Source organism: Hyaena hyaena, unplaced genomic scaffold, assembly GCF_003009895.1.
Source record: "Hyaena hyaena isolate Hyena2069 unplaced genomic scaffold, ASM300989v1 scaffold_438, whole genome shotgun sequence".
NCBI lineage: Eukaryota > Metazoa > Chordata > Mammalia > Carnivora > Hyaenidae > Hyaena > Hyaena hyaena.
The window spans coordinates 1,567,918-1,632,996 of record NW_024081071.1 but is presented as its reverse complement, the minus strand read 5'-3'; the positions used below and the strand labels follow the sequence as shown (position 1 = coordinate 1,632,996).

Below are 65,079 nucleotides of genomic sequence, written 5' to 3'. Positions count from 1 at the left end.
TTCTCCCAATCTCTCAGGTTTTGTAAGGTTTCCAATGTCTTCAGATCTTTTCTGTGTGATGTATGGGCGCGAGTGCAAGTACGGAGCTCCTTACTTCTCCGCCATCTTGCCCTCTCTCTATTTTCTTCTTTTTTTAAAGAAATGAAACATTTGTCCATACAACTGGACACCCGCATGTGGTCCACTCAGGCTTTAACCCTCAAGATGGCCACTCTGTTCATAATTTTATAACATTTGATCATATCTAAAATAACACATACTACTGTTTTTTTCTAATGTTGATTTATTCATTTTGAGAGAGAGAGAGAATGCATGCACAAGTTGGGGAAAGGCAGAGAGAGGGAGAGGGAGAGAGAGAATCCTAAGCAGGCTCCACGCTGTCATTGCAGAGCCTGATACGGGGCTTAATCTCACAAATCACAAGATCCTGACCTGAGCCGAAATCAAGAATCGGGGGCTTAACCGATGAACCACCTAGATGCCTTAACATAGTACTGTTTTGTGTGTTATTGTACATTTACTATACCGAACTAGTGCAATTATTGTGTGTATTCTTCTGAAACTTTTGATATCGACATTGCTTTGAATGTTACCCATATCAGGACCCCCCCCCCCCCCAATCTGGCTTCAACTCTCATGTCTTTTCCCTCCATTCTTTCCATCTCCTGATACTGAGGAGCCAGAGTCCAGTGAACAGAAGAGAAGCCATCTCTGGCATTGTGCCTCCCTGGGTGATACCATGAGGAACACTGATCCGAAGGACCTATCTCTTATATCATGGAGTGCCAACCATGTGACCTAAAATCTCCTGGTTTTCCTCATCTGAAGATCTGTGAATGAGGAACCCAAGCAAGACTTTTGGTCTTGTTCCTGATTGTCAGCTGGGCATGAGACTGAGAGTACGCTTAGTTCCCCATAACCTAAGTACAAACAGCTCCAGCCAAAGGCCCACTGAGAGGGACACTGCAAAGGAATTGGTCTCACCCTCCTCACCAGCCCCCGTGCCCCATCCTTCACCAAAGAACAACACTCCACATCCAGAGAGAGGTCAGGGGATGGGATTTCAACTCCTACCGTGTCTGCTTGGCTGGTGAATTTGTATTAACTGCCCTGTGCCTCTCAACTGGAGAAATGTAGAAGGGAGAAGAGGTGGTTTGGTGAGCATGGTCAGGTAGAGCAGGGCACGGATGCTCGCTCTGGCTCCCAAGTGTGCACACATCACCAGAGGCTCTGGTTTCTAAGAGGTAAGAATGATGGATCCGCGTGCGTCTGCAGCCCTGACAGTAGACCGTGGCAGAAGGTGAGTTGGGAGCTTTAGGTGCAGAGAACACAAGCATCACAGGTATGTGGTACAAGGCCCACGCTGCTCATCAGGAGGAAAGAGTAGCCAGATAAGAGCTCCCGGTAGGAAGGTCATGGAAGTGTCATCCCCCAACTACCTGAGGACCTTGGGCAATAAGCTAGGTCAGCAGTTGAGATGCCCCAGGGAGGGGGCTATCACCATGTGCAGTCAAGGATGTAGACATCTTTCTTTTCTGTCTCTCACTGCTCCAACTAGGGTAAGAGAGACAGAGCAAAGGAAAGGTGCATGACGGCACATGAGGCCCAACTTCACTCCAGTCACTAGAGGCTCTTCTCCCCTCTCTGCTGAGTGGGCAAAAGGAAAAGAAAGGCCTTGAATCAAATGACTGATGTTTTGGGGCGCCTGAATGGCTCAGTCAGTTAGGTATCCAACTCTTGGTTTTGGCTCCGGTCGTGACCTCATGGTTCATGAGATCGAGCCCAGCATGAGCTCTGCATGGCGGTGCAGAGCCTGCTTGAGCTTCTCTCTCCCCCTCTCTCTCCCCCTCCCCTGCTTGCTCTCTCTCCAAATAAATAAACATTAAAAAAAAAAAAAAAAAAGAAATGACTGACGGGCCACCTGAGTGGCTCAGTTGGTTAAGCGCCTGACTTGATCTCACCACTCGTGAGTTCAAGCCCCAGTTCGGGCTCTGTGCTGACACCTCAGAGCCTGGAGCCTGCTTCAGATTGTGTCTCCCTCTCTGTCGGCCCCTCCCCAGCTTGCTCTCTGTCTCTCTCTCAAAAATAAATAAACATTAAAAACATTTTTTTAATAACTGACATTTTAATATGACCTAGAGCTACATCCTATAAACCCCAAATAATTCTCCAAAATACCCAAAGTGACTACAAATCTATAAAACTAGCTAAATCATCATTAAAGGGCCTGATAGGAAAGGACTCAGCTCTGGGAGAAAATATGTTTGTACCACACTCATTGAGCTCAGTTACCTGGCTACGCCTGTCTCCCATCTACTGCAACAGCCTTCCAAAGTGCTTGGGGTGATAAAGTGACATGTCATTTTACACTTTTCCTTCCTTGATGAGACATCTCTGAAAAAGTCTTACAGCAAAATACACATTCAATCACTAAGAAGCCCAAAGCTGCATGTTATGCCTTTGAGGTATCGTTTGTGTGTGTTTCTGAGGCAAGGAGGAGGAATTTAGGATCAGTGTGGTGCTAATCTACCCTCCACCACGGTGTATTATTCACCAGTATCGATTTTTATTGCTTTGTGTCATATCAATTCTAATGAGAAGCCCTTTGAAATGGAAGGGAAAAGTGCCAGGGCGCCCTCTGCAGGACACCAGGAGCAATCACAGGCACCTCTCAGGTGGCCTCAGACCTCACAGGGTTCATGGGTCTGGCATATCCCTCCGGCTCATCTGCAGAGGGTTTTAAAGAACTTGGAGGAAGCCAGGCAAGACACGTGTTTTGGATTCTCTGTCTCAGGCCCCAGCCTTGAGAAGTGGGACAGGCACAACTCACGTGGAGTTTCATTGGGCAAAGTCGTGAAGGAATGGACCCGGTACAGTGGAATAGAAATAGGCTTCCCGTTGCCTATTTGTCCTTCAAACTCTGGTCTCAAATGACGATGCAAATAAAATCAGGCCAGATTATCCTTATTTTTCTTAGAAGCCATTATGTAGATTCACAAAATCAAACTTGGACAGGAAGGAGTCCGCGAGCCAATGTCACTGATGCCTGGGCCCCGTGTTGGTTTCCATTATTCATTCATTTGGCAGACCCCTGCCAGGGCTCCGGACGAGGCAATCTCTGTACCTGTTTGGCAGTGCTTGGCACACAAACTGGCTGTTGTCAGACTTGAGAGATATGGCAGTGACTTTCCCCTTGAGTAAGAGAGACGAAGCCTGTCTAACATTCATAATGATTTGTGGCGATTTTCAAAGCTAGCAAGTATTGCTGGAACAAAAATGTTGGAAAACGGAGAAGGGAATCTGTTTTCAAGCACAAAGGTTAGGGGTGAATTTCCAGCCTTTGTCTACCCACCCTCAAGAAGATATTTGGTTTTGTTGATTTATTCCAACAGACATGGAGTGCCCACTGAGAAGACCTTCTCAAGGCCTCAAACATCTCTTCCCAAGAAGGTCTCAAGAAATTTCTCACGAATATCTGCGCCCTGGAGCACCTGGCTGGCTCCGTTGGAAGAGCATGTGGCTCTTGATCTCAGGGTCATGAGCTCAAGCCCCACGTTGGGTGTAGAGATTACTAAAAAATTAATAAACCTAAAAAAAGAAAAAAAAAAGATTATCTGTGCCCTGTCAACTGAAGTATAGGAAATGAAATCAAGAGGATGACATCGGAGCAGAGCCAGGAACATCCTAAAATCCCAAAACTTCTCTTAGCTTTAGGGGAGCTCAACTTCCCCATGGAGGGTGGCAGCTCTCCACTGCAGCCTCCCTGACTCAGTCAGGCTCTGTCCTCTTCCTCTCTGGGAAGAGCAGTGTTCCCTACTGGGGCCCTTAATACAAAAGACCCCCAAACACAACACCAGCCTCGTCTGCCCTGGGTGGGTGTTGTCGTTGCTGTTGTTGAAGTAACTTATGCCACCAGAGTGGTTAGTGGGAGGCTAGATGTTTCTCTCTTTCCATGTGGAGCCCTGAGCGCTTCCTCACCCCTGGCCCGTCAAGTTTTTAAGATGCCGCAACTGGAAGAACCCAAATCTGCAGGAGTGCCCCCAGCCACCCTGATGAAGTCCTGCTGGAGAAGGGGCCTGATCAGAGTCACCAGGAACATGGCATGCACGTCTGACAGGTGCACTAGAGGGAGACAGGCCTGGGAATTACACAGCCACACCCCAAAACAGAGACATTTGTTACTGGGTCCTGCCAGATCAAAAGCATCCCATCCTACCTTGTCGATCATTTCTTTTGAAATGTACAAAAATGTGTAAAACAAGAAGTTTCCCATCGTCATTACTAAAATAGGAACTCAACTATGAGCCTGAAATTCTCCACTGAGACACCTTAGACTATTTCACTTTCTGGCATCTTCAGTCAACACGGTGTGAGTCACCACGAGTACGAGCTCTCTGGAGGGGAATTTGAAAGGATGTACCAAATGTCTTAATCTGGAAATTCTATTTCTGGTAGTTTATCCAAGGCAACACATCAGATGAATGCAGCATGTTTGCCAAAGTTACAAACTGAAAACAACCTAAACATCCATAAATCAAGGATTAAATAAAGTATAATACATTTATCCAATGGAATGCCATGCTACCATTAAAAGTGATGTGTGGTGACTTTACTATATTGCATGTTTGAAACTTGCTAAGAGAGTAGATCCTAAAAGTTCTCATCGCAAGATGTTGGCTTATTGTGGTGATCATTTTACAGTATTTACAAGTGTCAGATCATTATGTTGTACACCTAAAACTAAGATAATGTTGTATGTCCATTATACCTGAATAAAAAAAGGAGTTTTGTGTTTATTGGCTTGTAGCTGTGTCCATGTTCTATTGCTATATTGGTATATATTGGAGAACAATTAGGTATGTATTTCAAGGTCATCTTAGTAAATATCCATATGTACACTATTATGCTAATAATATTGGTTTTAAATAATTTCTTGTTTTATGAGTTTTTCTAGTGAGCAGAAGTCAAGAAGAGCAAAAGTGTCTATATTTTCCAAACAAAATGCCTCCTTCCCTGGCTTTATCAGATCCTACGGAACACAGTCTTTGGTGTTTTCACAGGCGAATTGGCTTAAGTGTCAGATAATTGGGTTTTTTTTTAAATCTTATTTTTAACTATGTTAGTTTTCAAAATTATTTTGGTGAAAATTTTAAACATATGCAAAAATCAAGGAAATAGTATGCTGGACCCCCTATGAACCTTTTTCATAGCCATTAATTCTTCTATGGTCTCCACCTGTCCCTGTACTGGATTATTTTGAGACAAATCTCAGACATCACAATGTTTAATCCATAAGCGTTTCAGCATATCACTTCTAAAACACAAGGACCCTTTTAGAAACATACCAATATTACCATTATCATACAAAACAATTAACAGTAACGCTCCAATATCATAAAACACGCAATCAGTGATATATTTCCCTAAGGCCATTTCTTACAACTGTGTTACCCCTGGGCAGGTTACCTAATCTCTTATATCTTTAGTGTCTTTATTAAAAAAAAAAGAGAGACAGAGAGAGAGAAAATATAGGATAAGTGAAAGTATTAGAGATAATGTATTTAAAGAGTTTAGCATGGAATTTGGCACAGATGATTTATGACGTTATACACTTTCTCACTCACTAGGCATTTATATGAATTCGCCCTTATACTGTAAATTTCCTGTTCATTTCCTTTGGTCCTTTCTAGGGCGCATTATGGCTTTCCACCCTTAACTTCATACTTTTGCCCACATTTTTTCGGTTTATTCTATATTTTAAAAAAATTTTTCTAATGTATATTTATTTTTGAGAGAGAGAGACAGAGAGAAAGTGTGTGTGGGGGGGGGGTGGGGTAGGAGCAGAGAGAGAGAGAGAGAGAGAGAGAGAATCCAAAGCAGGCTGCAGCCTCTAAGCTGTCAGCAGAGAACGCAACACAGCACTTGAACTCACGAGCCATGAGGTCATGACCTGAGCCAGGTTTGGATGCTTTACCGACTGAGCCACCTAAGCGCCCCTATGCTTTTTTATTTTACTTATGATTATGTAGTAAAACATGTCAGTCTTTCTTTTCCTTTGTTTTGACTCAATATAATATACATGTGTATTTTCTAGTATTTTGTGTTTTCCTGGGTTTTTTATTTAGCACATATAAACTTTGACAAATACTCTTTAAATGAGCCCTATAATCTATTCTTTCTTTTAAAATGCAAAACAATGTAATCATTCTAGAATCCATGAGCTTATATATTTTATAGAATCGGATTTTTCTTGAAGTGGAACAACTCTATAAATTAGCTCTATAAATCATAAAAGATAATTGGGGGCTACTCATATTCATGGTGATACCAACAACCAGTTTTCATCTAGGGCTTAAAGTGCTTTTCACATATATAACACTTAAAAACATCCTATCAAGGAAGTATTATCCTTACCCGGGGTTCTGGAAATGAGACCAGTGGCTGATGGAACAAAGAGATCAGTTAGCTTAGGGGCGCCTGGGTGGCTTAGTCGGTTAAGCGTCCGACTTTCGCTTGGGTCATGATCTCGCGGTTCATGGGTTCGAGCCCCGCGCCGGGCTCTGTGCTGACTGCCAGCCTGGAGCTTATTTCAGAGTCTGTATCTCCCTCTCTCTCTGACCCTCCCCTGCTCACGCTGTCTCTCTCTCTCTCTCTCTCCTAGAAATAAATAAAAATATTTTTAAAAAAGAGATTAGATAGCTTGAAACCATATTCTGCCTCTCTTTCTTCCTCTGCAAAGCGGACTTCCTTAGTACGCCTGCCCCTCAGAGCCGAAAATGAAGTAATGCATAGAAAGCACGTAGGAGAATATCTGGAGCGTTGCAAGTGCTCCATAAATGTTAACTATCATTATCATCATGAGCACGAATGCAGTAGTAAAAATCATAAGCGAAAATAATAATTATTATAGCAAAAATGACAGTATAGTAAAAACAATATTATTATTATTATTACAATGTAATAAGAGCCAACATCTATCGAGGTCTTACTAGGTGCCAATAGGCATTCTATTTATTTTCTTGTCCTCCTACAGCATATTTTTATATCCTACAGCATACTTTAATTGTCCTCTTTTTCCACCAAAAGCAACTGAGGCACAGAGTTTGTGACTTGCCTGAGAAAATCACCAGTTGTTCAAATGTACTCAGTTAGTAAGTGGTGGGGTTGTGACCGCAAGTCAGAGACACCTTCTGAAGCCATTATGCTTAGATCTCTGTCTTGTGGACACAGAAGAAGGAGGACCTCCTGGCCCCTATCACCACTCTTGGACATGATACTGCCGTCTCTGAAGCCCAAGGGCTAGGGTCACAGTGATAGACTTAGAAAATGGCACTACTTCAACCTTTGGGTCCCCTAACGTGCACCTGTGAACACCCACCTCCTGAGCGACTGGCAAGATGGAGAGCATTCCCTCAGCCGCCAGCAGAGGGCGCAGTGGCGCCGTGGGGAGGCACTGGCGTCCTCTCTTATTTTTTGCCAGATTAAGGCGTGAACTTCATTTTCTCCTGTGTCTCACGAGAGGAAATGCTTTTCTCTTTCTCAAGGTTTTCACCCACGGGGCCGCTTTCTTTTCTTCTTGTCATCCTTTTACTCGGGCAGGAAATCATGTTCATTTAAAACTGCTGTTGGAGAGGCTTCTGCTGCCCTGTGGTCATTTGCACTAACAAACAAAACTAATTGACCCAGAAGTTAGATAATCACAGAAGAGCCCTAATAAGTTCTTGATAAACCCCTGTTGATTAAACAAAGCAGAATGGCATGACTGGCTGGGTCACCAGCAGGCTGGGAAGCTGGCTCTGTGTTTCTCAAATTGCTTTGGAAACCCAGAAATTGGTCGTTAAACAAGTTGGTGGGCCCTGACCTCGCATTTTGAAAAACTGAATGAGACCGAGAACAAAACAGAATCGAACACTTAACCAAAAGACGGGGATTGTGTTTTCATTCTTTCCTTGGGGGGGGGTGGGGGGTGGGGGACGGAGTTGCGATGTAAAATGTAATTAATCCTGTAGTTTGCCGTTTATAGAATATGAACGCCTTTGGTAGCAGAGGCCAGCGCTTCCCTTGTAACGAAGCTGTGGGTCTCTAAGTTCTGCTACCCTGGTCTGTCTTGCACGCGGCTCCACCCGGGATGGGGAGAGAATAAATCATGGGTCTCTGGGCTGACCGCATTTGACAGATCCAGCGTCTTGGGAGGAACTTAACGCAGGACCGTGGGGGAGAAGAAGGGGGGAAATAGTGGGGGAGAGGGAGGGAGGCAAACCATGAGAGACTCTTGAATGCTGAGAACAGACTGAGGACTGGTGGGTGTGTGGAGGGAGGGGGGAGATGGGCATGGAGGAGGGCACATGTGGGGATGAGCACCGGGTGTTGTTGGAAACCAACTTGACAATAAACTATCTGTAAAAAAAAAAAAAAAGAAAACTCATCCAGCCCCTGTCCAAGCCTCACTCCTTCTGTCTTTCTTTTTCAGAAAGATGCTAAGCAGAGCGGTAGTGGTGGTGAGTATGGGAGGGCGGATAACACGAGGAGCAGGAGGGAAATAGGGGCAAGGAGTGTGTGACCACAAACCCATCGCTATGTAAACCTTTGGTCTCCAGGGCTTCTCTGGGTAAGTTAAGGGACAACGTGAATAAATCAAATGAAACAGTGGGTGTCAGTGACTCAGATTAAGAAATAATGCAGTCATTGAGCTAGAGGGAAAAAAAGCAACTGCGCATTATTCTCACATTTTTCTGTAACTATAATCACCGTTTGGGTTTTGCCCAGTTTTTCAGTTGACATACTCACCAGGGTCGTGTCACCAAGTTATAAATACTTGAATGACGACACACTGGTTACCTGAATGTAGTAGAAAAGGGATTTTAACTTATAGACTGATCAAACTGTCATATGAGCTCTGAAAAGATAAAGGTGAGATTTATGTTTCAGGATTGAGAATGACATTTACTTGGTGGACTTCTGATCTCGGCAAGACTTGCAGCTTCGTGTTTTGTCGTGGCCAGAGAGGGGAAGGGGTGTGCGCCACACAGGCACTGCAGGCACCGGCCTCAGTGTCGGATCCCGCCTCCCGCTGCCCGCAGTGATGCCCCGCTTGCTGTCGCCACATCCAGCTCTCTCTGGCAGAGCTGCTAGAATCCCAACACCAGCCCCACCGCACAGCAAGAGATTGCAAAATGCAGCACACTGCGCAAAACGTTTGCTGCGATGTCTCTCTGCCCGGCTGAGTGCCCTCCTGTCTCCCTTGAGCACATTCAGAGCCTGAATCAGAAAAGATGTGCTTTGTCCTCTACCAAAGTGGTGGCGGGTGAGGGCAGAGCATTCTCATGAAGATAAGAAAAACTCTATCCTGTAGTCAGGTCATCTGGTGGCATACCCTTGTGGATTTCATTCTCTCTCTCTCTCTCTTTAATGTGTACTTATTTATTTTGAGAGAGAGAGAGTGGGGGAGGGGCAGAGAGAGAGGGAGAAAGACAATCCCACGCAGGCTCTGCACCATCAGCCTGAGACTAGTGTGGCTCGAACCCACGACATCGTGAGATTGTGACCTGAGCCGAAATCAAGAGTCAAACGCTAACCGACTGAGCCCCCCAGTCACCCCTAATCCTCTTTTGTTATCCCTTCTCCTCCTGTAAAATGTTTTCGGTGCTTGCAGGTGTTAGTTGCGCTTGTAGGAATTGGTCAACTGTGGGTAAGCCAAAGCATCCATGGTGGGAAGTGACAGCTGTTGTTAATATAAGAGCCTCTGAGGAAAAGGTGATTCTGGAGGGCAGCGCCAGAGCCACAGGACCAATTTCCCTTCTCAAGGGAAGAAACTCTCTCTCTCTCAGAGGACTAGGGTTTGATTTTGATTAAAGCTAATGGCAGCATCCCTTCGAAGCTTCCTGGGCATGGAGACGGGGACAGAGGTGCACAGAGGCCCCATCCATGAAGGGCCCCAGAAGAATTCCATCTGAGATCTGAGAAGCGTGCCCTCTAGCTGTTCACACCCCATGAGCCGCGGCTGTGAGGGCCACCATCGCCCCCAGTCACTTATTCTAGATGTTGCGGATTCGTCATCTATAGAATAGTCTTTATTTGAAGAAGGAAACCAGGGAGGAATTTTCCACTTCAATTTTCCAGACACAGCCCTGGATAAATCAACCAAACAAAGCATCTGTTGGAAGAAAGTTTATTAAAATATGAGTCAGGATCAAGAGCCAAAGAAAGGTCAACCTACTGGGCCACAGCAGGCAGACCTCTGAGTCACCGCAGAGTTTGGCAGGGGTGAAGACACTGGGGGACTGTGCCCCCAGCCCCAGCTGGGTCAGACGACCCCTTGTGACTCTATGGCTTGTGCCAGGTGCTTCCACATATGTGTCTTTATCTCAGTTGACCTTCTGGGAAAAGACCAGACCTTCCTGGGCCCTGTATTTAATGTGACTCAGTCTTCATCCAGAACTTTCTCACGGGCAGACTCACGGTATTTGAGGGGTGAAACCAAAGGAAGTGGGTTCTGTGGTTGATTCAGTCATTATAGGAAGGCAGGCCAAAAGGTAACTGAGGGGTTCAACACCTGTGTTTCACCTTTTCTCTGACCTATTCACCTCTCACCCCTGCCCCCAGGTCAGTCCTGTCCCCTCAGGGTATCCCATCAGGGCTGGGATTTACGTCACCACGCCCCGCTGGGAAAACATGAGAGAATTAGTGGTGGCCTTCAGCCTCCATATAATCGGCCTTTCTATCCACTATTGGTTGACACCTAAACCTTCTTAGTTGTGCAAACTTAGACATAAATCCAGCAGCTGACAACTGAGTCGTTTTCACTCTTACCTTCCAGCCTACATGCCAGTGACAGAGCCAGGCTAACTCAGTCCCTTACATTTTTACCCCATAGTCTCCCTTTATTCCACTAAAAACTGGTGGAAATTCAAAATGGAACCGCCCAAACTGGTAAGTAGTAATAATACCATTGAGAATGAGACGCAAGTCTTTAGTATGAGGCTGACACTTGTTGGTCGTTAGCAGCTTAATTAGGTGTCTAAGTGCTGAGATGTAATGCTAAAGAACACCTATGAAATGTGGAAATGCACATTTTGGGGACTACATTGCAGAGAAAATTGAGGAACCTCAGTGGAATTCCAGCACCGCTTCCCTGAAATCTCTGTTAGGGACCAGCCCCTTCTCTGGCACACGGAATTCGTGGTTTCTCCATGCTCGGCCAAGGGCTATCTGCACAAAGGCTACTTCAAACCCTTCTCTCCCACCACCACGACTCCCAACCAAAGAAAGCCCCTGAACCCTTGCTATGGAAATTCTGGAAGGCTCTGAGGGAAGTAGAGTCTTTGGGACAAACTGGCAAGTTTCATTTCAGGGGTGTTGGGATGAAACAATGGCAAGAAGTGAGTGACCTCTGGTACCATAACAGGGTGCTTGGAATCACAGCCGCTGAGTGTCTGAGGGAGAATGGAACATGATCTCAGAGGTGATAGGACTCACTTGAGGCTGGGGGGAGGGGGGTGACAGCATTGTCCTCTGGTGGCCTAGGGTAAGCCTCAGTTGGGTCTCCCCCAGTCAGGTACTGCCTTCAAACACTCTTCTGGCCTGGATACTGCGTGGTGAGTGGCCATGGCGGAAGGTTATTCCTAGCACCTACCTCCCAGGATTAGGCTTCAAAACTCCCTGAGCGTCTCACGGTCAAGACCAAGCAGCAAGCGAGGACAATATCCAAAGCCCCCCCTCGGAGCTCAGAGAGGTTGGACAGCTTCTCAAAGGCCCCACACGTTGTGAAAGAGTCAAATTTTAAATGCAAGCTTTTCCCCACTAGGCACGGCCCCAGATCTCCAGATTCCCAAGCAGTCCTGGGGCTCCAGGCAAGAGGTGAAATTCAGCTAACTCCGATGCTTTGTGTGATGGAGGTGTTTCAGCTAAAGCTGTCCTAGGAAGGGACAGAGGCTCCTTCATTGACCTCTCTCACCTGAAACTTCCAGCCATTCAGAGGGATCCATTCCAAAAAGCCCCTGGGTGGCTCAGTCGGTTAAGTGTCCTACTCTTGGGGCACCTGGGTGGCTTAGTCGGTTAAGCATCTGACTTCGGCTCAGGTCGTGACCTCACGGTTCATGGGTTCGAGCCCCGCGTTGGGCTCTGTGCTGACAGCTCAGAGCCTGAAGCCTGTTTCAGATTCTGTGTCTCCCTCTCTCTCTGCCCCTCCCCTGCTCATTCTCTCTCTCTGTCTCAAAAATAAATAAACTATAAAAAAATTTTTTTTAAAAAGTGTCCTACTCTTGATTTTGGCTCAGGTCATGATCTCATGGTTCGTGAGTTCTAGTCCCCGTGTTGGGTTCTGTGCTGACAGTGCGAAGCCTGCTTGGGATTTTCTCTCTCCCTCTCTCTCGACCCCTCCCCTGCTCATGCCCTTTCTCTCTCTCAAAATAAATAAAAATTTTTAAAAGGTAAAACATTGAAGGAATTCTTAATCAGGAATGGTAAATTTCAAATGAACCTAAATGCTACTGTTTTGTTTACTGCTGGGCAAAAACAAGATCAAACCAAACAAAAATATGTGTGCTCCTGACAAGGCCCAGAGTAAATCAAGGGAAATCCCTCAGAAGCCTGAATTGTGTGTGTGCTTCTAGAAGTCCATCCCCAGGTTTCTAGAAGTTAGCTCCAAAGGGTGGCTGGCATCACAGTACTGAGAGGGTCAGGCTTTACCTTAGGGTAAGAACCATGGCCCAGTGAGAAGACCCACACGTCTGCCCCAGCTCTGGACACAGTATCGAGCCTTTCTAGTTTATTCCCTTCACTTTGCCGGGTCTCCCCTGGACTAGAATCTATTTCCTAATCTTTTTCACATCATGGCTCACACCAAGTTAAGGCCTAAGGCTCTGGACACGTCGTGAGGAAATATCATCATCAGATGAATGCAGCATGTTTGCCAAAGTTACAAACTGAAAACAACCTAAACATCCATAAATCAAGGATTAAATAAAGTATAATACATTTATCCAATGGAATGCCATGCTACCATTAAAAGTGATGTGTGGTGACTTTACTATATTGCATGTTTGAAACTTGCTAAGAGAGTAGATCCTAAAAGTTCTCATCGCAAGATGTTGGCTTATTGTGGTGATCATTTTACAGTATTTACAAGTGTCAGATCATTATGTTGTACACCTAAAACTAAGATAATGTTGTATGTGCTGACAGCTCAGAGCCTGGAGCCTGCTTAGGATTCTGTGTCTCCCTCTCTCTCTGCCCCTCCCCGTCTCATACGCTGTCTCTCTCTCTCTCAAAAAATAAACAGGCAGATCTTGGGGCATCTGGGTGGCTCTGTTGTTTGAGCATCTGACTCTTGATTTGGGCTCAGCTCATGGTCCCAGGGTTATAGGATTGAGCCCCAAGTCAGGCTCCACACAGAGCATGAAGTCTGCTGAAGATTCTCTCAAAAATAAAAAATAAAATTTTAAATAAGGACAGAACTTACCAGGATAAGATAAGTCTTATCCATCCCTTCAGACATGCGGCTATATTGTACAAATCCCAATTCAGACCACACGGTCCATCACCAGGAGACCATATTCAAGCCTGGGAGCACCTGCACAGTGTCCAAATTTGTGAAACACCAGAACCCTTGAGAAGTGGAACACCTTACGTAGGACACAAAATATATTTGATAACAATAAAACTGCAACACCCTTATGTAATTCATCGATGTGATTGCATTAATAATACACCTTTACATACTTTTAAAAGGAACATAGGGTACATATTGGAGGGGAAGGAAGTTTTTGATGTAAAAAGCAATGCCAGTTAATACCTAGTAGTGCAATTGCTGGGTCATAGGGTAGTTTTATTTTTAATTTCTTGAGGAATCTCCATTCTGTTTTCCAGAGCGGCTGCACCAGTTTGCATTCCCACTGGGGGATGGGCTAAATGGGTAAGGGACATTAAGGAATCTACTCCTGAAATCACTGTTGCACTATATGCTAACTAACTCGGATGTAAATTTAAAAAATAAATTAAAAATAAATTTTAGAAAAGCAATGCCAATTAAAAACCTCACCCACAGTGCTGGCCTTCTAGAAGTTGGAGATTGTTCAGAAAATACCTTTGCTTCTGATGGGTTGTCTTTCTTTTCTCTAAGACCCTCAACTCATGTTGTGTGGATACAGTCATTTATTTATAAAAGGTCAGCCACCGAAGAATCCTGGAGAATCTTTTCCTAAAACTCCTAGGCCTGCCGGGACAACCTCACTAAGGACATGTCCAAGGCTCTCACCCTGTCTCCTGACTCTTGGGGCTTCTCTCTTCACCCCCTGAAAGAAAGGGCTTGGAAGGAAGGAGAAGGCTTTGGGGGATGAACTCCACCCGAGACAAAGTGAAGGTCAAAGTGCCACTGTGACCTCTGCAGCCAACAAGCCTTCTCTGGCATTATAGCAATCTCCAAGTACCAAGCAGAGAAAAGAAAACTGAGGCGGTGAGGGGAACAGAATTAGGGACACATTGGTGGCCATCACTTTGCTTCTGGGTACATCAAGAGAAATAGCTTCTTTTCCTTAAACTGGCAAACTCTCCATGAGAAGTTATGACTCCCATGTCATAGAGAAGCCAAGAAGCAAAGAGTTTACAAACATCAGATTAGAAGGACCCTAATAAGCTTATTACTTCTGGTGGTTGTCCTCGTCCCCATAGTAAAATAGACACCTGTTACTCTTCAAGCAGACAAGAAAGAAGTGAAGGAGGGACTAACTAAGAATAATGAAACAGAAAGCAAATATTACACATGACTCTTAAGGACATGTGGCTAAGTGAAATAAGCCAGTCACAAAAGGACAAATCCTGTATGATTCCACTTACATGAGGGACCTAGAGTCAAGAAAATCACAGACACAGAAAGCAGAACATTGCAGGAGCTGTGACAGCAGGAAGGGAGAGTTAGTGTTTAATGGGGACAGAGTTCTGGTTGGGGAAAATGACAAAGTTCTGGAACCAAAGGATTCTATTTTTTTTAATGTTTATTTATTTTTGAGAGACAGAGTGGGATCAGGGGAGGGGCAGCGAAAGAGGGAGACACAGAATCTGAAGCAGGCTCTAGGCTCTGAGCTGTCAGCACAGAGCCTGACAAGGGGCTCGAACTCACAAGCTGTGAGATCATGACCTGAGCCGAAGTCGGTCGCCTAACCCACTGAGCCACCCAGGTGCTCCGAGAGGGTTCTAATGGTTGTACAAGGTGAATATATTTACTGCCACTGAACTGTACAGTTAAAAATGGTTGAGATGGTAAATTTCACATTATATATATTTTAGCACAGTGAAAAAAACTTCAAAGAGCAAATGTTAAATAAAATAAAGAGGGGCTTGATGTTGAGTGAGAAATGGCGTGTGATGACAAAGAAATGTGTAACCCTAGGTCACCTTGGAACCTAAATTCTAAGACTGGAGTGGGCTCCTTATCATGTAAGATCCCACAAGACACTTAACACTGTCTGCAGCCTGTGAAGAAGGCCACACAGCCACCTATTCCTGCGCCCACTCCCGACTCCATCCACTCTGCTCATTCCTTCGTGCTAGGGTCTTTGTTCTCAACTCACCGCTCATGCTCCCACCCCCTCTTCCCCTCCCCTGCCCTGCCCATTGGCTGATTCCCTCCCAGTCTCCATGACTCTTCATTAGGGCCATGCCCTAGTTTGTCTGAGCTGCTGTAATGAGGCACCATTGACTGAGTGGCTTACAAACAACAGAAATCGATTTCTCACAGTTGTGGGGGCAAGAAGTCTGAGATCAAGTGCCTTCATGGTCAGATGAGGGCTTTCTTTCAGATCACAGACTTCTTGCTGTGTCCTCACATAGCCAAAGGGGCAAGGGACCTCTTGGGGTATCTTTTACGAGAGTACTAATCCTATTCACGAGGTCTCCACCATTATGACCTGATCACCTCCCAAAGGCTTCACCTCCCAATACCATGACATTGAGGATTAGGGTTGCAAGATGTACATTTGGGAGACACAAACATGCTGACAACAGCGGGTCACTTGTTAGGGTGAGATGTCATCAACCACAGAACGAGACTTGGACGTTCTCTAAGCCGCAGGTTCGTTGACTAGACTAGAATTGCATCATCTTGGTGGGCTAACGGGGTCTCTCACATGCGGCTCAGAATTCTGGCCTTCACAGGCCAGCTGGAAAAACAAGTGAACTGTTACTTGTTTTGATTTGATCAGTAACATCTTTCAAGACTGGGGCCCAGCAGGAGGGGAACTAATGTGCAATCCCAGTGGTGCCATACCTGGTCCCCACTAGTCTATGTGACCTTTAAGTGGCTTCCAGGATCAATGTGCTAGGACCGTGGTCATGAAAAAAGTGCCATTATCCTGGCCCACCCTCCCCACAGATTTGCCTCCTGCCATCCCCTGACTTCCACCTCTGACCCCGTGGATTCCACACCATGGGCCCAGTTTCCTGACATCTCAACTGCCACTCTACAGTCCTCGTATCCCATTTCCCCAGGGCTCACATGCTATGTCTCTGTGTTCAGGGCATATTTATCAGAGCCTGTAAGTGAAGGAAGGCCTTCTGGAGAGGTGATGTCTCTCCCTAAGGAGGTAGCCCTGATCAAAACAAGCAACAGACACAGGCCCCCTCACCACAAGTATTCAATGGCAAGCTTCACACAGATGGTCCAAATGTGATACACCATTGTCCGTCGGTAAGCCACCCCGTGCCAACAATGCCATCACTGGTGACAAACCCACTTTGGCCCCCCACTTGCCAGCGATAGGTCTCAGTACCTGTGCTTCAGCATCTGGACAGAAGATGGTGGAGGCCTTTTGGGTGGCATGTGATACCTCACTTTTTTCCAGAACTTGGTCTTTGCGCACTGTGACTGCTCTGTGAAGTCGCCCTTCCACAGGATGGCCCCGTGCTTCTGCTTGATGTACTGAATTGATTCCGGCATGACCGTATAGTCCTTGACCTTCTCCAGTTCAATCAGAATGACCTTCATCCCGTCCTGGATGAGTGCATTATAGACTGCGATTTGTTCCTCTGACATGCTCTTTAACAGGTCAAAGCTTGGGGATTCGGGAACTATGATGATGATCAGCCTCCTGCACAGCTTGATGTTTTCATCAATGACATTGGCCACAGCTGGAAACAAGGAAAGAAGATGCAGAGTATCTCATGAGTGAACCAGCCTAGACCTCAGTGCTATTGAGAATGTTAGAAATGGGTCCCTGTCATAAAGGTGACTTAGGAATGGATTAATAAACTTTTTTTTAAGTTTCTTTATTTTGAGAGAGAGAGAGAGAAAGTGAGCGGGGAAGGGACAGAGAGAGAGAGAGAGAGAGCAAGAGAGAGAAAGAGAGAATCCCAAGCCAGCTTCATGCTATTGACACAGAGCCCGACATGGGGCTTGATCTCACAAACTGTGATATCATGATCTGAGCTGAAATCAGGAATTAGACATTTAACTGACTGAGTCACCCAGGCCTCCCCAATGAAAGTTAGGGTTTTTGTTTTGTTTTGTTTTTAACATTTATCACATCCTCTGGGAACCTTCTTGACTTTCCCTGAAAAATTGGTCCTTCATGTTCATAAGTTCTATTTTTTGGTAGTTAGTTGCCACTTTACTCAGGCTCCACCCATAGACCTTGAACTACTCTAAACAAGAGTCTTATCATCCCCAACTTGGTATCTCCAACTTAGCTGAAGGGCTGCTATATATTAGATGATGAACACATTTTTTTAAATAAATAGATTTTAAATGGAGAGGGGAAATGTAGATAGCTCACACACTGTATTAATCTTTATTTGTGTTTTCCTCTTATGCTTCACAGCTACTTAAAGGCCTAGGAGTTATAGGACTAACTTGCAACTTAATAACATCCCCTGATGATTTCTTGGAGAGAGTTCCTGAAATATCCAGCTATGGGTGAAACGTGGTCTTTTTAGCAATAAATACTAAGTTTTATATCCTCCTTACTCTTAGAATATAAAACTAGATTGTGACCTTCCCAAGATCAGGCTCTTCTTTCCTTTGGTTTATTTTTATAGTTCTAGCACCTAGAATATTACCTGGCCCATAGTAGGTGCTCAATAAATACTTGCTGAATACGTGAGCAATAGAACTTGCTTATGAAATGTAAGCACTTCCTTGGGGTGCCTGGGTGGCTCAGTCAGTTAAGTGTCTGACTTTGGCTCAGGTCATGATCTCACGGTCCGTGGGTTCCAGCCCTGTGTCAGGCTCTGTGTTGACAGCTAGCTCAGAGCCTGGAGCTTGCCTTGGATTCTGTGTCTCCCTCTCTCTGATCCTCCTCTGCTCATCCTTTCTCTATCTTCTTCTCAAAAATAAATAAAACGTTAAAAAAAAAAAAAGAAATGTTAGTGCTTCCACATGTTTATGGCGAGCCTAAGATCCAATTTTCATTTCCTCAAGGGGATGATTTTTTTAAAGATGTTTTTAATGTTTCATTTATTTCTGAGAGAGAGAGTGTGTGCGTGTGTGAGCAGGGGAGGGTCAGAGAGAAACGGAGACACAGAATCTGAAGCAGCCTCCAGGCTCTGGGCTAGCTGTCAGCACAGAGCCCGTCGCAGGGCTCGAACCCACGAACTGCGAGATCATGACCCAAGCTGAAGTCAGCTGACTGAGCCACCCAGGAGCCCCTCTGGAAGATGATTTTATAACTTGAGGAGATGAGGGCTGAGATACAGTTGTAGCCTGCCATGGACACAAGCAGCCTACAAACCCAAAGTACTTAGCCACCTCTGCAAATGACCCAGAACAGGCCACTAGTAAATGCTGTGAGGTAACCTTGGTTTCCTCTTGACCAGGAAAGGATGTTTATTTCAAATTTCAGCCATTTGTTTTATAGAGTTCCAGGAAGGAAAACCTGGATGTCAAGGGGAAACTTTTATCTGTTGAATGTCTCATATGTGCTAAGCTCCATACGGTCTCCACTCAGGTTTGGCCTCATTTCACTCTCTTGGCCAAGTCAGGGAAGCCTTCTCATCCCCATCTGGCAGATGAGACAACTGAGGTTCAGAGATGATGCCTGCATTGCCCAGAGCTTCACTCCTGCTTAATGGGACATCTAAATAAATGAATTGTTTTATTTATGTAGGAAAAGCCTGGGGGGCGGGGTTGAGGTTGATAAAATCAACTTTATTTTTTTTAATTTTTTTTTAATGTTTTTATTTCTAGGAGAGAGAGACAGCTTGAGCAGGGGAGGGTCAGAGAGAGAGGGAGTCACAGACTGAAACAGGCTCCAGGCTCTGAGCTGGCAGTCAGCACAGAGCCCGACGCGGGGCCCAAACCCACGAACCGCGAGATCATGACCTAAGCGAAAGTCGGACGCTTAACCGACTAAGCCACCCAGGCGCCCCAAGATAAAATCAACTTTAAACATGAGCTGATTTATATGTTCAAGCTGATAGAATGTGCTCAGCAGTGAGTCTCAAGGGCAAGAGGGCAAATGACCCCTTGTTTCCGTTTAGCCTCTTGGCTAATGCTGCCATCCACTACCTGGTCATGGTACTCACAGTGAGAGTGACATTATTTCAGCCAGGAATCCCAGTTACCCTGCTGCAGGAATAGACCCCAGACAGAGAGGGCTGGTCCTAACTCTGCTCAGGGGCTGCGGGCTGAGGAAATGTAGGACTCCCCATGTGTCCACAGGGAAGGCGAGCAGAGCCCCCCCCCCCCACCATTTGTAACCTGAATGAAAGGAGACCTCCCTCTCCCTTCTTATCTGCTGCTTTTCTACCTTTCACACTCAAAACATACCTTGTCCAGGAATTTCGTCCCTACCAAATATAAATAATTTGTATCCACACTGCCTCTCCAGCACCTCGGGTAGAATCCTCAACACCAGTGTGTCCACCTCATGGCTCTGGATTTCTCTTTGAGGCTTGGGGTATAAGACATAGGCATCGTACAGCTTCCCATCTGAAAAGGAAATGGGATACACTCATGGGATTATTCCTACCACATTCTCTTATGTTAACACAGTAAAAATCTGAGTTCAGTTGAACCCATTGAACCTTGGGTTCAATGACTTTGGAGTGCCCAGCTGGCTGGCTTGGTGCCAAAGCACTGCCACACTAGGCATCCCTCATTCTTTCAATACTTAAAATATTTTATTTCACTGTCTTTGGCTGTGGGTAGTTTTTGAGGACAAGTTGAATACAATTTACATCTTTGTTTCTTGACAGGTAAGGTGTTTTTATCCCTCTGGCTTCTTTTAGGATGTTTTGATTTTCTTGTCTTTGATTTTCTCCAGCTTGAAAATGTTATGCCCAGGTGTTTGCTTGTTTGTTTGTTTGTTTACCCTACTTGGTCTTCTCTGAGCCCCCTGCATTGCAGTTTGGTGTCTGACATTAATTCAGGGAAATTCTCAGTCATTCATGTTTCAGATATTTCTCTCTTTCTTCTCCTTTGGTATTCCCATCACTCTTATGTTACACCTTCCGTGGTTGTCCCACACTCATTGGATAGTTTATTCTTTCTTTTTTTCAATCTTTGTTCTCTAGCTTTTCGGTTTCAGAGGTTTCTAGAGTGATATCTTCAAGCTCAGAGACTCCCTGCTCAGCCATATGCACTCCACTAAGAAGCCCATCAGACACAGTCTTCATTGTTATTACAGGTTTTTTTTTAATTGCTACCTTTCTTTTTGCTTCTTTTTAGGATTTTCATCTCTCTGCTATGTCACCTGTCTGTTGTTACATGCTGTCTGTTTTTATCCATTAGATCCCTTGGCATACTAATCAGGAATGCTTTAAATTCCCAGTCTGATAATTCCAACACCCTTGCCATATCTGGCTCTGATGCATTCTGTCTCTTCAAATTGTGTTTTTGCCTTTTAATATGACTCATGCTTTTTCCTGATAGCTGGATAAAATGTTCCGGGAAAAAGAAAGTACTATAAACTGTCCTTAAGTAACGTGGTGGTGAGGTGTGCAGTCTCTGATCCTATGATCAGATCTCAGTCTTATAGTGACTTTGGATTATGAACTTCACAAGCATTGCTCAGTTTTTCATCGCCATTTGGGTGGGGCAGGATGGCTAGGTTGGCTGGAATTGGGTATTTCTCTTTGTGCAGATCAGTTAGGCTCTGATAACACTCTAGCAGGTAAGGCTTAATTAACTAGTTTATCCTGAGGTCAGATATTGTTAATAAGAACAGAGTACTCTAGGATATTTCAGAATGATTTTTCTCCTCCCCTGGCTGGGAATGGGATATTTACTGTCAGAGCCAGGTCAGGGTTCTGGAGGTAAAACTCACAAAAGTGTGGGCTTTGACCCCTTCTGACCAGGTCCCAGTGAAGATTCTAAGTCTCAGATTTGTCCACATTGAGCCTCCAGTGACTTGTCAATTACAGTTCAGGGTTTCCTACCCCACTGGCCTTGACCTATGAGGAGGACGGTCTTGTCACCATTACATAAACATCACTTCTCCAAGGTCACACAGCCCCAATTCCAACCTGGCTTCTTGGACTCTAAGTCCACCACTCCCTGTGGTGAAAATGAAAATTGAAAGCAGGAGTCTCCGTTACCCTCAGTGGGTCCTGGGCAATGGCGGACTTTCGTAACTGCACCCGGCAAAACCGAACAAGTCTCTCGCAATTCAGGCCCATCAGTGAATTCCGTCACTGCAGTTGCACATGGCACTCTGGAGACCAAGCTTCTGAGCAGACTCTAGGAACTGCTGTGTGAAACTGAGAGTCCAACATGACAGCACATTTCATCATCACCAGAACAAGCCAAGCATTTATTGAGCAATCAACCGCATGTAACAGTCACTGTGCTCACCCGTGTCAGATGAATAAGACACAACATCTAACTGGAAAGGCCATTCACAGACTTGGAAATAGAAACACGAGACACTACAAGATAACAAATGGCCTCATGAAGTGGAGAAACAGAAAGAAAAGAAACTTCCCCACAGTCTGGAGCTCTTGAGAAAAATTCACAAAGGATGTAGGGCAGCTCCTGGAGTTTAAAGGGCTTAAGGGAAAAATGGAAGGTCAAGGAGAGGAAGAGCTTGAGAAGCGCATGGAAGGGGACTGCTTATGCTCTAATCAGGGGTCATATAAATGAGTAAGAAAGTTTAGCAGAGCTAGAAGATTTGAGTGACCATCTCATTACAAAATGTGATTTTTGAGGGATGCCTGGATGGCTCTGTTGGTTAAGCGTCTGACTCTTGGTTTCAGATCAGGTCATTATCTCATGGTTTCATGAGTTTGAGCCCCACATTGGGCTCCAGCACTGGCAACGTGGTGCCTGCTTAGGATTCTCTGTCTCCTTTCTCTCTGCCTCTACCCCACTTGCATTGTCTCTGTCTCAAAAAATAAATAAATAAACTTAAAAAAAAGAAAATGTGATTTTTTATGTTTAGGCTATTTATAAATTTACAACCAACCTAACAGGAACTGAAGAGAGGGGTGCCTGGGGGGCTCAGGTGATTAAGCGTTCGACTTCTGCTCAGGTCATGATCTCATGGTTCGTGGGTTCGAGCCCCGCGTCGGGCTCTGTGCTGACAGCTAGCTCAGAGCCTTGATCCTGCTTCGGATTCTGTATCTCCGTCTCTCTCTGACCCTCCCCTGCTCACACTGTCTCTCTCTCTCTCTCAGAAATAAATTTAAAAAAAAAACATTTAAAAAAAAGGAACTGAAGGGGCGCCTGGGTGGCTTAGTCGGTTAAGCGTCCGACTTTCACTTAGGTCATAATCTCACGGTTTGTGGGTTCGAGCCCTGCGTCGGGCTCTGTGCTGACTGCCAGCTCAGAGCTTGGAGCCTGTTTCAGAGTCTGTGACTCCCTCTCTCTCTGACCCTCCCCTGCTCACACTGTCTCTCTCTCTCTCTCTCCTAGAAATAAATAAAACATTAAAAAAAATTTAAAAAAGGAACTGAAGAGAGAGCCATCGCCTTCTATTCCCTGTTTATGGAAGTTTGTTGGATTGAATAGACTTGAAAAGGGGGATGGCTCTGAGCCTAACAAAAGAAAGTAAAATTTTGTATTCTTCTAGTCTTTGTCTAAAGACTGTCCCCAAACTTAGGACAGTCAATTTATGATATTTTTACTTTATGATGGTATGAAAGCAATATACATTCAGGAGAAACCATACTTCAAATTTTGAATTTTGATCTTTTCCAGGCTAGTGATATGTGATCCTCTCCTCCCTCTGGTACTCAGCAGAGCAAAAAGCCACAGCTCACAGTTAGCCCATGATCTTGAGGGTCAACAATCCATAGACTGACAAACATGCAGTACCTATACACCATGCTGTCTTCCACTTTCAGGGCAGTATTCAATCACATGAGACAGTCAATACTTTATTATAAAATAGGTGTGGTATTAGATGATTTTGCCCAACTGTAGGCTAATGTAAGTGTTCTGAGCACGTTTAAGGTGAGCTGGGCCAACTATCATGTTCTGCAAGTTAAATGCATTGAATGCATTTTCAACTTATGGTATTTTGAACTCGTGATGGATTTATTGGCATGTAACGCCATCATGAATCAAGGAAGATCGTAGTTCAAATGTGTACAGAACTTTAGAGTCGACATGTAGCCTTTTCTCATTTTCCGTAAATCCTCGCCCCAACCACTGACAACTTTCTGGTCTCTGCCTATCCTTCCTGGTCATCCTGTGGAAAATGGTAATGCACACACGTGCACACGTGCACACTCTTCCTCAGTCTCCCCACCCCCGTCATGAAAGGAAACTGTGTGAGAATGCAGACTTTTTTTTGGCGTGATCTTGCCTTCAGTGCCTTGAGCAAGAACCATGACAGAGGAGGTCTCTACCAGTATTTGCCAAATATCTGCGTGGGGCTTGATTTTACAGAGGTTCAAGGAGGTTACAACTATGAGGGAGAGAGAGAAGTTTCATATCATGAGCAGGTTTCACTTTTTAATAAACTAGGGTCATAAGGCAGGTACCAAAGGGATGATTAATTTGTGTCTAGAGTTTGCAAAAACTCAACTGAGTTGAAACTCCTTATGCAATGTCTTCAATGTTACTAGTCCATACCACTACTCTGTAAGTGGATTTCTTCTGTATTAAGTTTAACGTCATACACTTGACTTTCTAAAGCTGGGGGACATATGAAAAATTTTTTTAAGATTTCATAAAGGTTTTATGCTTTTAAACATTTTGGAAAGAAATAAATTTTCTCACTTAAAATATGATAATATTTATCCTTTTTATGGTAAAGGGTTGGTTAGCCTGACACTTGCTTCACCACATAACAGAGCCTCCCCAATGAATACAGTATTTTATGGTCTAGAAACTACAGCGAACATCTATGTTCATCACCACTTCTGTCCAAAACCCTACCACTGGTGTCTCTCTTCTCTCAAGCTATTTCTCTTTCTTCATTCTCAATTAAAAAAAACGGGGGGGGGGGGATAAGAAAACAAAAAACTATGCTTGCTAAGTGAATTCTCTTCTTTTTTTTTAATGTTTATTTATTTATCTTGAGAGAGAGAGAGAGTGCAAAAGGGAGAAGGCAGAGAGAGAGGGAGACAGAGGATCTGAAGTAGGCTCTGCACTGACAGCAGAGAGCCTGATGTGGGGCTCAAACCCACAAACCTTGAGATCATGACATGAGTCAAAAAGTCAGATGCTTAACTGACTGACCATCTGGGCACTCCCTGATTTCTCTCTTTGACAGTGTTCCAATTCTCTGTGTTTAAGTGAGGTATCTGAAGGTATGAGTGCTCTGTGCTATGCTGTGCAGACTTTGAGACAGTGGACACTTGGGTAGTGAGGGACTCTCACTACCCCAGTAAAAGTTTTCAATTTTTTAGTAATCCTTTTATTCTTTCAAAGCTTTTGAGTAAAAATGTTTATCTTCATGACTTGTTCCCAAAATGCAGTGGGTTCTTGTCACTTCCAAATGACCAACTCATAGCTCATTGACCAATATAGCAAAAAATAAAGCTGAGGCCATTTTGCATTTTGCATTCACCCACATTTTGAAGAGCCCTCTTAGACAACTGTTCACCAGCACTTCATGGCTGTGTCTCACAGTCACAGTGAGGGTCACATTTGTACCTTCAGATTACACGTAAGGAAGTTGAGAGAGACAAGGCTGCATGATTTCTCCAGTCTTTCAGGTGCTAAGTGCACAGCCTTGATTCACACCCAAGTCCAGTGCTCCCTCTGCTGTGGCTGAGATGAGACTTGGGAGGAGGAAATATCACAAAGTTTCTCCCTGATTAGTCTTGTGCAAGTGTGTCAAACAGCATTTTTTTTAAATAGTCCTAGCAATATTTCCAGTTCCACAGGCTCTTTCAGAACTGACGACCCCCCCCCCCCCCCCGCCACACACACACACACACAAAGAGGTGGAATCTACTTCTACTCTCTTAAAACTGGCTAGGACTCTCTAGCTGCCTTGACAAACACAACGTGGTATAATTGACACTAGAAATTTAGGGTCTGAGTCATAAGAGAAAATATGGCTTTTCCTGGTTCTCTTATTCTTGTAACACCTGCTAGCCCTTGTAAGCCAATCACCATCCTTATGCTGTGTGGAAGCCACAGGAACCCACACAGAGAGACCACAAGGAGAAGCTGTTGGGAGAGAAACTGAGGCCACCAGCTGATAGCCAAAATCAACTGTCAGTCCACCAGCTGGGTCCCCAGACATCAAGGAGCTGGGACAGGCCATCCCCACTGTGCCTGTTCACATCCTGACCCACGGATTCCATTAGCAATACAGATGGCTGCCCTGTGCCACAAAGGTTTGAGGCAATTTGCTTCCCAGCCATAGCAAATGGAACAACAATTGGGAAAGTGACAATGAATGGCAACAGATAATGATGAGTTGGACACACCCTCCAACTGTCTATTTCATTCAAAAACTGTAGAAATGTAGACCTACTAGTAAATATTTTGAGAAACTGGCCTTCTGGTAGATACTCCCATAGCCTGCCTCTATAGAGTGGTGGGGTAACAGTTCATGTAGGTTCTGGCCAAGCCTCTTTTATTTCCTGAGGAGATTCGGCACTACTTTTGATGTCAAGGCATCTGCATATGCCTTTTTTGGCTCTTGGCAAAAATACAATGTTTATTTGCATAAATTAATATTTATGTGGGACTGCCTTACTTTCAACCCCTTACTTTCTTTTCTTATATTATTGCTAAATCTCCAACCTGATCAAACTGGACCAGTGGAGAAATCAGATAGAATCCGTTTGGCCTTCAGGTGTTTTTACTAAATTGCACGAGGTTTGGCATTTTAGCCCTACCATAGAATGTACTAGAAGAAAAAGCCACATTAAACATGCTATTACACTTACCATGGGAATGCTGTTCCAGACAAGATTCATTATATTACATCTTTTAAAAATAAGGACTCCCTACAAAAACATTTCCTTGGAAAATTGTCCCAGACAAAGTCGTGTGCTGTCATGAGCAATGGAAGGGTATTTGTGAGAAACGCACAATGAATCTTGTCATTGCTTTGCCTTTACTTCTAAAGCAAGCTCATCTTTAAAAAGTGTCCAGAATTGGTCATTGAGTCTACCCCCAAGGTTTGTTTTACCATTCTACCCTGTGTTCACTGTACCTACTTTGTTTTTGTTTTTCATTGTTGTGTTCTCTGCAAACCTATATGGAAGGAGGTCAGGCATACACAAAGCTCTCTAGGAGATGTGTAAACTGACTCTTATATTCTTATACACACATGCACAGCCTGCAAGGAGAATTTTTAAAGTAGCTCCTATAATTGAATAGAGAACATACAGAACTCGTGGTCACTGGGGCTGTCGATGACTCAGTAAAACTGAGTTATACACACCTGACTATTACTCATGTTATGCAGCATAACTAATCTCTTTGGAGTATATAATTTATCATAAGAAAGACACATTTCATCTATTTCCTCATTTGTATTTGCCACCCATTACCCCACGGTTCCCAAATAACTCAGGAAATATCCCTAAGGGATACAATGCTTGGAAATAGCATCAGGGACGAATCTTAAGTCTCATCGCTAACTCATTGTCAAAGCCAACACTCAGAGAGGAATTACAGGGGTAGTTCTCATAGATGGGGCTGTGGAGATTAATCAGAAAGTACGCAAGTACTTCTCTGAATTAAGGAGAAAAAAAAAAAAAAAGAGCCCTGGCTGACTATATGCCCTGATGTCCAAATTCTCAGCCTGAATTTGGGCTGTAGCCCACGCTCGGCAGAGGGTGGGGCTCCCTGAGTGTCATCTGCTCAGCTCTCCCCTCTCTGCATGAGTCACTAATCCTTGTATCTCCTCCTTCGAAACCCCACCTCACCAGCAGACAGCTGCTCCATCCCCTTAACTCTCAGAGTCCTGGGAGTCCCAGGGAGTCAGGGAGTGAGCCAAACACCAGGACCAGAGATCTGGGAACGTCACTAAAGTCCCTGCAGTTTCCTGTCAGTCATTAAACAGAGGGCAGCTGGACCACTCACGCTGGTGTCAGAAAAGACGAGTGGCCATGCACTGGTCTCCTGCCCCATGTGCAGGCAGGAGGCTCTGCAGGGACCACAGCCCAAAGAGAAACCCCACATTCAGCTGACTGTCGGCAATCTAGAGGCACTTCAGGCTGCACTGGACACGCAGAGCTGAGTTTCCATCACTTAGCTGTGCCATCAAAAAAGAATTATGGGTGGCTCAGTCGTTTGAACATCCGACTTCAGTTCGGATCGTGACCTCACAGTTCCTGAGTTCCAGCCCCATGTCAGGCTCTGTGCTGACATCTCAGAGCCTGGAACTTGCTTTGGATTCTGGGTCTCCCTCTCTCTTCCCTTCCCTGCTCGTTCTCTCTCTCCATTCTCTCTCTCTCTCTCTCTCTCTCTCAAAAATAAATGAACATTTAAAAATTATTTTAAAAAAAGAATGCATTGCTTTCTATGCTGCACAAAGACTGTCAGTTTTGAATTTTGAAATTTAAGTTAGAATAAAGTCCAAGTTAGGACACCTATTTTCTCAAACACATGGACAATTTGTACTGTGTTTTTTATATGCAATGTAGGCACTTGGTGTAAATAATGCCCTTCTTAAGAGTAGGTACTCCTAAAACACGCTAGGACACTCACTTCCCTGAACTCCCGCTCTCATCTGCATTGCTAGTCTCTGGACTTGAACGGTATAAATGTGCATATTTCCATGCACATGAGGTGTGTAGATTTCTCTGGGCCATGTGTTAATTTTCCATCCAATCAGGGGACTTCAAAGCAGACTTACTGCTTTTTTCAAGGACTTAATAGATCACAACCATTCTGAGATAACAAAAAAATAGAGTTAAAAAAACCACAATGGTGGACACCTGGGTGGCTCAGTTGGTTAAGTGTCTGACTCTTGGTGTCTGTTCAGGTTGCGATCTCGCAGTTGGTGAATTCAAGCCCTGCATTGGGCTCTGCACTGACAGCACAGAGCCTGCCTGGGATTCTCTGTCTCCCTTTCTCTCTGCCCCTCCCCTTCTCACACTCTCTCTGCCTCTCAAAATAAATAAATAAACTTTATTTAAAAAAAAAAAAAACACCACGATGGTGGGAAATGCCTGGTCCTCAGAGTTTCAGGACCTTGCAGGCATGTGTGTGCTGAGTAGTGCTGGCAGGATGTGTGGCCCACAGACCAGGCAGAGTGACAGGGGCAGCGGGAGGCTTTGGCCTTCAGACCACAAGACGCCCCGTGTGCCCCCCCTGTCCTTGCTCAGTGCTTCCCTGGACTTGAACTCAGTTGTTCTACAATACTCTGTGAGGCAAACTCTGATCATTTTCTCTCCCTCCCTTCTTCTTCCTTCCTTCCTTCCTGTTTCTTTTCATTCTATAGGCAAGAAAGAGAAGAACCTTAAATACTTTCTAAGGTCTCATGGGAGTAAGCGGAGAGCCAAATGCAAACCCAGATCTCTCTCCAGCCTTGAGAGTCAGAGACTTAAGTCTTTCGGGTACCAAGCACGGGGCCTAGAAAGAGCTCCAGCACTCTTGGTAATGTAAATTCTGTTCATGTGTCCTCCATGTTGAAGATGTATCACAGGTGGGGAGCCCCTGGTCGTTTTAGGAGGAACTGTCTTCTTTTGCAAACACCAGGAGACGTGATGACCTCCCTAAAATGGTCACAGTGGGTCCCAGAGGATGATTTGTTTCTGTTGCTTCACAAATGTTTGCTCAGTCACTACTAGCCCGCAAGCCTTATTTAACTGAACAACGCCGGTGACCATAGACCAATTTCCCTGAAACACGTGACGTTCCAGGGAGATTCCTTCTTTCAAATTTGCCAACAACATGAAAGGCAAGCTAGCAAGATATGTGACGGTATATTTACAATGGGTACACGGAGGAGCAGAAACCTAGCATGAGGCATTTTTCATAGGTTACCCATACTTACCTTCCTCGGTCCCAGCAGAAAGGAAGGCACTTCGATACCAGAGTACAATGTCAATCTTAAAAATGCTGTAGATGTACGTGACAGATGCGGCCGCACCTATCAGGGTGACAAGCCCTCCTATCAAGTAAGCTTGAACATCTGGAGCTATAAATGACAGCAAATAAATGCATCAATAATCTGATGCTGATTATAATACAAAGGGTCAATTATACACTTTCCTTATACAGATCCCATTACAAATGCCAAATGGGAATGGTCAATGAGGATATCTCTTAAATATATATCTTTTTTTACGGTTACATAACAAGTATATGGGAGTAGAATAATCTAGTGTGGACCACGAATTACAGGAAGCAGATGAGCTCTTGGGAACCTGGGGAAGGAAATTCTGCAGACCCCTCGCTCTGAGGGAGGATACAGGATGGCTCCTATGCGTGAGAACCGCTCCCAAAACACACACGGCCAGGTCTTACTTAGTCAACTCGAGATTCTCCAGAGGCAGAGCCTGAGCACGTTTAAGAGAAGACCTCCCTTGGTGGTTCTGTTGCACATTCCTGATTATTCCACTGTTATAACTGCTTTGCCAGCCACTCCAAATTGAGCAGCAGGATGTTTGTCATAAATAAGGAGCCATCAGCTGCCTCTCCTGAACTGGCTGAGAGCCAGACTGCCCCCTTTGTGCCAGCCAGGTCTGGGCTGGGGGTCTGCCTGCAAGGCACATCTGAGAAAGGGCGTCACCCCTGCTCTGCTCTGGGAACACATTACAGAGCAATTATGGCAAATGCAGGGTGTGGGAGGTGACCAAGAAGCAGAACCAGTTCTTCTGGAATGCCAAGTCCCTGAAAACATGCTCCCACACCACCAAGAAGAGGAACACAGCCTTCTCCCTTACCGCAGCCCAAATCAGTGCTGCCATGGAAGGAAGCTCGAGGAAGGAGAGAATTTGAAAAGAGGAAGAAGGACAGAGGAAGAGAAAGTCTCTCCATTCTTGGAACCCACCGCATACATGACTTCCTTCATCAGCCCCTTCCTGATGCTCCAGTCCCCACTAGAAGATGTGTGTGTGTGTAGGGGATGGCCGGGGGTAGAAGGAGAAATTCTCTTTTCTTTGAACCCCCAGAGCACATTCATTTTTTAAAAATACTCCTTAAGGAGCTTATCACGACCTCCCCTAGGTCACGGCATACTGCAAACAGTTTGAGGTCGAAGACCTCTCCGTGCACTACTGCACGTCTTTAAATAAAGGGCACAAGGAAGCATTGTAACTAAAACACATTCTGGGTCAACAGAAATAGCAATCCACTGCTTAAATCTCCACACAACTGAGTGGATCTGCTTTGCCCGCTGGTGCCCAATCTGACCCTGACCACCCGTTTGAACCTCTAGCTTTTGTTAGATGGAGCCGCCTTTCCCACCCAGCCTCCACTTCTCTTTGTCCTTCCCCAGCTTTTGGAACAGCAGGGTCACCCCACCCTTTGAGGGGACCCAAGTCTGGGAACCTGTAATGTAGAGACTTCATGGATCTTGGTACTGTAATGGTCATGATAAGAAAACCATGCAATGCAATATTGATGAGATTCATAAAGCCCCTAGTAAGTAGACAGGAGTGACGGCCAGAAATTCTTGAGTGGGCCATTGATCGCCTTCAGGAGTATTGACATCCTCTGCTCTGGAAATGAGCTTAAATCCATCAAATTCCAAACAGGAAATGAATGCTGAGGTTTTCTACTGAATATCACTCTGCCACCTCACGCCAAGCGTTTTATACGACGCCATCTTCATATGTGTCTCCTTGTCATGGTTTTGAGCCCTCTGAATAGCGCGAACCCTGCCCAGTGATTACCTGGCAGTTTTAAAATAAAGTATGCTGCCGACACCCCAGCGTGACAGACGAAAGGATGGCCATAATCTTCCATTTTCACTTCCGAGAAGGTTATGTTCACTGTGTAAAAAATATGTTTCTGAAAAGGAACATAGGACCTGTAAAAGAAAAGAGCCACCCATTTATATGTGAGTCTTATTTACCCAACATACTGTATCATCTTCAGTCTAGAGAACAAAAGTCTCTCCCAGAGAACCCTTTGGGCCATCGTGTTACCTTGAGAAGGCTTCACGGTGTGGCTCAGTGAGGTGTGTGGACAATTTGCATTTTCTTCTGGAAGTGTGGCTCTGTTAATTACAGACAGCATCCTCAGCCTTCCAGAGCCTCAGGCTTATTCTCTCCACTTACCCTAACTTAGCTACCCTGCAGAATCCAACACAATTTCTCCTGCCCTCTGACTTCAGCGGTCCTGATTTACGTCACCCAATTTAAACCATCACAAATTGGGTTTATAATGCTCAGTTAGCTCATGATTAAGCCCTGTCTCCCCCAAGAGTCCCTGTGTTGCTGTTTATTTTGCTACTGAACCCTTGAAGGTCTATAGCTCGTGATACAACTAAACAGGAATGAGGCTGGTTTTAAGCGGTGAGAAATTGGCCTTGTTGCATGAAGGCCATAATACCTGATGCTTTGCCTCATCTGTCCGACTAGGGTGTAAGCAGGATTGATAACATGAACACCTCACACTTGAACCAGAGGCTTGGCCGTGCATAGCACTGAAAAGATCTTTGAGAGGGGCGCCTGGGTGGCTTAGTCGGTTAAGTGTCCGACTTTCGCATAGGTCATGATCTCGCGGTTCATGGGTTCGGGCCCCGCATCGGGCTCTGTGCTGACTGCCAGCTCGGAGCCTGGAGCCTGTTTCAGTCTGTGACTCCCTCTCTCTCTGACCCTCCCCTGCTCACGCTGTCTCTCTCTCTCTCTCCTAGAAATAAAAATAAAATAAAATAAAATAAAATAAAATAATTTAAAAAAAAAAAGATCTTTGAGAGAAAAAGCCAAAGGAGTGATAAGGGATCAGTGAGAAGCATCTAAGACAGCAGCATTAGCATCAAAATAATTTATGTTTATTTTATTTTTGGGAGAGAGAGAGAGGGGGCGGATCCAAAGCAGGCTCCAGGCTCTGAGCTGTCAGCACAGAGCCCGATGTAGGGCTCAAACCCATGGACTGCAATATCAAGACCTGAGCTGAGGTCGGTGCTCAACTGACTGAGCCACCTAGGCGCCCCTAAAATAATTTAAATGAAGAAATCCTTTCCAACCTATAGGGAAGTCAGAGAACCACAACACCTACTCAAATCCTTCTCTGATTCGTTTGGATTCATTATAGTAATCATCCACCCAGGTGTCATTGACTCTCCAGGATCGGAGATTTGTATTATCCTTTGCGTCTGTTATATTGCAGTCTACAGTAAGGGGAGAGCCTGTAAAAACAAATTCATAAATATTACATGAAAAATCTATAAAAATAATCAGCTAAACAAACACCCCTTGCTGTTGAGCCCAGAATATCTTTTCATTACCAAAAATCCACCTTGGAGGGCAATGTTAATCTACTTCATTCCCTCCCTGGACAGAAATCATAGGGATAAGTGGCCTTCCAGGGTGTCTACTGTAAAGAGATATACATATGCTGCCGAATGTCACCAGCATCTGGCCAATGTCCTCCAAAGTCTTAGGGACACAAATACTAGTTCTGGTCGTAGGAAACTTGGCAAAGAACTTTAGAGTTTACAAAGTATTTCACACACATTGTCCCCTTAGGTCTTGATATCCTCAAAACTATCCTACAATAAAAAAGAAAGAGGAGGTGCTATAAGGTCCATTTTACAGATAAGAACACCAAAGTTCAGGGGCGCCTGGGTGGCTTAGTTGGTTAAGCGTCCGACTTTCGCTTAGGTCATGATCTCGCGGTTTGTGGGTTCGAGCCCCGCATTGGGCTCTGTGCTGACTGCCAGCTCAGAGCCTGGAGCCTGTTTCAGTCTGTGACTCCCTCTCTCTCTGACCCTCCCCTGCTCATGCTGTCTCTCTCTCTCCTAGAAATAAATAAAAAAAAAAAAAAAAAAAAAAAGAACACCAAAGTTCAGATAGATCAGTGACTTGCCCCCAAGGTCACACATTCGGGAAAGAAATGAGACATAAACTCTGGTTTTCTGTTTGTAAATCTTCCAAATACTTCACCAATGTGACTCGGACTCTGCACACATTCACAAATTATACTGAACAATTTTATATTTATATTTTATTTTTATATGTATTTATTTTATTTTTTTTTATTTTTTTATTTTTTTTACAAATAGTTTATTGTCAAATTAGTTTCTACATAACACTCAGTGCTCTATATGTATTTATTTTATATTTTTATTTTGTTTGGTCCCATGAGCCTAATAAATTCTATCTATTTACACGACATTAAAAAATTACTCTATTTCTAAATAGTCTACTTCATGTTTCTTTATTCTAGCTGGAATTAAGTTTTTTTTTTTTAAACAAACTCTAAATTATAACATATGTATAGTTAAAACATATAGAATATAAATGTAAAGCAAATATCCATACCACCTTCACCCCATCAAGAAAATAGCATGGGGGTTGGCACCCGGGTGGCTCAGTCGGTTGAGCATCCAACTCTTGATTTCAGCTCAGGTCATGATCCCAGGATCGTGGGATCGAGCCCCACATCGGGCTCTGTGCTGGGAGTGGAGCCTATTTGGACAAGAGTGTCTGAACTATTAGTCAGTCTTCACATTTCCACACCAACATTATAAACAAATTCAGCAAAAACAAAATTTATTGAGATTTTGGCTCTCCCTCAAAACAAAGGAAATGTGTTTAGTAGCTCAGCCTTGAGTGTGTTATTTCTTCTATAGGTTTCTAAAGATAGATATTTAAAAATCAGATTAAGGATGTTCCCTTATATTCCTGGTTTTAAAGGAAGGTTTTTTTTTTTTTTAATAATAAATTCCTAGTTCAGGTGTTCATGGCTTTTCGGTGTCTATGAGGTAAGTGTATTATTATTTCTCCTTTAGTTTGTTAACGCAAAATAAAAGAATGAATTACCTAATAGGAAGCAACTTGGCATTGTTTCATGTAAGCCCAATTTAGCCACAATGTATCATTCTTTATGTATGCGGTTAAAATAAGTTTGCTAAAAATGTGCTTAGAATTTTTCATCTGTGTTGACAAATGAGATTGGCCTGAAGTTTCCGTTGTAACAATGTTCATTTTGGGTTTTAAGGGTTAGATTTTCCTGACATATAATGAATTAATGACTGTTTCCTCTTTTCCTGCTCTGTGAAACGATTTGTTTAAATTTGTTAAATTTCTTTCTTAAATGCTTTGTAGAGCTCACCTGGAAAGCCAACTAGATCCGGAATTTTGTTCGTGGCAAGATTTTTAAATTTATAGTCTTATTTGTGTTCCAAAATCTTGTGCCAGATCCTCTGTGCTGATTTTTATAGAAACTGCCCATTTCTTTATAGATTTTCAAATCTTTTGGCATGAAGTTTTTCAGAATATCCTTTTATAATCTTTTTCATGTGTCTGTGATCTATGGTGATGGCCTTTTTCCTTCAGATTGTCCTTTCCTTCTTTTCTTAATCATCTAAGTGTTAGCCATCATCTCCCACTTTCACAAAGCCAACTTCTTTGTTAGCCACTCAATTGCACATTCATTTACTCTTTCACTATTTTCTGCTATTACTTTTCACCTCATCTCTTCCATTTCTGTTGGATTTACTTTGCTTCTCCTTTTCTGTCTTCAGAGGTGAGTGTGCAGTTCATAGATACCTCAACCGTCTTCCTTTCCTAATTCAGGTTAACAAGTGTGCACTGATCAAATCTTTGTATCTCCTGGACCTCAGTGTAATCTTTTCATTAGTATTCATTGTCAAATAATTTTCTGATTTCTATTTTTATCCACGAGCTATTGAGAGGGTTTTGTTTATTTGATTGTTTTCCAGCCTGTATGGTTATTCTAATTGTCTTTTTATTACTTATTTTTAACTTAAGTGTCTTATGGTCTGACAATACGTAGTTTATATGCTTTCAATCTGTTTTAGCCCAATATATGGCCTATTTTATCAAACATTTCTTTTTGATTAGAAAGAATGTGTAGTCTGTAGTAGCTGGGCACAGGACTCTGTAATATGCACATCAGGCCATTCGTTGGACACCTTTTGTTTGTCACGATAGGGTGTTCTGTTTGTCTCTTTCATTAGCGACTGTGAAAACTGTCGTTAGTATTATTCCATTATTAGTGTAGATTTATCCATTTCTCCCTGTAATCCTGAACTAACTTTCTCTCTTTCTGTATGTACACACACACACACACACACACACACACACACACACACACCATTAAGGCCATGTTATCATGTATCTACAGATTCAAACATGAACTTTCAATCATTATGAAGTACCTCTGTTTACCTCTAATAATGCATTCTGCCTTTGGATCTACTTTGATATTAGTATAATTATACCAACATCACTTTGGCTAGTGTCTATATAATATATCATTTTCTAGTCTTTTCCAGTATCTTGTAAACAGCTCAGAGTTTTGATGTCTTGTTTCAAAGCCAGTACAACAATCTTAATTTGGAGCATTTAGTCCATCATGTAATTGGTGATATATGTGTGTTTAAATCAACTATCTCATATAGATATTTTATTTGTAGCATCTGTCCTATATCTGTCTTTTCCTCCTTGCTTTCTTTTGTTCCTTCTTTTGGAACTTACCTTCTTACCTTGATCCTATTTACTTACTCCATATAATCCTTTATTTTAAAAATTATTATTAGGTTACCCTAAATACTAAAACATAGATCCTCAAACGTATCAAAGTCTGATACAACTGATATCTCTACTCTCTTCTAAGAGAATGTAAAGTCTTAGAATGTAATTACATATAGGCAAATGCTGTTAGGAATTCTAATTTCATATATATTTTAAATCCCACTAGCAATCATCATTATTATTGCCTTATGAAGTCAAGATTCATTGAGATTTGCTCACATATTTACACCAACATTGCTCTTTCATTCCCTCCGACAGAGCGGATTCGCCATCTGGAAATATTTCCTTCTGCTTAAAAACATTGCAGTAGTTCCTTTTAAGACTGGGCTTGGCAAATTTTGCCATTTTTAGTTTGTCATATTTTCACTGATTATAAAATTAGCAGTGTTTTTTTTTTCAGCAAACAAGCTTTGTTATTTCCATTAAAGATTCAAACAGTGGTTTTACCGTTGCACACTGAGGGTTCCTTTATTTTTCTGTTTTCCCTAACTTTTAAGATACTTTTTCTTTCATTTTGGTTTTCTGCAGTTTCACGATGGTATTTTAAGGTGTAGGCTGGTTTTTATTTTATCCTGCTGGGTCTTCCTAGCTTCCAGAGTCTTTGAATTGATGTGTCTATCATTTGGAATATTCTCAGATAATCGCTTAAGTAATATTGCTTCTGCTCTCATTTTTCTCTTTTCTCTTTCTTCTAGGACTGCAGTTATGTACATGTTGGCTCTGTGGATCCTCTTTCTGTAAGCTGTGTATTTCCTGTTTTTTTCTCTCTCCGTGCTTAATTCTGGGCATTTTCTCCCAAACTATATTTCAGCTCAGTAGTTCTTTTTTCAAATGTCTAATACGTTATTACATGCTTTATTGAATTTTTTGTTTTGGTGATTATATTTGTCAATCTTGGTGTTTTGTTTGTTCTTTCTCAAATCTGATATGCTATTCTGAGGGAAATTCCAGTATGTTCTTTTGAACTTCACAAATATTTATAACTTTTCCTTGAACATTGTAAGCATTATATATATATATATATATATATATATATATATATATATATACAGATCTGTATATATATATAGGGCCCTGGGGATCTGTGTCTGCTGTATGTGGTCTACCATCCAGAATTTACTGAATCAAAAGTTATAAATATTTGTGAAGGGTCTGAATACATACTGGAATTTCCCTCTGCAAAGTTTATACAGGTCCATTGATTTATTTATATATTTAGCAACTATTCTTGAGCATCTTTTTTTTTAAAAAATGTTTATTTATTTATTTTGAGAAAGAGAGAGAGAGAAAGAGCAAGTAGGGGAGAGGCAGAGAGAGAGGGAGAGAACCTCAGGCAGGTTCCACACTGTCAGCAGAAACCCCAACGCGGGGCTCGATCTCACAAACTGTGAGATCATGACCTGAGCTGAAATCAGGAGTCAGATGCCGAATCGATTGAGCCACCCAGGCGCCATAAGCATCTTCTGTGTTCTAGAAATTGTTCTGAGCACTGGTGATATTGGAAGGAACAAACCAGATGCAAAGCTTTCTCTTAAGAACGATAGATTCAAATAGAATGAGCTAACAAGACAGCTTCAAAGTATGTGAGGTCATGACAAGTACTTTATGAAAACATAGAGAAAGCTTGAGGGATAGAGCATGACGGTGAGGGATGTGTGCTATTTCAGTGCAGTGGTCAGGTGAGATGACATTCATTGGAGACCTGACAGAAGTGAAGAAACAGACCATGGGGATGTGTGTGGAAGAGCATTTCAAGTAGAGGAATCAGCATGTGTGAAGTCGCTGAGGTGGAAGTGGGCTTGACTGTTAAGGAACAGCAGGTACAGCAGTGTGCCCAAAGCAGCAGAGCGGAATGGAAAGCTGCAGTCAACACGGTCCAAGCACCTGTGAAGTGCCAGCAAGGGGAAGCCAACCACGGAGGGCCATGCGGGGAATGCAAGGATTTTGAATTTTATTCTGGGTGAGATGGGAAACCTCTGGAGAGTTTTAAACCTAAACATTTTAAAGGGATTGCTCTTATTCGTGGCTGGTCATGTGTTAGAACACCCTCTATATTATCCTTGCTAATATTTGGTATTATATGTGTTTTATCCTTACCAATTTCATGGATAGATATCATTGGTTTAGTGTATGTTTCCTTTATTGCAGATGAATATATTTTCATATTTTCTTTGTCTTCTTTTTCTTCTGTGAACTATTCATTTGCTCCATTTGGATTATTCATATTCCTTGACTTGTTGGTATTTTCGATAGAAATTATAGTACCTGTTTTTTAATCTCTGTTCCAAATATTGTCTCTTAGTTTATCATTCACATTTTGATTTGACCATTTTTTATATACACAGACATTTAAATTTTTTATGATAGTCTAATTTTTAATCTGTGATTTCTTCCACTGATTTTTTTGTGTAGAAAGTACATCTTTCTGAGGTTGGACATAAATTTACCTTTTATTAGCATCATTATTCTATTATTTGAGGGAGAATAAGTGCTTGTGAGTGGGAAAAGTACAAAGAGAATCCTAAGCAGGATTTGGGGCTCGATCCCCTGACCCTGGGACCATAACCTGAGCTGAAATCAAGAGTCAGATGCTCAATCAACCAAGCCATCCAGGTGCCCTGATTTATCTTTGTTTCCAATTGTACTTTTGAGGGTTTATTTTTATATGTAGTTCCTTAATTCATCAAAAAAGTTTTTTTGTGTCTGATATGAGGTAAAGAATGAACTACATATTCTTCACATTTAACAAGTTTTACTAATATCACACTTACACTATATCTCTTTCTCTACACATCTCCTCTACTAAATTTCTGTGTATTCTAACATAAGCTTATTGTTTTCCATTATGTTGTTCTAATCTTTCTATTTGTATACAAATATCAGTATTCACTTATTATAGCTTTACTAGAAAAGATCTCACTTTGTTTCTTCTTTTTTTTCCCTCTTCATTTCCTCTATTCAATTGTTTCCTGCCAACTTTTTCCAACATTTTTTGACATGAATTTTTAAAAATCCTCGTCAAATTTCAGGACAGTCAATGAAATTTAATTGGTTTTGTATTAAACATGTAAATTCTTCTGCCTCTAGTGATTTCAATGGCTTCAATCATTTTACTCACCAAGTTGTACTTCAATTGAATTGTTTTTTGGATAAATGATTTTAGGAATTCTTCCTGCATATCCATGTGTTTCTGCTAAGAAATCAGACCCACATGAAACTGCATTAGAATCAGGTATGATACATTCCCAACTACTTATCCAATGCCAGTGTAAAGAAAGCATGGCACTAAACATTAGTCAAGGAGACACTAATAAACATTAGTCAAGGAAAAAACAAAATTCATGGCATGATGAAATACCACCCCATGAATGCATATTTTTAAGCTAGAAATAGCTGAATTGCTAAGGAAGAGCCCTAAATGCTGGGCTACCAGGAGAGTTCTCTTCACCGTCCTGTATTTGGTATATATAACTGATGAAGTTGTGGAATAAAATCTCATTAGCTAATAATCCAAATGCAGTTTGTAAGCAGTGACTCTAAGCAGAGCCCTGGCCCGGGTCCTAGATGGAGATAATGATCCTAACATCTCACTGCTCCATCCTTCATCCCTGCTTTCCCATATTCTTCACATCTTGTCCTCTTCCATTATGCTTCCGTTCTTTCATCTCTTCACTACTGTATTCCTGTCTTGCCTTGTTTTGACTTCCCAGCCTTTCATTTTTCTCCTCTTCTTCCCTTCCCAATTTGTCCACCAATATTTACCAATCACCTGCCTAGCCCCATATTCTTCCTCTATATTTGGAGTGGGACGTGGAGAAGTTATATGAAGGAAGCTAGGAAAATGCAAAACCAAACATCCTTTATAATGACAATATTGGCACCTTCTACAAAATGTTCAAATTCAGTGTGTTCCAAACAGAAGTCATCACCGGCCAGGTAATGTACCACCTTGCTCTGGATCGTACACAGCTAAAATCTGGAAGTTGTTCTAGGCAACAGCCCTTCTCTCACTTCTTCAAATTATCAATCACCAAGTCAAGCTAATTTCTTCATGTGTGCCTCCTTCTTCACGGCTAAACCCTCTATTTTCCACTCTCTGCTCTTACCTAAGTGCTCTTAGTCATCTCCACCCTTCCATTACCATCTAATGGCTAAGGACTTTGAAAGTTGCAACTCCAGACCTTTCTCTAGAACATGGCTTTGGCCTACTTGACACCTCCTCATGGGCACCTCCCAGTACTCAGCTTGCCAGTGACCAAACTCATGATCTCTCTCCTAAATCCAGTTTTCCTTCAGAGTTATATTATTTCATCAAATAATATCACCAACCAGGCTGTTGAGAATGCCGAAAGACCTAGCTCCCTTGACCCTGCCATATCTTTTACCCCATATTCAATCCAACGCTAACACCTGTGGGTTTTACCTCCTAAAATTCCTTGAACCCAGCCACATCTCTCCATCTTCAGTGTCATCATGTTGCCTGTGCCTCCCTGATATCTCACCTGCATTTCTGTACCTGCCTTCTACTTGCCACTCCTACCTCTGTAGGGATCGTTCTGTGCACAGCCACACTGAGCTTTCAGGAATGTAAGTCCCATCATGCTGCCCTCCTGCTCTCAGCCCTCTGGCTGCTTACCATTGTTCCCGGAATGAACTCCATGCTCTCTGCTTTGGATTGCATGCCCCCCCCCCCCATTCTTGGCCCCTGATTACTTCTCTCACCTCATTACCTCGCATGACGTCCCTCACTCAGCATCACTCCAGCCGACCTGCCTGCTTCTCATTATTCACACCTACCATGGTCTGTTTTGTTACAAGGCCTTCACTTCAGTTCCTCTCCCAGTCTGGAAAAATCCCGCCTACTCCCTTACTCAGTTGATGCTTCCTGACTGTCAGCATCACTATTATCACGAAGTTTTCCCTGACCCACAGACTTCTCAACAGGTCTTTGTCTGTCTGATCTTACATTTTCCATTCCTTCATTACCTTAATCTCCTTGGTAATTATACATCTCGCTAGCATATTATCTGACTTATCTCTGCCTCCCCTCCCACCTCAGACTTCAAAGCTCCATCAGAGCAGCGGTCATGGAGCTGCCACTTTCCTCCTTATCGTGCTCTCTCTACTAAGAACAGGACCCAGCCTTGGCAGGCACTTAGTAAAGAGCCACTAAACTGTTGCCTGAAGAAGGACCCCCGGCCAATTCCACTCAGGTTCTGATGATCAGCACTCTTGTAGGTACTCCAGCAGCGTCCAGTCACAGTGATGGCCGAAGCGGGCTGCTTTGGGCCCCTCTTCAGCTCTTGCTCAACCATCTCAAGACTGGTCTGGTCCATCACAAGTGCAGCTTCATCCCTCTACATCCGAAGGCTCTGCAACGGCTCTGCAGTAAAGCCTGCGTGTAACTGGCTCCCTTAATCTTGACCCTGTTTCATTCCATGGCCTCAGCTCCCTCTGCTCCATGCTCACGTATGCTCTACCAAAATTCCTTTTAGACCCAACACAAAGTATACTGGTGGACAATTTTATGCTTTGTCTTAGATTAGTCCCTCTGCCCCGTCTCACTCTCTACTTCTATAAATCTGACTCATCCTTCACAATTAAGCTGAGAGGACACTTCCTCTTGGAAGCCTTCCAAGGCCACTTGCTTGCTACTCTTGTGGCTACTTCTGATTCTTTTCCTGTTCCTCGGACATAATCTATAACTCTATCCTTACCACATAATGGTAAAATGATTGATTTATGCCTCCAGCTCCACTACTGCCAGGCTGAGAGCTTCTCAACAGAAGAAACAATGGGTTGATGGGGTGTTTTTTAAAACATTTTTTAATTATCAGTTTCTAACAATTTGGGGCATATAATAGATCATAAATAAGTGCTTATTGCAATGACATGAAATATAGACTATCGAACTCAATGACCTCTTGAGGTAGCCTTTGAAATGTTATGTTTCAACAAATTCCTTTGGCTACTCATATAAAGCTAGAGCATGAGAGTTGTCAATCATGTTGTTAATAAATAGGTCTGTGCCTAGTCTAGGCCAGGCACTGGGCTAGGTGTTGGGGATTGAGCTGGGAACAAGACAACTTTTGCTTCCCTTTGGAGAGATAAAAGGTGACGTTATCTCTCCAAAGACGTTAAAAGCATACAAATCATCAAATAGGGGCACCTGGGTGGCTCTATTGGTTAAGTGGTCAACTTTGTCTCAGGTCATGATCTCATGGCTTGATTTAGAGCCCCATGACGGGACCTGCACTGATGACTCAGAGCCTGGAGCCTGCTTCAGATTCTGTGTCTCCCGCTCTCTCTGCCCCTCCCCCGCTCATGCTCTCTGTCTCTCAAAACTGAATAGACATTAAAATTTTTTTAAATTATCATATGTAATACACTTAATTTTCTTAATTAAAAGGTTCTAGGTGGGAAGCAGGAAGCCATTCATACTGAACACGTGCCCCCAAGAGAGCCACACCATTATGAAATTGTTAGGTACCACCCAGCATTATGGAGTCTGAGAGAAATCAGTCACAAACATAACGGTCTAAGTCAAAGAAGTATTCAGTCTTCAGTTCTTACCATTTAGATGAATAAGCAAAGAAAACAACTATCTACTGACAAGAGAGCAAATGGCAATAGCAAGAACTCCTTGCTGAACATGTTGAAAAGAAGTAAGGCTCATGTGACCACTGAAAGCCTTAGTCCCGGCCCTGTTTCTGTCCTAACCGGCTCTCCAAGCTTCCTAAGTTACTCCGTCCTGGGTCTCTATAAAATCAATGGCCTAAGCTAAATTATCTTTAGGGTTTCTTCTACCCAAAGATTCTGCGTTCAAGTCTCCAGGTCATATGTTCAAGTCAATTGGCTTCCCAAGGTTGAGAACTGATGCCCCACGAGCATCAAATCCAGAGACCTTGAACTCTGTGTGCACGGGAGGGGAGGCCAAAGCTGGAATGGCCCAGCAAAGCAGTCACAGTAGTGACAGAGGAGGAAAATAAGAGTCACAATAATATCTACCATGTTCTGAACACCTATACTTTGCCAGGCACCCCGTTACCTGCTTTACATATGTGCTTTCATTTCATTTCCATACCAAGCGTGTTGAGTATTCTGTTTTCCCAGATGAGAAAACTGAACTCCTTGTGCCCTTTGCTCCCCTTCTTTCTCCCCTCTGATTCTAACAATAGCAACTTTGAGAGCCTGCTAACCCTCAGGAAAATCAAGATTGAGAATCACTGCTGCCAAAGACAGCCATCTCATGCAGAGCCAAGAGGAAGCCAAGGCAATGGATAGGAGTATATTTACTGATATTCACAGTGATGCTGTTTAGAACAGTGTACTGCTTCCCTCTGTGTGTCAGCCGGGCTTGACACGCGTAGTCCCCTCCGTCCTCTGCCGAAACGTTGCTCACTGAGAGCTTTATTCTCCAATGAGTAAACCGTCCTCCTTTAATCTCTTTACAGTCCTAAATGTGAAAATATATATACATGCATATCTTATTTATTTATTTATTTATTGAGAGAGGGAGAGAGACAGAGTACAAGCAGGGGAGAGGGAGAGAGAGAGAATCCCAAGCAGACTCTGTGTGTAGTGCGGAACCTGATGTGGAGTTCAATTGCATGACCCTTGGATCATGACCTGAACCGAAACCAAGATTCGGATGCTCAGCCAACTAAGCCACCCAGGAACCCTTATATATGTCCATTGTAATTCAAAGAGTATTTTGGTGTATCAGTTACATTCCTAGTTAACACCATGCTATGAACTGTGGGGAGATGCAAAAAACATGTGACTCCTAGACCATGGGTAATTTATAATCTAACTGAAGATGATTATCTATCTGTCTATCATCTATCTATCTATCATCTATCTATCTACTATCTCTCTATCTCATCCATACCCATCTATATCTGTTCATACATAGAAAGATGGATAAATATCTACAGAAGATTTGGCAAATAATATGTTACAAGCTACAGTGAATGCTGTAAATAATAAGTCGAATAGAAATTGAGAGGAGAGAAGCCTATGTGGGCTAGAAGGAAGACTATATGGAGGAGGATTGGGTTGGGTCCACAGAGGAGTGCGGGAGGAGGGTGTGAACAGGCAGGAATGCCTTCCACCCCCAGGGGACCATATCTCCCAGTGGACCACTGTTTTGTGACACCACACCCCTTTGCCAAGACTGCAAGCCTAGGTGATTAATGACTGCTTCCACTGTGTTCCAGGCCCAAATACACCTTCTCAACCTGTCAGGGATTGGACTTCACAGAGGTCCAAAATAACTCTTCCAGAACATTCTGCCTGTGGCCCGAGCAATAGTCAAAGTGTGCCAGCTAGGCTTATGGGCAGATGTCACGTAACGTGTTACGTCACCCATGCTGCTGCATCAACAAGAACAACCTCGCCCCAAACCAGCGTGAGGTTGGCTTGGTCTCAGGAATGCCTTTCTCACTTGTCATCCTCAGCAACCACCCACAGGGCAGGCCTCAACCTCCATCCGTCTGTCAGAGGCTCACGTTCTCGTGCAAACTGCCACTTCTTCCATCTCACAGACCCACTTCTGAACATTTCCTCAGAAGTTGCCCCCTTTCTTTGGGAAGTGCCACTCCACAGAGTGACTTCTTGGATTATTGAGTCCATTTATTCATTAAAGCATTCAAGTTCCTGCTCTTTGCTAGTCAGTGAGAGGCCCTGTTATGCAGGAATGAGATACAGTCCCTGTCTTCAGAAAGCTCACAGTCATGTAATATAGAGGACAGACTTTAGGAGTTACCTTCATAAAGATTTAATTGCCTGAGTTTCGAGCTCTCGCCTCATTGAATCAGCTGTAGCTAGGTCAGGAGCAGACCCCATACTTAGTAGCACTGGAATAGCGTGAATGGATCTACCTTGGAAGCTAAAACTCAATAATGCCAGAATGAGCGTTTGTTTATTTACAGTGTGAATTTCTAGAAGTCTTACATTATTCCCCATTTGGGAAATCCAATTACAATTGGACAGTTACTTAACAAACAGAATGGGGATTATTAGTAAGGGTCAGATGGGTGAAGGCATCAGATCCCATAATGTGATGCCACTTTCTTGGGAGGGGGGACACACAAAAAGCATTGAGTCCTCGGACTATGAAAACATTCTTCCCTGGATAGGGCCTGGATAGGGCCTGGATAGGGGCAATTCCTGACAGCCCTGAATATGTGGATACGTATATCCCTTTCTATGTTTCCATCGTTGACCAGTCCCTTTCTGATTGACTCATTCATCCTATCAAGATGTACAAATATTTACTCATATGGAAATACACTCTTGATCATTTAAGAAGCAATCTTGATGGCTCCTGTCTGCTTACAGTAACTAGGACTGCTTCTCTGGTAGTCCATGAGGGCACCATTTTCGAGTTTAAATTCTCAGAAGGCCTTGACGGTTACATACAAATCTGTGTGTGGCAGCTCACTAACAAGATTTAAACTTAAAATAATAATAATAGCAGGCAACATTGGAATGTATTTTGTCTCCCAAGCACCAAGAAGAACACTTTCAGCCTAGCACGTGCAGTGGTTGGAGGAATAAAATAACCCAGAGCATCTGGTTAAGATGCAGCACCTATAGGAGAGGGATAGAGATAGAACCGGTCAGGCAGCCAGGAGCCCAATCATAGAAAACCATGAAAATGGGATGAACATTGCAGCTTTTCCAGCAAGAGAATAAGACGATCATATTTGCCTTTGAGAATGATCTCAGGAAGTGCAGAGTCAGCCTAGTAGTGGAGCAGAAGTCACTATATTGAGAAGGAATTTGGAACTGAAAAAAGATTGGAGACATTATTACTTTTCGAATGTGAATACTTCACTGTCTATGAGAATAGATTATTTTATTTTAAAAAAATTTATTTTTTTTTTGAGAGAGAGAGATAGAGACAGAGACAGAGCTCAAGCTGGGAAGGGGCAGAGAGAGAGGGAGACCCAGAATCTGAAGCAGACTCCAGGCTCTGAGCTGACAGCACAGAGCCTGATACGGGGCTCAAACGCACGAACTGCGAGATCATGACCTCAGCACAAGTCAGATGCTTAACTGACTAAGCCACCCAGGTGCCCAGAGAATAGGTATTTTAATACTTGAGCCTTCTCCTCCATAACCCTTCAATTTCAAGGACCACCTCTACTCCTCTCGGTTTTCAATTCTCCCAGCCACTAGCTGGGCTTGGTCGTTATCCAGAACTACAATGTTTCTAAATTCCTGAAAACAAATATACCATTCTGATGATCATTTTTTTATTATTTCATCTCTTCCATTCTTTTCTTTTAACCAAATAGTCATATCTGATATTTATTTATTGAGTAATTACTAGGTACCTACACTGAACTAAGGGCTTACCAGATAGATGATTTCATTTACTCTTCAAAACAAGTCTGTGAGGCCATATCTCTCGAATGGGATTTAGTTGCAGAAAGCAAAAGCCTTCTAGCTATTTTAGGTAGAAAAGGATTTAACACAGGCGCTGACAAAATCCTAAGAAGTACTCAGGCAGTGAGATCTAAACCAGACCAAGCTGGTGAACTAGCTCACCGGATCCCTGCTACCTCTGGCATCACGGTGAGGTGGGAATCAAGACTCTGAAATACATCACCTGCAAGTCAGACACTAGCAGTTGCCACGACACAACTCATGTGTGTGAAGTCATGCCGCCTCTCGTAAGACCACACCAACAAATACCTCATCAGAAGGCACAGCCACTGCTTCTCAGCTCCCACAAAGCCAAGGTCTGGAACGCCGCTGCAGAAAAACCCCCATGCCCACGCTGTCCAGCAGGCAAAGCTGGCTGATCTACCCTTTCAGGGAAGCCAACGGAAGAAGTCACATCTGGAACCTTAGGTGCAGGAAACCCTGGAACACTGTAGGGTGTGTGTTTGGTCACTTTGATTTTGTTCTTGTTTTCTTTTTAGCTTTATAGCCTCGATAGTGTTTAAAGAGGCTCACGATGGACAGTGAGCGTCTACCCACCATATTCATTCTATTTTTCTACCTGAACTTTCTATCCATCAAACCAATTTTTCTATCTTCTCTTGAATCAGTCCTCTTGACCCTTCCATTTGGTATTAATTACCACTTTCCTTCAGGTATCATTTCCTTTCCCATCATGTGGCCATCACTTTACTGACCCCCTTTCAAAATCCCTCAACACTGTTGCCCTTTATCCTTCCAGCATATTCAGCCTGCAAAACCCCATCCTAGGTTGGGCCCGCCATCCCTCTCCTACATGCCTACAATCCGATGTGCACTGTGGGAGAAAACCACATCACCATGAGTCTTGGCACCACTACTAATTCATGATCCTCACCTTAGAATTTCTTTGCCTTCAACTCTCTCATTCACCTACTCACCTGCACTGTTCTTTCTAAATGACCTAACCTCTCCCTCCAACTAAAGGAGAAAAGAAGGGCCACCAGGAATGAGTTCCCTCCACTTACTCTCCTCTCCTTTCCCCTCATTCTGTCTGTTCTATTTCGTGCGCTCTCCTAAATGGTCCTCGTTTAATCACTGAATTTCTGAAATAGCTTCAATGATCCACACAACACCATCCACAAGTCCTTCCAATTTGTTCCCTGCAGCACCTCTGTGAGGACTTTCCTAACACGTAAAGAAGCTTAGCGTGTCATTCCCCTAATAGTGTGATTCGCTGTGAACATACATGAAGTGGGGAAAGGCTATGTGCAGGTTAGCATATAAGATCTTCTACTTCCTAGCATCACCTTACCCCACTCTGACATGGACCCTGGACTCTAACTAATGTCGCCAAACACCATTCTTTTTCTTACCTGATCCCTTTGCACCTGCTGGGTTTTTTTTCTAACTACCATCATTTTTTCAGCTCCCCCCCAGTTTCATTGGTATTCATTCTTTCAGCAGTGCAATGCTCACCTCCTTTACAAAGCATTTTCCTGGCAAAGACCAGACAGATAATAGGCTCTAAGTGCCTGGAGAATTGATTCCAATGCTCTCATTTGACAGAAAAGAAACCAATGAGTCCCAAAAAGTAACTCAAGGTCTGAACTAGATAGTAGCAAAAACAGAGCCACAACAGAGGTCAACTGGTGGGGCAGTTTCAGAACAACCTCTCCCCTTCATACTGCCTGGCTCCTAGTCTCCGATCTGCTCAAAATGAGCGGATATTTTAAAAATAAAGATGCCTGAACCTCACCCATGGATAGTCTAATTGAGGAAGTAGAAGCCAAGTCCAAGCGAGTGCTTTAAAAAAAAATCCATTCTTAATACTGAGGTCATGACAAAGTTGATTCTAAAAATCTAACTCTCTCCAAATGTCAAGTGCTTTCAAATCTACGACCACAACAGGTCCAGGACACGTGGAAAAAATTTCGAGAAGAGTTCTACTGTCAAGACTCTAAAGGGTCATAATACCCATGCCAGGAGGTGATTGTTGCAAGGCTGCAAGGTGGAGACAGAATGCTGGGGGAGGAGTAGGTGGAAGCCACGGAGAGGACCGTGTGACACCATATCCTGAGAAGGCCAAAGTTGGACTTGGAAAGTGGGTAATGCCGCAGTCAAAGCCAACTGAGGCTGAGGGGACTGTGGCCTGGCAATAAGTACCTTCTGAGCAGGACAGGAATACAGCCAGGGATTTTTTTGTCCAAGGAAGCTCTGTGCCCAACGTGGAGCTTGAACTCATGGCCCTGAGATCAAGAGTTGCACGTTCTACTGACTGTGCCAGCCAGGCATCCCTTGGAACAGGATTATTGTTAATTATTAAACTGTAGTCAGAGCCAATGCTAATAAGAGGATAATGAGAGAGAGTATGCAAACTGTTTATTATACTTCCTGACACACATTAAAGGAATACTTGTCATGCACTTTTTTCTACTGGCCCAATAGTTAATAAGAAAAATGTAAAATATTGGAGATAGAAAGAACTCCGAAGCCATCCACCCTTTCAGTAGAAATTTACTGAACATTTCCTCAGGGCCAGGTGTTAGCCTCAGAAGTGAAGAAGGCACAGGTGGTAGCTATAATGTCTATAAAGATGAAATCTCATTCATGGAAAGCTGGGTGTTTAGAACTAACTATCCCAAATTACCCTGAAGGGGACAGCCAACAGACTGATAAGACAGTGCTTTGACAGATCTATGGGTGTAGGAGACAAAAGCGAGAGTCAGGGCCCGACAATAAGGAACATCCTATGAAACCCTGAAGTCATCAGTTGGGATTGAAATGGCCATGCAATTTGGTTAAACCACTAACATCATGGCCTAAAAAGAAGACCGAGTCAATCCCAACTTCAAATGATGATTCTCACAAGTTTGCCATTGTGCCAAGCAGGCCAGGCACAAAGTCCTACATACAATATGATTCAATTTCAATGAAGTTCGTAAGCTGACAACATTAATCTACGCTATTATAAGCCAGGGGGTTAGGGAAGTACAGTCCATTGGAAGATGGCAGAAGCGGGCCTTCTGAGGTGCTAGTGGTGTTTCAGTTCTTGACTTTGATCATTGGAAGGGGTAACCAAAGGGTAGGTTCACTTTCTGATAATCCATCAAGCTTGTCCACTTACGCTTCATGAATTTTCTATACATACACTGAACCTCAATGAAAATTCCTCATGCATTCCAAACATTGGTACCCAGAGTATATAAATATATAAAATCTCCTGTAAGTCTTACAAAATGGCAAGAAAAATGAAAAAAATAAATAGGGCAAAAGATAGGATTTAGCAATTCCAAGGTTTTAAACATGGTCAATAAACATATGCAAAGGTTGTTCAATCTCAACAATAATTAAGGAAAAGCAAACTAAAACAACAGCACAGTAACATTTATACCCACCAAGCTGATAAAAACATATAAATCTTATAATACAAAGTTCTAGATAAAGGTTTTAGGAAGTCTATAATATTGCAGAAGAGAGTATAAGCTGATAAAAAAAAATTTTGTCAAGGAACTCGGCAGCATCGAAAATTGAATATTTTATACATACCCTACAATCTAACAATTATAAAACTAATCGGAATGTACCCTAAAAAACTTATGCATCAGCAAACATGCTTTAAAACACATAAGGACGTTCATTGCCACAGTCCTTGTGAGAGCAGAAAATGGAGACAAAGTGAATGAACGTGAAGCATATAATAGAAAGGATCAACAAGGCCAAAACTGGATTCTGTGAAAAAAAGAAATAAAACTGACAACTCTCTTATGAGAGAGTCTCTAATCCCGTGAGACAGTGAGAGACAAATCCATTGTAACAGGGATGAAAAGAAGAACCTTTTGGCAGAAACAGGCATTAAAAGAGCTAAGGTGATGAACTGTTGCATGCCAGAGTATCTGAAACATTTAATGAAATGAGCAATTTCCTACAAAAAGGAAAATTTACCAAAACTCTTTCAGGAAGAAATAAGAAATTGGTAAAAGCCTATCTCCATTAACCAAGTGGAATTGGTAGATAAAAAGCTTTCCACAGAGAACACTCACACCCCAGATGGCTGTATTGACAGGTGCTAACAAGCAGAGTTACAGGAAAACTAATCCAATCTTAAATAACCAGACTGGGCTCCTCCATGCCTAGGATTATGTCTTAGACATTAACATCTGCTGGTACAGCCAAGGAAAGAGAATGTTCGAGGTGAAAACACAAGGTGCAGAAAGGTGAGTCAAGGATTTCGTGTTTGCATAAAAAGGGAAAGACATAGATGTAGTTTCAATTGCTTGGATAGCACGATACAAAAATAATGCAAATAGAAGAAACTAATAAAGGCAGCCACATGCCAGGAGAGGTGTGATGGGTTCAGGGCAAATACAACTCGGAAGTGCAGTAGACACTTTCCAGGGGTGATGTTTTACACTTTGTGATTATTGAATCATGTGCATGTAGTACCCATTCAAACAAATTTATTAATTTGTTAGAATAAAAGAATAACCGAGGATAGTTCTAAAAAAAATATAATGGGAGGTGGTAAATACAAGGAATAAAATGTTACAAAGTTATAATAACCATAAATTTAAAAATCAATAATCACCATGGTAAAATTATCAATAGCAATTGGCTAACAAATCTGTCTTAGGTACACAAGTCTCTTTACCAACTCTGGCCTTAAAAGATACAACTTAAACTAAAAACAAGTAAGTTAAAAAATTTTTTTTTCATGTTTATTTATTTTTGAGAGAGAGAGAGAGAGACAGAGCACGAGCAGGGAAGGGGCAGAAAGAGAGGGAGACACAGAATCCGAAGCAGGCTCCAGGCTCCGAGCTGTCAGCACTGAGCCCGACATGGGGCTCAAACTCATGAACTGTGAGATCATGACCTGAAATGAAGTAGGATGCTTAACAGACTGAGCCACCCAGATGCTCCCAAAACAAGTAAGTTTTAAAGAAGTAGAAAAATATCAATAGGAAAATTATTTTTTTTTTTACCTTGTACCACGTTATTGAATCCAAAACAAAGCTCTGTGGGAAGTTCAGATGACAAGTAAGGCTGCTGTCTTTTCCGGCATGTAATATCTGTTTGTATTCATCTGATAAAATCAGTTGACTGTTTCCAGAAATACAATACCAATATTTTCTCAACACAGTTAGGTTTACATGGATTCTGTGACAGGTGTTTGTGTAGCTGTAAGAAATGGCAAATTGAAACCACGTAAACTCCAACAGTCACAAAATCAGATGAATCTCCAGATTGCCAAATTATCTTCAAGATATAGCACAAGCCCTCTGCCTCAAACAAGGTGGGATACATATCACAAATCATTAATTACAAAGGAAAAATAATATTTATATTGTGGAAACCCTGGACAAGTGATTCAACCTAACACCACCAACGAGGGGCAAATGGACACCATGAACCACTGTGTGTTGTCTGAAGAAGACACAAACTACATGCTATTCCAGCCAAGAAGGCTCAGCCTCAATGTACTCAGGAAGAAAAGTCTGGCAAAACCAAATGAAGGGATAGTATATAAAACAACTGTCTGTACTCCTTAAAAATGTCAATGTCATGAAGAACAGACAGAGGATCTATCCCAGATGAAAAGAGACTGAAAATACATGACAGCCACATGCAATACGTGATCCAAGATTGGATGCTCTACCGGAAAGGAAAGAAAGAAATGTGTCAAGAAAAATTGAGACAATTGACAAAATTATAGTATGAATTGGGAGTTAGATAAAAATGTTATATGATAGTTACATTTTCTGAATATGATAACTACACCGTGTTTATGGAAGAAAATATTCTTGACAGCAAATACACATGGAGCTACTCCAGGCTAAAGGAACTAGATGCATACAACTCAAGCGTTTTAGAAAAAATGGCTCAGAAAAAACATATTGCGTGTAATATACATATACAGTTGACCCTTGAACAGCATGGGAGTTAGGGGCACTGGACCCTGTGCACTGCTGAAAATCTACATAGAGCTGAGCTACTGATAGCCCACCATTGACTGGAAGCCTTACTGATAACATAAACAGTGGATGAACACATATTTTGTATGTTGTGTGGATTATATATTGTATTCTTTAAGCATTTTTTTAATGTTTTATTTATTTTAGAGAGAGAGACAGCGTGAGCAGGGGAGGATCAGAGTGAGACACAGAATCTGAAGCAGGCTCCAGGCTCTGAGCTAGCTGTCAGCACAGAGCCTGACTCGGGGTTGGAACCCATGAACCATGAGATCATGACCTGAGCTGAAGCTGGATGCTTAACTGACTGAGCCACCCAGGCGACCCTGTATTCTTACAATAAAGTAAGCTAGAGGGAGGGGTGCCTAGGTGGCTCAGTCATTTGAGTGACTGACTCTTGATTTCAGCTTAGTTCATGATCCCATGGTCGTGAGATCAAGCTCCCCTCTGGGCTCCACGCTGAGCAGGAAGCCTGTTTGGGATTCTTTCTCTCTCTCTCTGTCTCTCTCTCTCTGCCCCTCTCCCCTGCTCATGCTCTCTCTTTCTCTAAAATGAAAAAAGAAAAAGGAAAAAAAAGAAAAAATAATACAGCTAGAGAGGAAAATGTTAAGGAAATAATATGGAAGAGAAAATACATTTACAGCAATGTACTGTATTTATCAAAAAATATCTGTGTATAAGTGGACCTATGCAGTTGAAACCCATGTTGTTCAGGCATCAGTCATATATGGAGAGAGACAGAGACAGACAGAGACAGAGACAGAGAATTATAAGGTAAATGTGGCAAATGTTAAAATAATGAGGAATCTAGAGAAAAGATAGATGGGAGCTCTTTATACCATTCCTGTAAATTTTGCATGAATTTGAAATTACTTCCATGTAAAAATACGCAGTTTACTAAGTACATCTCATATCTGTACGTTAATACTTTGTGAGAATTCACGTTTATTTTTTTCCGTGACAGACAGCATCTATGTCTACTTTCCAGGAAAGATTATCTTCCCCTGTTCCACAGCAACCAGATTTCCTATTTTAAATCCAGCCCAGACAGCTGATGAATCTGCGTGCCATACCATCTCCAGCTCTATTATTTCATAACCTAGCATCAAACAGGACTGCAGACCTCCACAAGACACCTTGTTGGCACCGTCATCTACACAGTGAGGGAAATTGTGGGAAGGAGCCAGGAAATGGGGGCTCATGGCCACTCCCACTCGTGTACCACTGGGCAAACGCAATCACCTTTCTGGAGGACCGATTTCACACATAACCTCAGCTAATTGTCCCTTCAACCCTATCAGGCCGGCATTACTTCCATTTTACAGATAGGAAAAGCAAGGCTCAGAGATGAAATCATTTGTTAAAGACATGCGTGTCCATACGGAAAGGTAACAAAATTGAGGCCCTTAGGGAAAATTTGTCCACAAATGGGTTTTATTTAAGCCATACTCACAAAGCTTATTGAAAAGTCACACACGCGCACACACACACACGCGCGCGCGCGCACACACACGCACACACACACATACACTTCCAGGTTCCCTAGAAAAATTAGTAAATGGACTTGTGTTGTAGAGATCTCTGCCTTTGGTGCAACACATGCTTTCTGGTTCCCCACAACCCTCACCAGGCCCAAAGTTCTCCTCTCCATACTCCCAGCCCTGGGTCACTCATTTACATTACATCCTAGCATGAGGCTTAGCACAGGGCCTGGGACATATCTGATGCCTGGTCACTGTTAAATTCCTTTAAGCCATTACCAAAAGGTGCTCAAAGGAGGTGTATTCCTACCCGATTTTGCCACGTGTCACAAAAACTTCTGGCATTCTAAGGAAAAAGGCAGCAATAACAATAGGAGAAACAGACTCTCAAGCTGGTCTGGCCCGTGGCCTTTTTTCAATGGGAAAAGATGCATTCCATGTTCCAACAAGTGATTTACAAATCGGTTCTGTTTTAAAATGTGTTCACCGGAAACCATCTGGTAACAATTATAAAACCGTATTTTATTCTTCTCACTGAGCTTTCTTTTAAAAAATCTTTTTTTAATATTTTTATTTTGTTTTGAGAGAGAGAGAGAGAAAGAGACAGTGCAGGCTGAGGAGGGACAGAGAGAGAGGGAGACACAGAATCGGAAGCAGGCTCCAGGCTCTGAGCTGTCAGCACAGAGCCTGATGCCCGGCTCGAACTCACAGACTGTGAGGTCAAGACCTGAGTTGAACTCATAAGCCGTGAGGTCATGACCTGAGCTAAAGTCGGACACTTAACTGACTGTGCCACCCAGGCACCCCTTCTCACTGGGCTTTCTATGTTTATTAACAGTTTATAAAGAATTTTCCCAAAAGAATTACATATATATATATGTATATATGTAATTCTTATATCATAGAATTCTATTATCATACACACGTGTGTACGAGAGAGAGGGAGAGAGAGAGACAGAGGGACTTAGTTCTATTTTAAGTGAGAAACTTACTTTATAATACATTGGTAGATCCCAGTGTCCTCCTGTGTCAGGGGAAGAAACAAAATCCAGTTTTGCTCCTGGTGAATTCTAGCCTGTGCACTTTTGGATATTGGGCTTTTGCTGGGATATTTGTACCATGTTACGTGTACTTTCCCAGATGTTGGAGACAGGTTTATACAATTAAAAGCAAATGGCTGGCCAGCGGAAGGTGTCTCCTTGTACATCCTAATATCCGTGCATGCATCTAGGGAAAGAAAGGGGTGGAGGGAATCATGAAAGAGAATGCTGGTGCTATTTATAATTAGTCTTAACAAATGCCTCTTTAATTTTCCAGCCAATTTGAAATTGTGTCAGAGAGTTTTCTCAGTGTGGGAGTTCCCTATGATAGTCTGCCCATCTGATTTATGGACAAAAATATGTCCATAAAATACATTTACTCATCCTCCCCAACTGGAATGATTTCTTTCTGTCCCTTCTTTTCTAACACCTTGAGCCCTTCCACCTGCCTGAGCAAACGTTCCTATTCCGAACCCTCTTTTCTGTTTCTTTGTGCTCTGCCACCAGTTATGTCACTCTGTCTCGAATAAAAGGTATTTCGTCCCAGAAAGGATTGTTTACAAATCTACTCATGTTAAGGTTCGTTTCTACTGAACCGCATAGCGTTGCACTGCACAGCGTTTCTTCTTGGAAGAAGTCTGTCTGTTCTGCTCAAGGTGTCTTTGTTTTTACCCTGATTCATAAAATGACCCTTTGTCATATAAAATAGTATCATATCCACTTGAGCATTTGGTTTCAAGACTTCCAAATCTGCTTATCCACACCTCCTCCTCACATCGCCCACCCAACCTCTCCCTCCACCCCTCCCAAACTCAAAGGGGGACATTTGGGGCTGCGGAGCAGATGCTGGCAACTTACTGTTTCCCCACTCGGTGTAATTGAACTTGGTCCCCAGGGGTAGAAGCCACCTCGAGGCTGGGGGCTCTTGCGATCCCCCAGCGGAGCCGCGCCCGCGCTCCCTCGGAGCCGCAAGGAGGCAGGCCCGCGACGGTGGCCTCTGAGACGCGAGGAGCCCAACGTACCTGCTGCGACAAAGGGTGGAAGCGCGATGGACACGCCGCAGAGCAGCAGGGCCAGCATCCCCCGCTGAACTAGAAGGAAGAAACAGGTGGGAGCGGATGAGGCCGGCGGGGACGGCGACAACGGATCTCAGAGACCCTAACCCAGGCCGCTGACTTCCCTTCTTCGCGAGGAGCCCACATTTACCCGACGTGCCCCCAAAGACTCCCCGCCCCCAGACCGACCTCCAGAATCAGCCGGGCTGGAGAGGGATCGGCGGGAGGAGCTGGGAGGCGCGGGGCCAGGAAGTGATGGGAGGGAGGGAGGGAGGAAGGTTCCCAGCTCCGGGGTGCGCCTTTGCCCCTCCTGGGGCCGCGGTGGCGTGACCTCTGCTATCTGGCAGCCAGGCGGGGTGTGCGTCCTGCGCCGGGTGAGCCGCACGCCTCCCCACCTGGGATCCTCACCTGTGCGTCCCGCTCAGCCTCTTCCCTGCGCGCCTTAGCCTCGGGGTCCGCCTGGGCCCGGGGCTCCAAACGCAGCCCTCACCACCCGCTCACCCGGGAGAAGCCAGCTTAGGCCGACCTGGCAAAGGGCGGCAGGGAAAGGGAGCGAAGTCAGAGCGCCGCCGGACCTGCAGGTAGACGGGAGATGCACACCTTCTCCCAGAGACGGAGTCCGCTCCCCCAAGGTCGCCCGGCAGGCCGGGGGGCCGCCGCAGGGGAGTCCGGATCGGCTTCTAGGTCGCGCACGTGTTAGCCAGCCACCTCTTTCCCTCCACACCTTGGCGATGGCTGGCGCCCCATCCGCCTGGCTCAGCCGCACGCTCCCAGCCGGTGTCTACCTCCCAGACTGGCCGGAGCAGGCAGGATCCCGGGCAGAGTGGAGAATCTGAGATAGGCACTGAACCCAGGCGTGGCATTTCCATACCAGCTACTTCCTTGCCACCGTGGGCAGGGCAGGCCTACCTTCCCTGGGGGAGTGGAGGAAGGAATGGTGCCATCACACTAAGAAGTGGGCTTAAACGTGTCGTTACCTGATTTTCTGGCAGCTGACAGGTCTTCCCCTGGCAGGCGTGTCTGCTTAAATCTATTCCGAATTGTCCCCATAAATGAATTCTTTCCTTTCCGAACCCCGTTTGAGCAGTTATTCCATGCCCTGCGTTGGTCTCTATAGAATAGAGACCTCCGTTGGAAGCGGCCCCAAGTGGCTTCTAAGGAGTAGCATTTACCTGCCTGAGTCCTGCTGTTAACTTCCATACAGCAGACATCCCAGGGTGATCTTGAAATACCTGGAGCACAAAGTCCGCTCCTGTCTGAAATTTCCAAAGATGATATCAACCAGAACAGGTTACCCTGGCCATCAGGAGATACCCAGAGATAACCCTGCAGGGCACTGGGACTCATACACACACACACACACACACACACACACACACACACACACACATATCTGAAATGTAATTGCCACTTAGCAGATTCCTGGCCAAGCTATACCCGGTCGACTTTATGGTTTTAGAAACAGCGAGACAGAAGCAACTGCAGAAATAGTTCAGCAACTTCATTACCAGCACAGCTTTCCGTGATGGGCCGGGGGCCAGTGGTTTGCAAGTTGCTATACACTTAAACATTATTGAGGATTCTAAAGTGTTTGTTTTTGTGGGTTACGGCTGTCAGGATTTACTATATCAGAAATTAAAATGGAGAGCATTGAAAACATTCATTTTCTTATTTATTTTAAATACAAACAATAAACATTAACGTAAGTGTTAACATAAATGTCGTACATCTTATGAAAAAGAGCTGAACTGAACTTTCCAAAACAAACAAAGTTATCGAGAAAAGTCATACTGTTCTACATACCACCATATACCCCTGCTTACGATTCCCAAGTCTCTTTAACGTCTGACTTAACAGAAGACAGCTGGATTCTCACACCTGCTTCTGCATCAAGTCTCTCAGGATGTAACATGTCAGGCAGCCTCTGGAAAAGTCCACTTTCAGGTGAAAAAACAGAATGAGAATTAAAAAGACAAAGAAGTTCTGAATACTGTTATGAAAATAGTTTTGATTTCACAGATCTTGGGACCCCCTTAGGCCTCTGGTGCTTGGAGGGTCCGTTTGTTAAGCTGTTAATGAAGATGTGTATTACTTCCCCCAACATCAGCATTAAATGAGGTTCCCCAATACATATCCATTCTGCAAGGTCTAGGCACCAACCCAAAACAAAACAAAGTTGTTACTGCAAAAACCGTCAAGTGACTCACATACAGAACTATTGTTGTAAGCGGGGTTAAAGGTTAGTTCCAATTTTTTTTTCTTAATTTTCATTGTCTTGTTCAGTTTCTGCTTTATGAAAAAATTGGGGGCGTATCTTATTTTTTTATAGTTGGACAATAGTCACGCACACCAAATCCAATCAGTAGAGTTGCCTCAAAGCTTATGAAACTACAGCGTGCCATCCCAGCGTGACCCCCCACCACCACCCCTGCGGCACCTCTAAGGGACATTTCTGGTATTTTCTTTCTCTGGTGGGGCTCTGGGCCTGTGTTTCCTGATACGTGGAGACGGAACCACTTGGCTCTCAAGGGAAAACCTATCAGGAAGATGTAAAGGTTGCAATTAAAAACAACAGAAAGCCAAAACATTTATGGCAGGCTCTTAATTACCTGCCATTTCTCCAAAAATTGGAGAAACTGGAGAGCATTGTTTGCTAATGAGAAAAGGGGAGTAAAGAATTTAAACAATTTCTTTTGAAGGTTTTCCGTGGCTAAGCTGAGGCTTCTTTACAATGGTGCTAAAATCGCTGTTTTAATGCGGGAACTTCCAAGTTTAATCACTTTATTATTCTCTGATTTTCACATTTAAAATTTCCTTTCAGATGTGCAGTGTGCAATGGTTAACAGCTAAGGAATTCAAAACAAGTCATGGAAGCAAGACTCAGCCTAAGAAATCACAATGACCAAGTTTCCTGTATATATCTCTCCCCCTACCCAAATTCGCTATGCTATTTAGTGCTTATCACTTATCATTCTGTGGTGTGTGTGTGTGTGTGTGTGTGTGTGTGTGTGTGTTCCTTAAGCAATATAAATGCAAACTTTTTGAGGGGTGTAGTTCTAGTTCTAGTTCGTTCAAGGTCACTATTGTATCATATTCCATTATCTGACTGTACTCCAGTTTATGTATCCCTCTCCGGTGGACCTACAGATTGTTTCAAATTTATATTTTCCCTTAAAAATAGTGCTGTGGTGAACATTTCTGTCATGTTCTCTTGTGTGGGTTTTTTGAGAGGTTGTCTCGTGAGTGAAATCGCGGCATCACTGGGTAGATGCATCTGTGACTGTGTTAGAAAATCCCCCATTTTCTCCACATTAGGCTCCTTTCAGAGCAGAAGGGTTGCATTGCTTCATGTTCTTGGCGATATTTGGTCATGTCAGACTTTTCCATTTTGCCAGTATCACCAGTCTCAGGAGGTAAAAGCTATCCTGTGATTTTATTTGACAATTTCTTGAATTCCTAGTAAGATGGGACATCTTTGCCTATGTGCCCTGGCCATTCATGTATCCCCTGGCAAATGTTTTCTCACATGTTTTGCCCTTTTATCCGCCTGGTTCTTTGCCTTCGTTTTATTGATCTGCAGAGAACTGATTAAATTCTGCCTCTGATGTCTCATGTTGTTTCCTTCAAAGGGAGGCACAGAGGAACCCCACTGTCCTCTCCCTGGCCGGGAGTTCACACCCCAGCAGCAGCCCTTATCTATGAGATAGGGATGATTAGACCCACTTTTCAGAGGTGACATTTGTGAAACCCTAGTTGCAGGTGCCTGACGGCAGTAAATACTTGATGAGCCTGGAGTTTGTCCTCACTCTCCCACTGACTCCTCCTCATCAGTCCTCCCTAATTGCAGATATTTTTGTGATGGGAACATTCTTAGAAGTTATTGCCATTAGGCACGAGCCATGGTCAATGGACTCTTTCGAATGGTTTGTTTATTTATTTATTTATTTTTATGAAGTGAAACCATTTCTCTGCAGATCCTTGACGTCACCCTAAGAGCAGGTGTAAAGCAGCAATCTCTGCAATCTCTGAGTTCAGATGGGTAGACTTTCGCCTTCAGTCTGTTTGCTCCTCAGACGAAGATGTGATGTGTATTCAGAAGACTAGTAAGACAAGGATTTCTTTGAAAGACCCCATACGTGAATGTCTACTTTATATAATGTGCAGTGGCTTTTATTTGTTTGAGCTGAATGTCTGATGATTGCCCACTGACCCCAACCCGCACGTCAATTTCCCCAGTGAGGATGAAGTAGAGACATGTTCACATGTAATGGTCAACTGCTCTGAAACACAGGGTTAGGCTGGGGTTGGGAGGGCGCGGGTGGAGGTTCTACCGAGATCTATATGCCTTGCAGGTTCCTAAGTGCTCACATCTGTCCTCTCTGGGAGACCTGAAATGCACGGCAGAAATTCTGTGCCAGGCTTTTGCTGCTGGAATGACATAGCTTCCAGAGACGAGAAAAGCAGCAGGTGACAGCTTTGGTTTCCTGAAGTCCTAAGCCCGCCCCTCCCCCAGGCTCCGTGATCTGTTCATTCATTCACTCACTGAGTATTTATACAGCTCCCACTGTGTGCTGGGTGGCATTTTGAGTGCTGGAAACACTCTCAGACCCTCTCAGAAATTATAGGCCAGTGGCTAGAGTGTGGAGTCAGGAGACAATAGATGTGGGGGAAACACTGAATAGGAGATGGTTTCAGGTTGGCAAGAACCATATAGGATATGAAATATGATGAAATGGTAGAGAGGGTGCTGGGAAGGGCTTCACTAAGGAAGCGACAGCATAGCTGAGGCCTGAGTGATGACAAGTGGCCCACCAGGTAGCTATCTGGGGAAAGAGTTCTCCTTCTAGAAGGGACAGCTAGAACAAAGTTTCTGAAGGAGGAGAGAGTTTGCACGTTTCAAAATAACATAAATGAAGCCAGGCCAGTGTGAACTGAATAGAGTGAATAAGCTGGAATTCTGAACGAAGTTCCAGAGTAGGCTGGAGCTAGACCACCAAGGGGGCCTGTAGGTAATAAAAAGAAGGTTGAATTTGATTCTAGGTAAAATGAAAAGTTATTAGAAGGTTTAAAGCAGAAAAGAAATATAACCTTATTTGCATTTTTTGAATGTCACGTTGACCATTAAAAACTCATCAAAATGGCTAAAATTATAAAAACTGACAATACTAAGTGTTGGCAAGGATGTGGAATAACTGGAGCTATCATATGCTGTTGATGGGAACACGAATTGACACGACCACCTAGGAAGCCTATTTGGTAGTATGTTCGGAAGCTAACTCAGCAAATCTACCCTGAGGAACACACCAAGTAGAAATGTATGCATATGTTCACGAAAGAGACATTTGTTAGAACACTCACAGCAGTAGTATTTACAACAGTCAAAACCTAGAAATCACCCAAATGCCCATCAACAATCACATAGATAAAACAGGGGTGGTTGATTCACACGATGCAATCCTGTAGAGCTATGAATAAGGACTACGCACAAGGGTAGGCAACAATATGGATGGATCTCACAGATGAATCTCACATCTATATAATGTTAAGCAAAAGAAAATAGATTTTAAAAAGACATCATACTACTTGGTTCCTTTTATACAAATTTCAAAAACAGGAAAAATTAATCTCTGCCATTGAAAGTCAGAATGGTGGTTTCCCTTGGGCCAGGGGCTGTAAGTATTCTGGAGGACACATAACCGGGTTGCTCCCATGCTGACCGTCATCCTTTCTTGATCTGGATGCTGGCAGTATGGGCGAAATGTGCCTATGAAACTTCATGGACCTGTTTCTGTATGTGCTCCTTTCCAGATGTAGGTTATACTCCAATAAAGGGGGAAAAAATCAAAGGCAATTTATCTCTGGATACGGTGTGAAGAATTATGAGGAACTGGGTAGCAAGTGGAGAAACATGGCCCCGGGTAGGAGGCTACTGGAGTAGATCAAAGAATGTCCAACCAAAGCACAAAAGCTAAATTATGGACCATCCACTTGGCAGGCTTAATCATCACTCAGAGATCACATTTCTTACTTTTTTTAATGTTTTATTTCTGAGAGAGAAAGAGAGAGACAGTGTGAGCAGGGGAGGGTCAGAGAGAGAGGGAGACACAGAATCTGAAACAGACTCCACGCTCTGAGCTGGCTGTCAGCACAGAGCCCGACGTGGGGCTCAAACCCACAAACCGTGAGATCATGACCTGAGCCGAAGTCGGTTGCTTAATTGACTGAGCCACCCAGGTGCCCCCAGAGATCACATTTCAAATAATAGTAACATAGGCAAATACTTTTACTAAGTAAGAGTATTAAACTGCTCATATTATATGATCCCAGTTTTTTTTATCAATAGAAAGACAATAAAATGTTAGTAATAATTTTTAAGTTGTAAGATAATGGGTGACTTTTTTCTTACGTGTACTGTTTAGAAATTTCTGTATTCTCTCAAACCAATATTGTTTCCATAATACAAAAAAGGTTTTTTTTTTTTTTAACTCATTTAAGGAAAATGACTTTCCTACAATCAACTCATAGAGGCATTACTATCCCTACTTGCTAACAGCCTCCCTAAACTTTTACTCCCTAATTCCCCTACATCATTATACCCCTCCCCCAACCACTTTATTTATGCCTAATGTTATCCCATCCAAAACCTCCAATAGCTCCCTATACCAACTCCAAATAGCAAAGGGCAGATACTTTAGTCAGGGATTTAAGACCCTCTACTACACAAGTTCATTTCCTGATGTGCTTTCTCTTCACAGTGTTCTCTGTGACTAGATTTAAGTGTTTTCTGACTTTAGAATTTTCTCGGTGTCTAGCATAATGTGAGGCACATAATTAGCCCTTTGAAAATAATCCAAAAGTAAACTTGAGAGCAAAGATATCTCCCCTATGTTTGAGAACCTAAGGGAGGACGTGGGGTCCTGGTTTCAGAAATAAGAGCTCAGAAGAAGGCAGAATTATAAATGTCCTCTTAGCAGTAGAGTTCAAACAGATGGCCACTGTGCACAGCCGTGAAGGCACCCGAGAAGCCGCGCGTGTCTCAGGCTAAGCAGGATGAGTGATGTAAGTTGGCAGCGAGAGAAACAGGAGTGGCAGCCAGGCAGGATTAGCCATGCGGGTGAAGCAGAAGTGGGATCCCACGGAAGCTGTTGAACATGCAATCCCTTCTCACTAAAGAAGTCCTGGGAGCCTCTCTTTCTCAGCATAAATTTAGTGAGAGGAAAACCAGCGAAGCCTGTGGAATGGTTTTCATGCAGCTCATCTCAGACCCTGGAGTATGAACTAAGCTACACGTGGGATCACTTCCAGGGCAAAGGTTCTGAGGAAAACAAGCTTCGCTGACTTTCACTGAGCAAATTAATCTCCCAACTCCCAGCACAGGCCTGAAGGAGTCAACAGCATCCCGTGGGGCTAGATTCAAGTGGGACAGGCTCAACTGGTCTAGCAGGTTCAAATATTCCTGACTACAGTGTTAGTATTTGGGCTGCAGACTTAAGGTGAACACACAGTGTTAATGTACTTCAGCCAAACCCTGAGCCACATGTGTTAAGATGAGCATGTTTTGGTTTTAAAAGGTTAATACTCACTTTAAATAGTGTCTTCTATTTCCTGTAACTCTTCTCCCTAAAACTAATATTTGCGCACGCACATGTGTGCGCACACAGAGTCATATTTTGGTTGTAAAATAAATGTTGGTGTACCAAAAAAAATCCCTCCCACCCATCTCCCCATGTACTTTTTTGTGTAATCTGTTTTTCCTATTTTATGAATTTTGGCTACTGTCGTGATCCATTTGTGGATCTTAGGAACAACTTTCCCCATTCCAGCTCCAGAACATTCTCTTCCCACCTCCATCTCCTTTGTGGCTTTCACATCAAGCCCAATGTACCACACTCACAGATTCTTGTCTCAGAAGTGAAAAGATTTTCTTCTGACAAATTAGCCTGAGGAAATCTGGCTTTATAACTATACGATACATATAAGCCCCCCACTTAATATTTGCGAAACTTACACAACAGGTGACCCTAGAACCACGTGCAGTTGAAACCTGCATTGTTCCAGGGTCAAGTGTACATTAAAAATAACTAGCCAGATCCTGACTTGCTGAAACTGGATTAAGTAAAAGCTATTATCAATTTTAGAAGTTAACATCAAGATAACATGCCCTCCTTTCCCTCCACACCCAAAACTCTATAATCTGGAAAAGGTATGTTGTGGCTAAATGAATTGAGGGGTTGCTTGGGTGGCTCAGTCCCTCTCCGACTCTTGATTTCGGTTCAGGTCATGATCCCAGTGTCATGGGATCGAGCCCTAGCTTGTGTTCCATGCTGAGTGTAGAGCCTGCTTAAGATTCTCTCTCTCCCTCTGCCCTTCTCCCCCACGTGCTCTCTCTCCCCCTCTCTCTCTCTAAAATTAAAAAAAAATCTAAAAACTTAAAAATAATTTTTTGGTTTATATGTATGGATCAAAAGGCAAACATTTTTTAAAATATTTTTTGAGATTCTTTCTCAGATACCAGCCAGAGTCTTTCCACATATAAACACCTTGAAACACAGGAAGTCTTATTTTACAGATGAGAAAATGGAGACACAAAACAAACAAGTGCTTTGCTCTAGTTTCAAAACCGCGACAGTGCAGGAATTTATACTCATGTTTTTTCCACCAGATGGCACCCCTACTAAGAAACATTTCTAGAGACAAAAACAAAAAAAAACAAAAACAAAACAAACAAAAAAAAAGAAAACATGAAAACAAAAACCCCATTCTAAGAAAGCTACTTAGTAAAGAGAATAAAAATCCTCATGACAAAAAAAAAAAAACACTTCAAATTATTTATATATATATATATATACACATTTTAATGTTTATTATTTTTGAGAGAGAGAGAGAGAGAGCATGCAAAGGAGGGGCAGAGAGACAGAGAGACACAGAATCAGAAGCAGGCTCCAGGCTCTGAGCTGTTAGCACAGAGCCCAAAGTGGGGCTTGAACTCCTAGACCACGAGATCATGACCTGAACTGAAGTCGGCTGCTTAACCGACTGAGCCACCCAGGTGCCCCATTTTAAATAATTTTTTAAATGGTTAGCA

General features: G+C 43.3%; 1 protein-coding gene across 1 annotated transcript; it reads right to left on the bottom strand.

Moving 5' to 3' along the window:
- Window positions 1-16,763: 16,763 nt before the first annotated feature.
- Window positions 16,764-56,019, bottom strand: IL1RL2 (interleukin 1 receptor like 2; the record flags this gene model as incomplete). Its single annotated transcript, XM_039253052.1, has 10 exons — window positions 55,962-56,019; window positions 54,892-55,126; window positions 51,432-51,627; window positions 43,315-43,474; window positions 39,137-39,211; window positions 32,516-32,645; window positions 31,186-31,322; window positions 29,343-29,486; window positions 19,757-19,918; window positions 16,764-17,121 (listed from the first exon to the last, which is right to left on the bottom strand). Coding segments are annotated over exons 1-10 (1,655 nt in total), but the record flags the coding sequence as incomplete, so codon positions are not given.
- Window positions 56,020-65,079: the final 9,060 nt, after the last annotated feature.